The sequence below is a fragment of the Motacilla alba genome, chromosome 9 (assembly GCF_015832195.1).
Source record: "Motacilla alba alba isolate MOTALB_02 chromosome 9, Motacilla_alba_V1.0_pri, whole genome shotgun sequence".
Lineage (NCBI taxonomy): Eukaryota > Metazoa > Chordata > Aves > Passeriformes > Motacillidae > Motacilla > Motacilla alba.
The window spans coordinates 24,338,349-24,407,983 of record NC_052024.1 but is presented as its reverse complement, the minus strand read 5'-3'; the positions used below and the strand labels follow the sequence as shown (position 1 = coordinate 24,407,983).

General features: G+C 50.5%; 2 protein-coding genes across 3 annotated transcripts; one reads left to right on the top strand and one right to left on the bottom strand.

The window, feature by feature from the left end:
• Window positions 1–12,991: 12,991 nt before the first annotated feature.
• Window positions 12,992–49,404, top strand: LEKR1 (leucine, glutamate and lysine rich 1). The gene is made up of 12 exons (XM_038146463.1): window positions 12,992–13,156; window positions 22,588–22,802; window positions 26,718–26,837; window positions 27,254–27,429; window positions 29,041–29,226; window positions 37,385–37,466; window positions 38,900–38,977; window positions 39,210–39,413; window positions 40,447–40,528; window positions 44,114–44,266; window positions 45,217–45,516; window positions 47,379–49,404. Exons 1-12 carry the CDS (start codon window positions 13,109–13,111, stop codon window positions 47,700–47,702), a joined length of 1,968 nt encoding a protein of 655 aa, XP_038002391.1. The 5' UTR covers window positions 12,992–13,108; the 3' UTR covers window positions 47,703–49,404.
• Window positions 49,405–55,923: 6,519 nt separating this feature from the next.
• On the bottom strand, window positions 55,924–69,354 carry CCNL1 (cyclin L1). Of its 2 annotated transcripts, XM_038146030.1 has the most exons (12): window positions 68,234–69,354; window positions 67,968–68,042; window positions 67,704–67,813; window positions 61,662–61,782; window positions 61,176–61,240; window positions 59,782–59,881; window positions 59,559–59,663; window positions 59,170–59,311; window positions 57,997–58,108; window positions 57,772–57,870; window positions 56,539–56,909; window positions 55,924–56,412 (listed from the first exon to the last, which is right to left on the bottom strand). In XM_038146030.1, exons 1-11 carry the CDS (start codon window positions 68,492–68,494, stop codon window positions 56,558–56,560), a joined length of 1,542 nt encoding a protein of 513 aa, XP_038001958.1. In that variant the 5' UTR covers window positions 68,495–69,354; the 3' UTR covers window positions 55,924–56,412; window positions 56,539–56,557. The 2 variants fall into 2 exon arrangements, with proteins under 2 accessions (XP_038001958.1, XP_038001957.1); XM_038146029.1 differs by having other exon boundaries at window positions 55,924–56,909; window positions 68,234–69,353.
• Between the last annotated feature and the right edge of the window lie 281 nt (window positions 69,355–69,635).

Here is a 69,635-nt window from a genome sequence, read left to right as displayed (position 1 = left end):
TCCTCTTCATCTCCCATGGCAGGATGAAAAGGCAGGACTCACCTCCCTGACTCTCAGGGATGCAGCTCCTAACACCCCAATGCAAGCAGGGAAAAGGCAGGATTCACCTCCCTGACTCTCAGGGATGCAGCACCAAACACCCCACGCAGGATGTAAGCAGGGAAAAGGCAGGATTCACCTCCCTGACTCTCAGGGATGCAGCACCAAACACCCCACACAGGATGTAAGCAGGGAAAAGGCAGGATTCACCTCCCTGACTTTCAGGGGTGCAGCTCCTAACACCCCATGGCAGGATGTAAGCAGGGAAAAGGCAGGATTCACCTCCCTGACTCTCAGGGATGCAGCTCCAACAGGATTCACCTCCCTGACTCTCAGGGATGCAGCACCAAACACCCCAATGCAAGCAGGGAAAAGGCAGGATTCACCTCCCTGACTCTCAGGGGTGCAGCTCCAAACACCCCACTCCTGCCTGGAGCAGCCACCGTCCCTGGAAGGGCTGGAGATGTGGCCCTTGGAGATGTGGCTTGGTGGCAATGGGGGTACTTGGTGGAAGGTTGGACTCGGCAGCTTCTCCGAGCTGGCTTGAAGTGCAGCGTGAGCATCAGCTGCTGCTGTCAGCTCTGTGCTCCCGGGTCGGTGTTGCAAACATCTGGCAGGCCGTTGTTTGTTTGTTTTTCCACCTCACACACATTTTCGTCATTTCTGCCGGGGGTGCTCCGGGGAGGCCGCAGGAAGCCAGTCTAGCCAGGGCAAATCTGGGCTTGCTTTGGGAGGGAAGTCGGGAAGAATGAATATTTGCCCTGTGGCATCAATTTCCTGTCTAGCATTCTCCAAAACGCAGCTGGAGAGGGCCCAGGAGCACAGATGTGTGTGTATTGTGTGTGCCTGGCACCCTCCGAGCAGGGCTGGGAAGGAGCCTTGGCCCTTCCTCCCTCCAGAATTCCCAGAATCAGCACTTTGCTGGGGAGCTCCTCTCCTCGGGAAACACCAGCGTGTTATTCAGTTTCATGGCCCATGTGGGGAAATGCAGATGCTGCCTCGGGACACGGAGTGATGCAAGGGATGGGTTGGGAGGGAGGGAGGGAGGGAAGGCCACTGCTGGCCACTGCCAGCAATCCCTGAGCCCCCTGGGCTGGGCAGGCACCTCCACACTGCCTGAGCTTTAATTGACAGTGAATTTTAATGATCTCCTTCAGGAGGCTGAGGAGTGGTAGCTCGGTGCCATGTCCACTGCTGGCATCCCGGCGGGATGGGAGGGCACAGGAATTGCTGCTGGTTGCTGTGTAGTTAAAATAATAACAAAAAAAAACACCCTAAACCTGATTTATTTTAAATATGGCTTGTCTCTGACTGAAATTTTGTTGTGGGCTTCATGCAAAAGGCTTTTGATGCCTCAGGTTTGGCGTGGGTCAGGTTTTACTGGCTCACAGAACATCCTGAGCTGGGAGGGACACACAAGGATCATGGGGTCCAGCTCCTGGCCCTGCACAGCACAATCCCAACATCCCAACGTATTCCATCTGATCACAGCCTAAGATTCCCACAAGGACAAACATCAGCTAACAAAAGCTGGCTTCCTGTGGCCCCGAACGAAACCTCTGATCCGCATTTTCACCTTCCTTCTCATGACTTATTTCAGAAAGCCTTTCTTTGTCACTCGGCCGGGCGCTGGCAGCTGTTGGTAGTGGTTATGGAAATGCTTTATTTGAATAGTTATGGGTTTCAGCTGAGGGCTGGCTCGGCTGCAGCCCCAGCCAGCAGCGCTGGAGCTGCTCTGGCAGCGCTGGGTGGGTGGCACCGGCCCCAGGAGGCTCAGGGTCCAGCTGAGGGCAGTGCCCTGGGTGTGAGCGGGGCAGGCTTGGTGGGGAGCACAGCAGATTGCCCAGATTAGCCCTGCCGGGGCACAGGCTCGGGGGGATGTGCCACATCCCTGATGGCTCCTGACACTGCATCCCGCCCGCAGCCGCGCTGCCCGGGACACCTCGGGAGCACCAAGACCCTGCAGCCTCCCCCGGCCGCAGCTGGGATTTGTCCTGATCGCCTCATCCTTTGTCCTGATCTCATCCCTTGTCCTGATCTCCTCATCCTCGAGGGCTGATCAGAATCAGAAATCCAGCCTGGTTTGGGTTGGGAGGGACCTTAAAGCCCCTCCTGTTCTCCCCTGCCCCGGGCAGGGACACCTTCCCCAGACCAGGTTTTTCAGAATTAGAACTTTACTTACAAATCAAATACATGCTGAAATTCAAGTGCTCCCCTGACACCGTTGTGGGTTTGGATTTTATTCTTCTTTTCCCATTAAGTCATGTGCTGTGACAGCATAAATAATGTGACTGAGTGTCTTTGGCAGTCTGGTCATCTGCAATGTGTCTCGAGGCTTTTGAGGGGGGGTAAAGCCAGAAGAGCTGTAGCTGTTGGACTGAGGGAGGCTATGGAAAGGGGATCAGTACCCGGCTGCACAAATAAGTTGATTTTTTCCATCTTCCAGGGTCTGTTTTCCTTTTGCTGTGTCTCTTACAAGGCCAATTAACATTAATGGGAGTTGCAGAAACAGATCCTTACAGGAGGACCTCGTTAGCTCTTTCTTCCTGTGGTTTTCATGCTGAGTTGCTAAGTTTTATGGATTAGCAAGAATGCTAAAAGATATGGCAAAGCAATGCTGGCTATTGCCATACTGAAGTGCTTACTGAGTGAATTTAAGGAGTCAGGTTTGGGAATGGATTGGCAGGTCCATAAGTAACCAGGCCTCTGGAAAATCCATACCAAGGCAACCTGATCAGCCAGCTGTGCAAATATCCCACTGACCTCTTCCTCTCGGACAGCCTGATTCCTGAGAAACTCTGTTTCCAGGGGAAAACCACGAGAAATTCCCACAAACTTTGCCTTCCCAACCTGCCAGGGAGGCGTTTGGGAGGGAGTCACACCCGGGGGAAGGCCCGGGGGATCTCCTTGGCTCAGCAGTGCTGCAAGGATTGCTGGTTTCCTGGGATAACTGCGAGTCCCAGCCTTCCTCCATCCAAGTGAGCTGGGATTTTTGTGGGTGTTGTGTATCTAATTCAGCTGTGAGAAACCTACAGCCCCTGACATCACTTCCCTGGCCTGGGGATGTTTGATTTTTCCCACGTTATGGTGGGATAATGAGATGTGTTTTCCTGTGTGGTCTCCCAAGGGGCCCTCAGGCAGGAAAGATTCTTCCCTATTTCTTCTTCTTCCTGTTTGAGGGAATGCAACAGCATGAGGGCCCTGAGTTGTCTCAGAATGGGAATTTGCAGGTCAAAGAGTGAAATATCTGAATTTCAAGTCTATCCATGTGGATTAATTATCAGGATCACGGGATTAATGAACGTGGTTGAGCAGGAATGACAGAACTGTGATGGAGAACACGGAGGTTGGGAAACGCCCTCCTTTTTAGAGAGGCAAGTTTTGGAAATCTTAAATAAATGTAGGATTTCAACAGAGAAATGTCCCTGTGCAGTAGCTATTTTGATATTTCCAGCTCACCTTCCAAGCCCTGATGTTTTGAAATGAGCTCTCGGGGTTGAATTTAACATCCTTGCTTTCAAAAAACCCAGTGCACAAAAGGACAAGGTTTCCTTTCTCGTTTTTACTGCTGTTTCCAGTCCAGCTCTGTAATGCTATTTTTAGAACCCTGTGTTTTAATGCTGTGGCATGAACTGCTGGGATTTCCCCTGGCTGATATAAAAGAGAGGATCTGCACTTTGGTATTAGCAGTCAGCCAGGAAATCCGTGCCTGGTGCCAGAAATGGGCCTTCCTTCATAAATCTGTATTTATTTTCATTTCCTTGAGCAGCGGTGACGTGCCAAATCAGCTGTGCTGGTGTCCTGACACATTCTGGAGTGCCATGGAGCAGGGGAGGCTGGGCTGGAAAGCAGAGACGGGACTTGCCTCTGATTCACTGGGGACACGCACAGCTGGGAAGTGCTGGCTTTCAGGGAATGGGGATGGGACTGCGTCCTGATCCCCAGAAAGAACTGGCAAAAGGCGCTTCCGCAGGGAGCTTCACACCTTTGCAAACAGAAGTGATCAGTCCTGATTGCCCTTACCACCCTGACAGAATTAGCTGCTATTGATCGTAGGTTTATTACAAAGCAGGAAAGCTGTGATCAAGTGTGCTGAAATCAATGGAACAATCCCTGCAAGTGTCTGAGGCCAGGACGGACGGGGTTTGGAGCACCCTGGGATAGGGGAAGGTGTCCCTGCCCACTGCAGGGTGGAATGAGATGAACTTTTACACCTCTCCCAACCCAAATCATTCCATGATTCTATAATCCAGAGATCTGGATGGTCTTTCAGCTTGGCCTGTCTGAGCAAACCTCTCTCAGTGTAAAATGAGCTTTATTCTGTCAGTTGATCATTTCACCATCCCTGGAGGTGTCCAAGGAAGGCCTGGCATGGCACTCGGTGCTCTGGGCTGGGGACAAGATGGGGGTTGGTCACAGATTTGCTCTTGGAGGACTTTTCCAGCCTCAGTTGTTCTGTGATTCTATGATTCAATCCACTTTCTGTGCGCTCTGTGAAGGAAAAAGGCTCTGTATGAATAACCTCTAACTACACTTCTTTTTGGATCCGAGTTAATTCCCAAAACTCCCGTGTCCTGTTGCTGGTCCCTTCCCCTCCACTGGGAAGGCTTTACAGGGTAAGGGTTACGTGAAGTGCTTTCTAAAGTTCTATTTTTGAGAGTTCTGAAAGGTGACACCTGTGTGGAAGTCATTGCCATCCTGAAAATAACCAGGGTGGCAGCTCCGGGCACTGTGACATTGGTGAGCAGGGACACGCATGGCACGGGGGGAGTGGGACTGGCTCTTATCAGGGTTTTAGAGCACCAGGTACCGTGGAGCTTAATCCTGACAGGGCCTCAAGGCGTGACAGCTCGATAAATATTGAATGTGCCCTTAATCTCGGGGCGGGGAGTGCTGTACCCCCAGCAGGAAGTGCTGATCCTCCCTTTGTGAGTGCAAGATACTGCAGCGAGTATCTCCCACCCTATCGGCCCAGATACGGGAAGTGTACTCAGAGGGATGTTGTGCAAAGAGCAAACAGCAGCGCGGAGAGCTTTTGTTCCGCAGGCACCGAGCCCAGGTCAGCAGGTGACACACTGCAGAGCTCCCAAAATTGCAGGCTTGGAGTCAGATCTGACTTGGTCTGGAAAGGGAGGTTCCCTCCCCAGAAAGGGGGGTTTGGTGCGCTGTCCTCCCGCAGTGGAACGGGGAGAAGGGAGAGTGCAGGGACAGTGGGACACATTGTGAGCCGACCCCAGTGCCGGGCACCCCAGATCCTGCTGGGGGACATGGCTCTCACCCTGCAGCCCTTCCTCTCAGCCCTGGAAGAAAGGCCAGCAGGAAAAGGTCAGGGAGCTCAGTGTGTGTGACTCTGGGCTCTGCAGGGAGCCAGCCTCGGCTCGTGAGGGGAGGCTGCAGTGTGGGATGCCAGGTTGGTTGTGTGTGGTTTCCCGTGGCGCAGCCGTGACTGATGCCCTGTGACAGCCCGTGCGTGGCGCCTGCTGCTCTGCTGGTGCAGCTGGGGACTCTGTCACTTCTCACCATCGCCACACGACAGCAAAACTCTCTGGGAATGAAATTTTCTGCCATGAAATGGGGGCTCACGAAAGCACTCACTGCAACCACGGGGAATGAATTCACTTTTACTTTATCACAGTGCCATGAGGAAACGGAGAATTCCGTAGTGCACCGTCCCTGTGTGGTGTGACGGGGGTGTGGGGTCCTGAGTGGCACCTCTGGCTTTAAGCCATCAGCTGCTGCACTTTAGGATGGACCCACAGAGTGTGGCAGCAGCCTGAGTCCCTGCAGGAACCCCTGAGCTCCCAGCAAGGCTTGGTCTTGGACACAGTGATGAGATCCCAGAATCCCCGAGGCTGGAAAAGCCCTCCCACACCATCGGGTCCCAGCTGTGCCTGATGCCCACCTTGTCCCCGGCCCAGAGCACTGAGTGCCACCTCCAGCCCTTCCTGGGACACCTCCAGGGATGGGCACTCCAAAGCTCCCTGGGCAGCCCCTGCCAAAGTTTAACCCTTTCCGTGGAGAAATTCCTGCTGATGTCCACCCTGAGCTCCCCTGGCCCAGCCTGAGGCCGTTCCCTCTCCTCCTGTCCCTGTTCCCTGAGAAAAGATCCCAAATCCCCCCGGCTGTCCCCTCCTGGCAGGAGCTGTGCAGAGCCACAAGGTCCTCCCTGATCCCCCTTTTCTCCAGGCTGAGCCCCTTCCCAGCTCCCTCAGCCCCTCACAGGACAGACTGTGGATGCAGGTCGTTGTGGCCATTTCCTGGGGAGCAATTCCCTGTGACATATCTGGGCCACCTTTGGTGTGCCCTCCCTCGTACCCTGGTGGCTGCAGCTGGGGCTGCATCTCCTCCTGCACCGCAGCATCCTGCGGCAGGGCTGGGGACCTCTTCAAAACCCCTCTGGCAACGTGTTATCACCATGGCGTGTCACCACGGCTTCCAAATGGTGGCTGCAGGCCACCAGAGATGGGGACAATGCTGCTGGTGCCATGTTGTGTAAACAGGAAGAAAATTTGCCTGTTTCCTCGGTGACTCCATGGTGACCAGGAAACACTGGCCCATTTCACAAGCCTCCCCTGCCTCTCACGGGTCACACACATGGTTTGCTTTCCCCAGAGCCACGGACACCTCTCTGTGTGCCTCTGACAACTGAGTCACAGCTGCTTGGGCTGGAAGGGACCTTAAACCTCAGGGACCCCTGGCAGGGAGTCCCCACTTCTTGATCCCAAACATGTCAACAGCTCTGGGCCTTCTGCTGGCAGCTGTGCCAAGGTCTTCAATAGCTTTTATCTGGGATAAATCACCAAAAAAAAAATCCAAATATTTTAAAGCAATTTAATCTGAAATCTCCTTTCTTAAACCATTTAGGATACTTTGAAATAGCAAACAGCTTATGGAAACCATCACGTGCTGACAGATTCACAGGAATGGGGACAAAATTTGTGATGCTGAGCAGTGCTAGAGGAGCCCCAGAACAACCACCCTGAGGGGTCTGCAGCTCCCTGGGTAGGCCCTTGGAAACCAGCCAGCACGGCAAGTTGGTGGCTGCTACAGCTCCTGCACCTCCCTGGGCTCCACAAGCTGCCAGCTCAGCTGGCATCGAGCCATGGGTCACCTCAGGCGGCCACGGGTCACCGCGGGTGTCCTCAGGACACGATGGCCGAGGTCTTGGTCAGGGCAGGACAGAGGGCCATCCTCTGGCCATCACCTCCCCCGGTATCTACCTTCAGAGAGCAGAAATAACCATTTTTGCACTTGAGTAAACATCGTCTCCACTTGGATGTTAGCTGCAGTCTTGCCCTTGCTCATTTTGAAGTCAGTGGGTTTGACAGATGAGGAAATGGGTTCTAAAGCAAAGCAAGAAAAATCTTATCCCACTTTATTTTCATCCCAGTTCCGCACATATAAGGGTAGGGCTGCTTCTCTACAAGTCTGTTGTAGCAACAGCCTGCAACCAACACACACGTGCTGTTGTCTCTTTGTGGGAGATAAATGTACATTGTCAGGCCATGCCATGGAAATGCAGCATTTGCATTTTCCGGTCAGGATGTGCCAGAACGCTGCAGGGCAACCCCAAAGCAGGAGCTGGGCACTGAGGTGAGGCAGAGGAAGGAGCAGCCTGACCTCCTGCCAGGCACTGCATGCTGCTGTTTAAAAGGGGACGGAGAGGAGCCCAAGCAAAGCTCCAGAAGTGTGTCACCAGTAAATATAACACAGTCTCAGGGTTTGCAAAGACCCTCCTCACTAGTCCTTACTTGTATGGGTACGCCCATTCCCTTCGCTGTAGGCTGGGAGACCCAGGGATTGGGTCTCCCAAAAACAATCCAGGGATTGTTTTTGCATGCTGGATCTCAGAATGATGCACACACACTGATCTTGCTCCCTGGATTCAAGTGAGCCCCACAATCCTCTTTGGGACGCTCCATCCTCTAAACATGCTGGCTTCCTTCACTTGTGTTTTCCCTTTATCTTTTCCTGTTTTACAGTGACTCCACGGTTGCTTCATCACTGCCTGGTGTTTCTTCCAGTAGCTCACCACGGCTGTAACATCTGTCTTGTTTCATCCATCCTTGTCCCCTTCCAGTGGGGAGGGCTTTGTGTGCAGTTTCTGTTTTGGCAGGATTTTCAGGTTTGTTTTTTTTTTTTTTAAAGCCAGCAATAGAAACGTTTTGCTCCCTCCAGCTCCCGTGTTTAAATTAGGAAAGAGCAGATTGCTGGTGGCTGGGGGGAACAGGGAAGATTGATGGGGTTTCTGCCATCCCATGGGAGTTCCCTGGCAGGCTCCTGGGAAACTGCTGAGTCCTGCACAGACAAACCTCACCCTCGTGGTAACAGCTCTGTTTTGCCTGAGGAGCCACCAGGAGTGCCACCATCATTGTCATCCAGGAGCATTAGGAGATCTCATAGATATGCCCTAGAATGCCTCAAAAATAGAGAACAAAACCTCCCACCCCTCTGCACCATCTCCCAGGGGTTGGGCTTTTGCTTGGACCCTTTGACAGGAGAAGAGGAACCAGCCTCAAGCTGTGCCAGAGAAGGTTCAGGTTGGATATTAGGAGGAACTGCTTCATGGAAAGGGTTTTTCAGCACTCCAAGGGGCTGCCCAGGGAGGTATCCAAGGAATGTCTGGATGTGGCACTGAGGGCTCTGGGCTGGTGACAGTGCGGTATTTGGTCAGTCAGAGGGTGGATTCCATGACCCTGGAGATCTTTTCCAACTCTAACCATTCTTTGATTCCCTCCCCAGATGCCATCCTGCTGACTGGCCTGTGCCCTCTGCCCCTCCGTGCCCGTTCCTGACTGCCAGAGCTGCCTCTGTGCTCTGCATTCCCTCCTCACCCCAGCCCTGTATCCCTGACGCTTTTCCTGGCACCCTTCCCAACTCCTCTTGCTGCCAAGTCAGACTCAGTACAAGCGTCTTGTATTCCCTTTCAAATCCTTTCCTATCGTGGCAAATAAACCCACTGTCCTCCACACACACACTCCTGATATTATCCTTGACAGCTCTTCACTTCTGGCACTCAGCTGCTGCTTAATCATATGGTTTCTTTCTCTGAGTCACCTCGTGTGCTCTTGCAGCCAAGAGCTTGACTTTGATTTGGCAATGTCACGGCAAGAGCGCATCCCTCGGGATCCCCTTGCTGCCCCGCATGTCCCACTGCCACCAGCACGCTCCTCTGTGCTCTGCTCTGGGCCACATCGGTGCCTCTGGAGAGCGGGACCATTCCCTGCCCTCTGCCCTCCTGCACACACCACCAGCACCCCGCTTTCCCTGATTTTATCATTTCCCTGCTGCTTTGCAGAGTTTCTGTTCTTAGCACTGAGCGACCTGCCTGACCTTGACTCCCAGGTAGCCCCGGCGCTCAGATCCCTTCTCCAAACATCCTCCCACTGAGGCCCCTCTCCCCCCACGCTCTCGTCCTTGTGACATTTGCAAAGAGGGGGCAAACGGAGCAAACCAAACAAACCCAGCAAATACCGCTGGAAAAGGGGAACCAGCGCGATGTGCAGGGAGCGCCGGGAATAACCTCGCTGCCTTCCGAGCCCTGTCCTTCCCCTGACCCCTCCTGCCGCACGTCTGCTCCGTGCTGCGGGCCCGGCACGGGACCCCCCGCTCCTCCCCAAATCCCCTGTGTACCTACAGAGCGATAACCGAGCTCTGCTCCTCCCTAGGAAAACAACCTGAGCTTCCCAGAGGAGCTGTTTGCAGACAATGCTGCAAAACCGCTTCCCTGCGCCGCTCCTCGTACCGAGCAAATGTAAGGGCAGCCTAAAGCCAGAGGGCTGGGGTAAAAGTTGGATTTCTCACTGTCCAGAGAATGCTGCAGGTGCGGACACACCTATTCACCCTCCCAGCCCCTCGGCCGGTCCCGCTTTGTGCGAAGAGGGTGTTGGTGTTTATTGCCTTTTCCCCCAGCTGCATGCTGGCACGGACTTTGCTCCTCTGGGCTGGGATTTCTAAGCAGCGGGAGGCTTTCCACGTGTGTTTGAGAAGGTACAAAGCCTGCTGGAAAACAATGGAAATAGCTGCCTTATGACTGCTGCGTGTCACGCACTCGGTTCTTGCCCGCTCGTTTGTCCTTGGAGCTGCTCGAGCCGCCTGGAACCTGATCCCGAGCGGTGCCGGGCACCGGGGCTGGCACGAACACCGGCACCGTGCCACGGGCACAGGCTCCAGCCTGGCCAGAGCTCCAGGCCTCGGCCAGGGGCTGACCGACCCCCTCATCCCCCGGAGCACCGCGGATGTGTGGAGCAGGCAGTGGATGCCATGAGGAACGGGGGGGTTTGTGGGGGCTTCCTGCTGGCAGGAAACAGCTGCTTCAGACCTGAGTGCTTCTCCCGTGCTCTGCTTCCCACAGGGCCCCTGGCCTGGGAGCATCCCGGCTGGCTCAGCATGGCTCTGCCAGGCTCTCCACACCTCCAGGACAGGATCTCCCCGGATCCCCTCGGACAGGCTCCCCTTCAGCCTTCCCAAAGCACAGGCTCCCTCTGCGCAAGCTTCCCTCAGACCCCAAAGACAGGATCTCCTTTATTCCCCCTACAACAGCCTCCCCTCAGCCCCCCAGGACTGGATCTTCTCATCCACAGGCTCCCCTTTGTCCAATCTCTTTCAGGTCCCCAAGCACAGGATCGCTTCCATTTCCCCCAGGATGGATCCCCTCACCTGCTCCTCCAGCACAGCCTCCCCTCAGCCCCGCCAGTACCTGGATCCCCTCAGAACCCTCTGGGACAAGCTCCCCTCATCCTCCCCAGCACAGGCTCCCCTCAGCCCCGCCAGTACCTGGATCCCCTCAGAGCCCTCTGGGACAAGCTCCCCTCATCCTCCCCAGCACAGGCTCCCCTCAGCCCCCCCAAACACAGGATCCCCAAGACTGGATCCCTTCGGCTCCCTCTGGCCAAGCCCCCTCCAGCCCGTCCTCCGCGGGCACAGCCGGGTGGGGAGCGGGATGCAGCAGCCTCCGTTCCCCGTCCCTCCCTCTCTGCGTGCTGCAGCCCGCCTTCCCCCCGCCCTGCCGCGCTCCCCCCGCTCGCCGCCCGCGGTGATCCGCGCTGAGCTCACGGCCGCGCCTCACGACACCCCGGCTCGGCACGTCAGCCCCGCCATCGCGTGAGAGCCGCCGCCCGCCGCCGCCCCCCCGCCCGCCGCCATCACGCACGGCGGGAACAGCTGCCGGCACGGCGCGGCCAGACCCCGCTCCCAGACCCCGCTCCCAGCCAAGGCGGGCTCTCGCCAGCTCCTATTAATGCAGATCTTAATTAATGACCCCCGCGGGGGGCGAGCCGCCCTTCACACGCAACACGCGCTCCCCCTCCGTTCGCCCGCGCCTGGCGTGGAAGCACGAAGAGGTTAAAATGGAGGCGGGGGCGTGAGGCGGCTGCCAAGGCGGGATTAGCGCGGCTCGGAGCTCGGCACGCAACGCGGGACGGGGCACGGCGGCCACACGCGAGGGACCCGCGGTGACACGCGTGGCACCGCCGTGCAAAGCCGGGGGGGAGACGGAGGGCTCCGGGAGCCCGAACGGGCGCACAGTGCCCTCCGCCTTCCCCCTGGCTTTGCATCCCTCTGTTGAGACAGCACTTATTCACCCATTTTTCTCCCCCCCCCCCCCCCCCCCCATGCAATTTTCCTTTTTTTTTTTTTAATAAAGCTTTTGTTTCTGTCCCCTAAAATTCACTACTTTCTTCAGTCCAACCCCCCTTTTCTCCCCTATTCGTCTCCCAACCTTACTGATGCTTCACCTCAGAGGTGGGTCATGCATAAATTAAATCAAGGTCACCTCCTTTTATGTTTTTGGTTTTTGTTGGTTTTTTTGCCATGACCTGTCCCCAGTTTTGTGTGTGTGTCCCTAAATTATGCTTTTGGGGGTGTATTGTTTTATATAAGGCTGTAGGGAATGTTTTGGGGATGTAGGGACTGCTTTGGGGATGCAGGAATTCCTTTGGGCAGATGGTCCCTGCTGTGTGATAAAGCCAAGTCCCAACAGGGACTGGGTTTTGGAGGAAACAGGAACCCATCAGCGCTGGAAAGAAGGGCAGAAGGTAGAATTAATCCCGCTGAAACTGCCGAATCGCGCTGCCAATCCTTCCCTGATTTATTTATTTTCGTGACTGTGTGTTCGCTCCAGTGGGTCTCACCGGGAGCTGGCGGCTCCCGGTTCATCCCGAGGTTGAGCTCGTGCCTCGGGTGTGACACACAGATGACCCGGCTGGCAGGGCCGGATTTGGGGTGGCGAGGACTAATTTGGGGTGTCAGGGGTGGCTTTGGGGGTGTCAGAGGCGAATTGGGGCTGGTGGGGCTGAATCAGGGGTGTCAGATGCAGGTTTGAGGTGTCAGGAGGGGCTTTGGGGTGTCACGGCTAAATTTGGGCTGTCAGAGCTGGCTGGGGGAGCAGAGGTGGTTTTGGGGTGTCAGTATAGAATTTGGGGAGTCAGGGACGGGTTTGGGATGTCAAGACCAAATTCGGGACATTGGGGGTGGCTTTGCGAGTGCAGGGCCAAATTTGGGGTGGCAGGGCCGAATCGGCGATGTCAGGTTTTGGCTTTGGGGTGTCAGGGTTTGACTTCGGGGTATTGGGGGGCTTCGGGGTGGCAGGGCCGAATTTGGAATGCCAAGGTTCGGCTTTGGCGTGTCAAAATCGAATTCAGGATTTCGGGGCCGGCTTCGGGGCGTCAGGGCTGAATTTGGGGTGTCAAGGTTTGGCTTTGGCGCGTCAAGGCCCAGTTTGGGATGTCGTGGTGTCAGGAGCGGCTCTGGGGAGGAACTTCTGGCATGTCAGGGCTGGCTTTGGGGTGTCAGGGGGCTTTTGGGGGTGCACTAAACCCCGATCCCGCGGCGAGCCCGGGCCGCGCTCCGCTCGCCCCCTCACCTCAGCCGCCGCGCTGCGCACGCGCCGTTGCCGCGGTTACGGCGGACGCCGCGGCCACAAAATGGCGGCGGCCGCCGCGCCCCCCCCCGCCCCTCACGGGTCCCCCCTGCCGGGACCCCGGCGGGCCCTGACCCCCGAGCCCCCGCCGCTCTCGGAACCCCGAGCCCCCGCCGCTCCCGGAGCCCGCCGCCGAGCCTGCGGGAGGCCATGGAGCGGCGCGGCCCCGTCCACGCGCTGCCCGAGGAGATCCGCAAGGTACGAGCTGTGGAAATGCCAAACCCCAACACTCGGAGCTCCTGCAGCAGCTCAGGGGATGTTGCACAGGCCTGTGAGCACCGGGGCGTTATCTGCACATTTTGGCCCCGGGTTAGGTTGGGTGTTGGGTTTCCTCACTCTTTGTGCGGTGTAATTACAGTAATTCTATAGGAACCTTGCAGAGGAGCACCTGAGTCTGTGCCGGGGCTGTCATTGCAGGTGAGTTTTGGGGAACACCTCGCCCTGCGCCAGGGCTGTCACTGCAGGTGAGTTTTGGGGAACACCTCGCCCTGCGCCAGGGCTGTCACTGCAGGTGAGTTTTGGGGAACACCTGAGTCTGTGCCAGGGCTGTCACTGCAGGTGAGTTTTGGGAAACACCTGAGTCTGTGCCACTGTTGTCACTGCAGGTGAGTTTTGGGGAACACCTGAGTCTGTGCCGCTGTTGTCACTGCAGGTGAGTTTTGGGGAACACCTCGCCCTGTGCCACTGTTGTCACTGCAGGTGAGTTTTGGGGAACACCTGAGTCTGTGCCAGGGCTGTCACTGCAGGTGGGTTTTGGGGAAAACCTCGCCCTGTGCCGGGGCTATCACTGCAGGTGAGTTTTGGGGAACACCTGAGTCTGTGCCACTGTTGTCACTGCAGGTGAGTTTTGGGGAACACCTGAGTCTGTGCCGGGGCTGTCATTGCAGGTGGGTTTTGGGGAACACCTGAGTCTGTGCCGGGGCTGTCACTGCAGGTGGGTTTTGGGGAACACTTCGCCCTGTGCCGGGGCTATCACTGCAGGTGAGTTTTGGGGAACACCTGAGTCTGTGCCGGGGCTGTCACTACAGGTGGGTTTTGGGGAACACTTCGCCCCGTGCCACTGTTGTCACTGCAGGTGAGTTTTGGGGAACGCCTCGCCCTGTGCCACTGTTGTCACTGCAGATGGGTTTTGGGGAACACCTCGCCCTGTGCCACTGTTGTCACTGCAGGTGGGTTTTGGGGAACACCTGAGTCTGTGCCACTGTTGTCACTGCAGGTGGGTTTTGGGGAACGCCTCGCCCTGTGCCACTGTTGTCACTGCAGGTGGGTTTTGGGGAACACCTCGCCCTGTGCCACTGTTGTCACTGCAGGTGGGTTTTGGGGAACACCTCGCCCCGTGCCACTGTTGTCACTGCAGGTGGGTTTTGGGGAACACCTCGCCCCGTGCCACTGTTGTCACTGCAGGTGAGTCTCAGGTTTCCCCCGTTCCGGCGTGTTTTGCTGCCGGGAGTTTGGAAGGACTGCAGAGCATGACGTGTTCCAGAGGAGTATCAACACACACGGGGACGGAACATTCCCCTTCCTCTCCCCTCGTGTCTTTGTGTGTTCTTTTGTTTGCGGGACAGATGATTGCCGGTGTAACAGCGCTGCTGTTTATATGGCTCAGTTTAGGAGGAGGCTGCACTCAAGTGGAACGCGAGTCACTTTTTGTAACACTATCAGGTTTTCACTCTGGCAGTACAACACCCAGCTGTCCTCATTCTTCGGTCTGCAGCTCATAATTGACAAGTCATTTAAAAGCTTTGTGTGCTCAGCCTGGAGAAATTCCTGGCTTAGTCCAGGAAACTGTTCGGACAATTTCTGAGATGATTTCTGAGAAATCAAGGATGGGTAAGATAGACAAAGAAAGGGAAAAGGAATGCTTAGCCTTAAAAAAGAAGAAGAGAAGAAGCTGTGGATCCCTTTCAGACTCGTGAGCAGTTGTTTTGGTAGCAGGAAGGATCCCACTAAGTTTGTTTATTTAGCAGTTAGTTTTTTAGCCCCAACGGGGTACAGTGGTGAGCAAAACTCAGTGTAAGCTTCTCACTGAAACAGTTGTACTGAACTGTTGAACGGGGGAATCCTCCTGGAGCTGGTTACTGCTTAATATTTCCTTTAATGACTTAAAGCTGCAGTTTGGTGGCACTTGAGCCTGGTTTATGTTGGGATCAGTTCCTGAGCAGTTCCTGCTCCACGTGCTAGGCGTATGCTGGCACAAGGAGGGAGCAGCAGCCTGGGCAGGCACAGAAATGCAGCGACATGAACTCTGTCAGCAGCAGTGTCAGTGGCTGCTGGTTACTGTTGAGCCAGGATCTTGGATTACGATAAGGAATACGCTGGTGCCAGTCGGGAAGGGGTGTGAGCACTCTGGGAACAGCATTAAACTCCATATTCCTAGGAAAAATGAGTCATTTAAAATTAATCCAATGCATCAATACAAAATCCATAATAGCCTCCTTGTCAGACTTAACAGTCTGCGGGCTGTAATCAGGTCATAAGCAGAATAATATGAACAAAGGGATGTTACAGAGAAAGAATCTATTGAATTAATAATTCAAATATCTCAATAATTGTAATAGGAATCACATGTGAAACTTGGGTCTCCAGGGCTGTTGAGGTTTTAGTTCTGAGCTGCAGGCTTTAAAAGTAATGGCGTGACTGATGGGAATTTAGAAAAGAGCAAAAATCGTAAAGAGCTTTAAAATCTTCTAAGAAAGGATAACAGAGCTGGGTTTGCTCATTCTGGAAAATACCTGAGGGCACAGTAACTGCTCACAGGAGGTGGTGGTTCATTTCCAGGTGCTAATGAGTCTTTTCCTCACATTTCTGGATGTGCTTTGGGTGACTGCTCCGAAACTCTGGAGCAGCTCTCCCAGGCTGTTGTGGAATTCTCCCAGTCACTTATTTGTCACTTCAACTTGTGTAGAGGATGGGGCAGGCAATCTCTGGAGATGCCACCAGTGCTGGCTACACCTTTAACAAAAAATCCTGCGCAGAAGACGCAGGATTTGCAGATATGGGCAGACTCCTGCTCCTGTCCCATCCTCCTCGTGCCACGTGTGAGCTCCAAGGCAGCGACAGCCCGGGATTTGGGATGAGAAAGTGCCGGGGTTTTACACGTGCTGGGCTGTTGCTCATCTCCTCCTCCGCTGGCTCGTGTTGTAGCTGCAGCAGCATGGTTACAAGGCACTACAAGTCATTCTCACCATTTCCTGCCCTTGTATCTCCCGTCCTTTCTGCACACATGTCCTCATTCCCTTGCCGTTCTCTGCTGCCCAGATTGTACAGCCTCTCCTTTGGAATCTCCCCGGCAGCCAGACGGGTGCCAGCTGTGGCTTGCTGTGCCCGACCAGCACGGGCTCCCAGGATGGGTGTGCAGGCCCAGGGAGCTCGTGGGGCTGGAGGGAGCCTTCAGGCTCTGTGGGTGCTGCCTCGAGTGAGGGGAGCTCCCTGGCCAGGCGCTTGGCATGGATGGATGGAGGGATGGAGGGATGGATGGAGGGATGCTGGAGGTTGGGTTGTGGCACTCACAAGGCATCCAGGAGCTGCCTCACAGGGCAGGCTGCAGAGCTCTTGTTTTCCTCTCCTTGGAGCTGCACAGGGTTTTATTTTAAAGGAAGTTTTAGTCTAGAGGGAAGGAGGTCTCTCAGCATTTTGTCAAGGGAATGATGTGAAGGGACTTTAGTTCTTCATGTTCTGATCTATTTTGCCTCAGAGAACTGTGTGAAAACTTTTACGTGTCCCTGCTTTCTTCTCTCCCTCATTCCTTCTTCTGCTCTCACACCCCTTTCACAGCATTGCGTGGAAGGAGGTTTCTCAGCATTTTGTTAAGGGAATGATAGCTGTGAAGGGACCTTGGTTCTTCATGTTCTGATCTATTTTGCCTCAGAGAACTGTGTGAAAACTTTTACGTGTCCCTGCTTTCTTCTCTCCCTCATTCCTTCTTCTGCTCTCACACCCCTTTCCCAGCATTGCATTTCACATTCATTGCAAGATGGGTGCTAAATGAAAAAAAGCCAGAATCAACAGGTGAATAAAACATCTACATGTCCATTATTAAAGTTTATAGCATTCTTTTGTATTTATAGTTTCATACTTATTGGGAACTAATTGTTAGTAAAGATGGAAATCAGTGGCTTTTAATGCCTACTTTTAATGTATTTACATAGAGTTTCTGCAAGCAAACTCAGCCTGAGAGGTGTCACAGAGCCCAGCAGGGACAGAAGGGAGTTAGTGTTTCCTTGACTCCAGTGTCATGGATGTGTATTTTTGGGGACTTCTGGTTTTGTTGCTTGGTTAATGTTTTATTTTGGTTTAATTTTTCCTCAAGGCTTTTATATTTCACCTTGGTAGTTGTTTGTTGCCAGTGGTAGACGAATCATTTTTTGTGCCTTTGGACTTTAATTAAAGTTCTGTGGGAGTGGAGGGAAATAGAAGGGAAGATGCAGCTTTGCACTGAGGATTTCCCTGAAACAGAAAACAGAACAGCAGCAGAATGACCCAAGTCCTCAAAGCACCAAACACAGTTATATTTAATTTCATATTTTATTTGGAAAAAAAAAAAGCTTTGTTACCATAAATCATAAAATTAATAGTGCCAAGATACCCTTAGAGATTGAGAGTTGTCTCAGGCATGGAGCTGAGGAGCTCGGGCCGGGCAGGAAGTCCGAGGCTGTTCCCCATGAGGACAGAATGTCCTGTGGTGTCCCCAGAGTATCGGGTACACCACAAGCAGCAAACTCGGAGCCTCCCCCACGTGTGCTATAGATTGGGCACAGTATGGGCTCTGGATGAGCACACCACGTCAGCTTTCCCTTCTGCTGCTGTCTGTGAACCCCACGTTGGGGTTTTCTGGTGAAGGGCTCTGGAACACAGAGTTCCAGCTCTGGTTAGGAGCCCACAAGCCTGTCCCGTCCACCAGGACAGCACAGCTCTGTGCTTGAGACCTGCTGCATCGGCGCCAGCAGGGATTTAAAAGCAGATAAATGTCCAGTTTGTGCCCTCCAGATAAGCGTGGTAGAATGGCAGAGCCCTCTCCAGCATCCTGCTGGCCTCCACCTTCTGGATTCTCCTGGAGGTGATGTCCCCCAGCTGCTCCAGGGCCCACTGAGGTTTTCAGCACTTGGCTGTGGAATTTGTGAAGTTTTGTGGTGTTGGGGTGTCAGGCTCCTGCTGGGAGTGTTCTGGGTGCTGGGGAGTGCTCTGGAAATGGGAGCAAATCCTGCAATGGTTTGGGTTGGAAGGGACCTTCAAGTGCCATGGGCAGGGACACCTTCCCTCATCCCAGGTGGCTCCAAGCCCCAGTGTCCAGCCTGGCCTGGGCACTGCCAGGGGTTGTGTCCAGATGGTTCAGTCTCTCCCTAAGGGACACTGCACACCCTCTCTAGCCAAGCTTTTCTCATCAGACCAGGGCTGTATTCTCTATATCCAAGGTTTTCTCACAAAACCGGGGTTGTGTTCACTACAGCCAAGGTTTCCCACCCTTTCTGCAGCCGGTGTCCAAGGTGCTGCTGGGACTGGAGGGACTGGAATCTCCTCACCTCCCTCCTGGGTTGCAGCCAGGAGGGCCTTCCTGACAGTCACACCCAGGGGTGCAGAGCTTACTCAGGCACAGCTCTGCTTCACAATGGGCTAAATCACCCTTGCCTGCTGGGTTTTGTCATCAGATGCTTCGTGGCAGCCCTCGGGTTGAGTTCTCGGCTGGAACGTGCCCTGACGCATCCCAGGGAAGGTGGGGAGCTCAGGCAGGGGTGCCACCCTGTGCTGGTGTTTGCAGTGAGTGTGACAATGCGTGAGGATTCAATATTCTGCTTTTTTCCTCCCGGCTGCAGTGGGCTCAGCTACCTGAGCTCCCGCTGCTATTTCCTGTCGTGACACAGGGATTTTCCCAGGGCACGTTTTGAATGAAGCAACCTCCTGGTTTTACTCCCAGCCTGTTTCTCCGCTGTTCGTGTGTTCAAAGCAAGCACAGGGATTTTTATTTTGCAACTGTGATTTTATGGGCCGGGAGCAAATAATGATGTGAGCAGTGTGGCTCAGCAGTACCATCTGTAGTGCTTTGGGGTAGATGCTGATTGAAAACTTGGCTCATAATACACTTGGTTTCTTTTAAAAGAAGTGAAGTTTCTACTGAGACCTTTTAAAAAATCTTTCTTTGACTAAGGCAAATATAAATTTCAATCTGGTACCTCCTCATTTTGTATACACATCAAAAAGACTCCCCTTTCTTCCTCAAAAATCAATGGTGTGGTTTGAGTCATCATTTCTTTTTGTGCAGTAGGGATTGACTGGTGTGTCAGAAGAGGGACAGACAGGATGAGAGACATGAAAATAATGTGGGAGAGGAGTGAAACAAAAAAGAAAGTAAAATTGGGTAATAAGGTAGAATAAATCAACATGCAGAAATAATTTAAGACTACCCAGCTGCAGCATAAGGATTATTTATTTTTTCTTGACTTTTCTGTTTTCAGCTACAAGTTTAATTTAGACAAATAGAGAGTTCTTTGGTTTTGACCAGTCCTTGCTGAAGCAATCTCAGTCCTGACAGATCCACCAAGGCAGCAAGAGCTGTGGACCAAGGAGCACAGGGTGTTGTGAGGAATTTCTCCATGGAAAGGGCTGTCCAGCCTGGCCCAGCTGCCCGGGGCAGTGATGGGGTCCCTGTGCCTGCGGGGGTTTCTCAGCCCTGTGGGTGCTGTGGGCTGGTGGCACTCCATGCTCTCGGAGGGCTTTTCCAACCTGAGCAGTTTGAGGCTTCTGTGATGAGTGATCCCAAAGCCTGGCCAAATGAGAGAGGAGCTCACTCTTCTAAACAGGGATCCAGCTCTCCATCGTGGGATGTTTGTGGGTGGAATGTGAAATTCCAGAGGAGAGGGGTGGTGGTGCACGAGCTGACACACCCTGGAGTTACTTGGTCAAGTTCAAGTGGTACAAATTCCTGTCTCATCATTCAAAAGGCTAAAAATGGTCCAGACCACCAATTTCTTTTCTTCTTTTCCTTCCAGCTTATGCTCTACAGATGAAACTGAGTCAGACAGATGTAATTTGAGTGATTATCCCTCTTGGCTCAGTCCTCCCCTTGCCTTGGTAGCTAAAGAAATCTTTGTAACCAGGGGATAATATTTCCTTCCAAAGCTAACTGCAGAGTGGAAACTGTTCCCCCAGATGCTTTACAGCATCTGTGCATCACTCACAACTGTAGCTCAAAGTCTTGTGGACAAATATCTTCCCAGATCAAGCACTTTGTCCTCAGCAAAAGTGGTTTTTTAATTCCTAATTGATTTTTTCTGTTCACTGCTTGTCCTCAGTGCTCACTCAGGACACGCAAGTCCCCTTTCTACTCAGAGCTCTGATAGTTCCCTTTTCTGTTCCTTCCAAACTGTTTTTCCTCTGATTTTTTCCCGCTCTGAAGTTAAGATGACAGCAGTGTTTTTATCAAATGGAAACAGTGAAATACGGAATCTGAAACCATGAATTTGTATTTAGTACACATCCTTTGTGGTTACTCAGCAGTCTCCCTGTTCCAGGAAAGGTAATTTGTAAGCACAAGAACTGATGAGTTTGTTTCCTACACATTTCATGTAATGGTTGCTCAACTTTGGTGTCTAAGAGACAAGGTCTAGTGGAGCTTTTCTCCTGGAAAAAACATTTATTTATAAGGCTGCCAGGGGGTAGGGATAGGTGGGATATTGGATTTCTTGGGTCAGATGGGATTTGGGCAGGAATTGTTCCCTGTGCAGACGGGCAGGCCCTGGCACAGGGTGCCCAGGCAGTGCATCCCTGGCAGTGCCCAAGGCCAGGCTGACATTGGAGCTTGGAGCCCCTGGGACAGTGGGAGGTGTCCCTGCCATGGCAGAGGTGGCACTGGATGGGCTCTAAGGTCCTTCCAACCCAAACCCTTCTGTGATTCCATGAGAGAGAAACCTTGGATTTAGGATGGGAGTTCAGATCAGTGCCTTCCTTCCTTGCTTTATTCACTTTGATCTGGGTCCTGGTAATTTTCCAGGTATCCTGGATGGATGTGCTGGGTTTAAACTAACTGTGGCTGGCATCACTCAGCGTGTGCCAAATCCATTCCTGGTGCCAGGGATCTGTTCCATGAATTAAGGTGGATATTTGGAAGCTGTTCAATCTGTACACTTACTGCAGTGCTTGCAGGCTAATTATTAATGTGCAGAGCAAGGTCCTGATTCACACAGAATTTCCTATACTGTGATGTTTTGACTCTGTAGCAAATACTGTAAAAATCCAACCTGATCAGGAATCCTCCCAGATTTTCATTTCACCTGAGGAATGGATGGGAAGGCGAGCACTTCCAGCTGAGCCCAGACAGGGAGTATTTGTTGTTCTATGACTTCATTTATTTTGACATTCAGTAACAAAGCTGACTTTGAAAACGAAGAAGTTTTGGTACTTGCACAAACCCTTTCCAGTTCAGACCCCTGGTGCTTCTATCTTGTTTTTGGTGGGAGAAGCAGTGAAAGTGCTCAGCTGTGTGTGTGAGCAGCAGCAGTGGCTGTGCTGCACGGAGCACCGTGTCCTCTCTGTGATAAACCCCCTCCTGTGCTCCCTGCACAGCTCGTTTTGTGCTTTTCCAGTGCACTCATTCCAGTGCTTTGGAACTTCGGGGTACTTATCCCGAAGAACAGTTTCAGGTTTCCAAGCACAGACTGCAGCTGCCAGGAAAAATAAACTTGCATTTTCGGCTCCTCCAGAGCAGCTGTAACCAGGGGAATTTAAACTGGAGCAACATTAAGAAATGGGGAAACAAAGCTTGTCTAGGGCGCCCTGAAACAATGTTTATATCAAATTATATTTAAACTCCTAGAGGTTGTTGTATGAGTCTTTAATTTATAATTTTTGAAAGCTCTTTTCTTTCCTCTCAGTAGGGTTTCTGTTTATCCCAATGTCTCAAAACATCATTTTTTTTCTTCTGCTGTAAAACAAAGTTTCTTAATTGGACTTAAACTATTTGAACAGGTGTTTGCATGTTCCCTGCTTCAAGGTTAATAACCAGATCCGTTGGAAAAGTCTGTTTCCCAGCTTAATACACGGCCTTTCCTTTTGATGGGTGTTACATGCTCTGTGTTTTGTCATCAGTCCTGAGTCCTTCGTTCCTGGCAAAGGGGTTACAGATTCCACAGCACCCCGGTGCCATGGACACCACATCAGCATCACCCATGAATTATTTTTGTGAAGAGTGTGGATTACCTCACTTTATTCACTCTCCCTCATCTTGCCTGCTTCGCTTGGATATGAGTTGTCGGAAACGCAGGGAAATAACATTTATCTGGTAACCCCAGATTCATTAATGAAATAGCTTTATAAACCACAGCATTTCATTTTCCATTAATACCTCCAACCTAACTCAGAAGTACTTTAGCATTTCAGTGGGAGCTCCCACATATCAAATTGATGGATCTTGGGAAGTTGCCAGGAAGGAAAAGTGCTGCTCTAGCTGGGGTTCATTTTGCTAATGAAGATTTTTGTCTTTATTTGCTAAAGCAACAACATCATCTGATCTTAAATGTTCCAGAGCAGCAAATGGTTGAAATTGTTTGGATTTATTATTATTTCTTAGCGTGACTGAGGGGTTTTTTTAGCTGAACCTGTTTCTCTGAGACACTCTGAAGCATTTTCTCTCTTTGTAGATGTCCCGGGACCAGACAGTGTGCAAATACTGCGGAGTCAGCTACCTGACACTCCACGAGTTCAAGGTGATGGAAGACAAAGTCAAAGCAATGGAGAAGGAGATTAAAGTTTATAAGGGAAGCCTGGAACGGGAGCAGAGGCTTCAGGCAGAATTGAAGGCTCTTCACCACGACCTTGAGCGCTGTCGGGCTGAGAGCGAATCCAAAACAGAAAGGTCAGAGCACATCATCTCCTCTGGTGATCCTCTCCTGTGTGTGGCAGGGAATTTCAGCCCAGAGCAGCTTAAAATACAAATGACATTTGTCTGTCTGTTCTCAGATGGCCCATACACGCTGTAATACTTGATTTAAATCATCTTTCACCGTGTCCTGTGGAAGCAGGTTCACAATTCCTGAGCAGCTTAGGAGCAGTCAGTATGGGAAGGTGAAGGAAAGGCCAGAAGGCACTCAGAGGGATTTCCCCTGCACACACTCCCCAAGGGAAATGGTGAATATCTCATCTTATCATCTTGTAATAAATCTCTAATATTCCAAAAGGAATTCCACAGGACTGGGAGTGCCACAGGTCTGAAATTTGGGCCGGTTGTCTCAGTGAAGAATTCCCAGTGTCCTTCCCTGGCAGTCTCAGGATTCCCTCTCTGCAGGGCTGCTACAGAATCCTAAAGCAGTGAGGAACAGTTTGGGAAATGCCAGGGGCATTTTGCTTCACCAACAGGAGGTTTCAAATCCTGACAGATTTGGGAAGGCCCCAGTTACAGGGGGAGTTTTGTACCATAAAACTCCAGTAATTAATGATGGATCTCAGAGCCACATTTGGATTTTCAGAGCACAGTTAGGATCTTCAAGTGTGTTCTTTCAGCTCATGCTTACAGAGTCTGTATCCTTTTCCATGCACATATTTTGGAATCTACTGTTATAGTCCATTAATTGATTACAGTAGGACTATAAATAATTGATGTTTATAGTCAATTAATAAAAGATACTTAATAAAAATGCAGTTTGCTCGAGTTTGCTACTGAAGGATTGAAGCTTCCAGAAACTCCTGGGTCATTTTTGGCTCATCTGACTCAAACAGACAGAAGTTTTTTTGTAAGGATGAGGTTCTAATTTTAATTATCAGCTCAGTTTGACTTTTGGGGTCCCCAGGAGGGGTGTTCCTTGTGTGACTGCCTCACACCCAGGGATGTAGAGCTGAAGGTGCTCTTGAGATTGGACTGCAGTGCTTTGGAAACCTGCTTTGTTTGGGAGAATCACTCAAACACTGTTGAAAAATTAATTAATGGATTTGGTTAGGCTTTTGCTTGCTAATATTACTAATAAAAGATTTATTTTAGAGCACAAGTTCCTGCAAAGTGAACAAAATGCATTTATCTTGTAGGTTACTCATAATGTTTCTTGCAATATCTTTTTAATTTAAATTTAACATCTTCCACCCCTCCTTCCCAATATTTAATATTTTCTGTGGTTTAATATCTATTTTTAAAGCTTGTTTGCTCCTTGTCGCTTTAACGAGCCTGGCTGGCAGCTCTGGTGGCAGTGTGTGAGCAAATGCACTGACAGCACATTCTTCTTGTTGAGGATCACTTGCCAGAGCTAAACTTTAAATTTTCATCGAGCTGACTTTTGTAGTAAAGCTGGAACAGTTAATAAAATTTTTATCTCTGCACTTCTCTCCCCTAAGGCTCCGCTTGATTTAAAAGCTGCTGAAATCAAGTGGGATACTTGCAGTAGGTTTCCATTCCAGCCATAAATCAACCATTGTGCCTTGTTAAGAAACTTGGCTGAATTTTCCTTATCTTCTCCTTGCTGTCCTGGGCCTCTCTGACCACCTTGTGCTGTGCCATGAGCTATTCAGCATCCTGGGTCTGCCCAGGCTGACAAATCACTGCTCCCAGAAGCCAAACATGCCTCTTTCTTACTTTTATCTCTGCTAGACCAAGGGATTGGATGTCTTATCAGTTGCAGACTGTTTCAGGTTTCTGTTCCCTCTAGGTTCAGCTCTTCCTGTTGGTTAACCTTGGAAGCCACCTGGGAGTTTGCCTGTCCTTAGGTGCCTTTCCTTTGGGATCCTGGCAGGAGAAGGGGAACAAACTGCACTGATCCCACTCAGCTCTCCAACCTTATTCTGTGTTAAAATCACTTCAGTCTTGATAATTAGTTGAATTATCATTAATTTAATTAGCAAAATTCAGCCGCATCCAGTAAAATGTAAATGTAGAAGAGATGTAAATGCTCAAGATGTCCCCAAGTGCCACATCCACACATATCTTGAACGCTTCCAGGGGTGGTGACTTCACCACTTTGTGAACTGAAAATGAGCAGCTCCTGGCTGTGAAATGAAAGTGAGCAGCTCCCAGAGTTTCATGGCAGTGAAAACGCTGGGGTGGAGCTTTCTTTGGGCAGAGTGGTGCAGGCTCCCGTGTGCCTCCCGTGCTGGCTGGCAGTGCCGCTGCTGCTCCATCCCACCGCGACCCTGCCGGGACGGTTCCTGGAGAACTGGAGCTGCTCCTCCTGCTGTGGGACACTCAGGGTGTTTGCAGCTGGCTTTTCTGTGCTCTTCTGCCCCTGTCAGCTCTGCCCCGCTCCCGAGGACCCCTCCTGTGCCCCCAGGAGCACGGGGGGATGCCAGCGTGGCTGGGAATGCTCGCTGTGGGACGGGCTGAGACCGGCATGTTCCCACCATTCAAAATGCCAGCTTTTAACCATCCTTGGACTCTCCCTTGGTGCTAAAAACCTCCAAAATAACGGATTTATTTTGCTTCCTTCTGATGGTAACAGCCAAGTGCAACTGCCTTGCCTTTTCCAGGGGCTCTTGAGTGTGTGACTGAGCAGGACATGCTGGAAACATCCCTTTCATGTCAGCTCTGGAATGGAAAGAGGAAGAAAATGTGTCTCTCCAGGTTTACCAGTTTCTTTTTAATCCAAAAGATCTTCAGATACTCCCCATTGTAGAACAAGAATGGATAACGAGCATCTGGCTCTGCCTGGCTCCCAGAGTTTGGATTTGTTATTGGGCAGTGATAAATCACTGGTTTATTTTCCTCAGCTGCAAACGTAGATTTGAATTCCTGTAGCTGTTTAGGCAATGGATTTTTTTTTTTTCTTGTGAGTGACAACAGTTCTGCTCCCAGCCACAATCCAACAGATTTTCTCTCTCCCCTCCTGCTCTCCACCTCCTGGAAATTTGCAGGTAGCCATGGGTAAAATGTCCTAAAAATGTAATGCCAGCAATGTCTTCTTGTCTTTTTCTTTTTTTTTTTTTTTTTTCCCCAGGGTTCACAATTGAGCCCCAAAAACTTGCTTTTAACTTGCTTTTTAACCCCCAGAAGTTCAGTTCAGATTTTGTCAGAGCTCTGCAGATCCAGGTTTCTTAACCAGGACTAATATTTTTTTAAATGTGCATTTTGGTGCTGAGCTGTGTGATAACAGCAACTAATGCACTGCCATAGTTTGGTTTAATTTTTATATGTTTTCAGCATAAATCACTCTCATTCTCTTCTGCTGTTTAAAATTGAAGCCAAGGCTGATGTAGTGCTTCTGCCAGCCTTTGGTTTTGTAGAATTCTTGTCTATTCAAACATTACTTATTTACTTGTGGCAATGAGTCACCAGGAGACAAATAGATCATTTTCTCTGTGTGAGCAGTAGGTGTTGAAAGCTTAAACAGGGGCTGGTTTTTAACAGTTGCTTGTCACTGGAGTGGTATTTTTGGGGCTGGAAGGCCTCTTCAGGATGGTTATCTCCAGAAAACAGCTGGGGCTGATGTGCTGTGTGGGATTGTTCCTCACATGTACCACAGGAAGGGAATTGGATTCAGCTCTTATATTCCTGCGCAGTTCCAGTCATTTCCTGACAATTATGGGAGCAAGTGCTGAACTGTTGAAAGAGCAGTGTTTAAACTGTGTTTATTTACACGGGGATAGCTGTGCCTGAAAAACAAACTGGTGCTGCAAAGAAAAGTTCCCAAGGTAAATGTTAGAGGTGAAGAACACCTTGAGGGGGATGGTTCTGGGGGTGTTTGCTGTGCCTGGGGCCAGCACAGAGCTGGCTCCTGCCCTGAGAAAGCTGAAACCAAAGTTGGAGGTTGATTACTGCTGCAAACAACTCTGATTATTTTATTTATGTCTGTAGGATAAAAACCCTGACAGTGGAACTGAAAACCAAGCAGGAGGAGATGAAAACTGTGAAAGCTGATTTGCAGTATTTCCAGGAGGAGAAGGAAGCTGCCTACAAGCAGTCACAGGTGCTCAGGTGAGAACCCAAAAAGAAATGCTGATGTTGGAAATGCTCTATTTCTTACACAAATATTGTTTATAAAGATTCACCATGAACCTGGGCATACAGTCATTTAAACAGGATTACTCTGATTTCTCAATTAAAAATGATTGTACAATTTCCTGTACTGGATTTTGAAATGATGAAACCATCCCAGTTCTCTTCATTTATGTAGAAAAGCTCTAAACATTTAGATTGGGAAACTTGTAATTCATATATTCAACACTGAATTATAATTATAATTCAGATATTTCATACACTGAATTATTGTAACCCAATGCAGTATAAATTACCAGATAATGGGAACGTAGTTGTCAAGTTTAGTCCAATTCCCAAGTTTTATTTATAGAATAATTTATAAATATTCATCTGGTATATTTTCTTTCTTGCAGAACTACCTTGGAACACCATTGCTCCACCCTGAACAAGGCTGTCTCACTGTTCCCTTTCATTAGAAGTGAATTAGACAGCATTAAAGAGGTCATCTCCACCAACATGGAGAACTTTGCTGCCATGAAGGAAGAGATTTTTCGGCAAATAAAAGCCATGAGCAAAGAAGCTCTGACAGGTAAAGCATCCTGCAACCATTTTGGGCAAGAGAAAAAAGGATCCTCCAGGGGGCTGGTGCAGCATCCTTGTGGGAGCTGCTGGAGTGTCCTGCAGTGCTGCCCCCAGGCTGGACAGGCTGCCCCCCTTCCCTTCCACTGGCAAGTGAAGAGAAAGAGGAAGACAGTGAAGGTGGTGGAATACAATCTTGTTGTTAATTGTCCAACTTATGTAGAACATCTCTGAGGGTAAAATTCAAAGAATTGGTCCATTTTGAATGCAGGACCAGCAAGGACTTCTGGAGCAAAACCCACACCCAACAGCAGCAGCTCTCCCTGCTCCCATTCCTGGGTGAGAACAAGCTCTGCCCTCCTTATCTGAGGGGTCCTTGGGCCTGCAAGGGGCATGGAGCAGCCCTGGGCTGGCCATAATTCCCTGGCCCCAGGCTGCTTCCTGCTCCCACACGGAGCTGGGAGCAAGGACAGCCAGGGCTTGTTCAGGAGGGGCCGTGCCAGCCTCAGGCTGAGCCTCGGATACCATTTGTGCTGAGGCTGGCTTCACTGAAAACAGTGTGCAGTGGGGCAATACAGACTGCAGCAGCCAGAGCTTCCCGGCTGCCCTGAGCCCAATTTACAGCTTTAAAGCCTCCAGAAATAATAATCAGACATATTCCTTGCCTAGTAGTTTTTCAGTGTGGATGAGTGGATGAGCTGCTGTTTCACTGAATCACCAAATCACAGAATGTCCTGAGGTGGGGGAATCCACAAGGATCCAGTCCAGCCCCTGGCCGTGCACAGGACATCCCAAAGCTGCCAGTGCTGCCCAGATGAACCTCAGTTTGGTCAGGGCTTCGAGGGCAGCCTGGGGGATGTGCATCTCCCACCTCCCCCTGTCCCTGTGAGCTCCAGAGCAGATCCACAGCTCCAGGGAATCCCTGCGTGCCTGGAGCAGCCCGGGAGCCCTGGAGCTGATTGCACAGCAGCTGCCCAGCAGCAGTGAATTCCTCAGTGATTGCTTTGTTCCCGCTGGGAAGGGCTCTGTGCCCGCAGAGGGTGAACCCCCTGAGACACGGAGCCAGCACCAGCAGCAGCGGGGGCCCTGGGCCCCCAAGGGCTCCTGCCTGCTGCAGGTGTGAGCCCAGGACATCCCTCCCTGATCTTCCCTGCTGTAGGAACAGTGAGCTGCAGTGTCCGTGTGACACAGGAAGGTTCCTGTGTCCTGTGTTCTCCCTCCCTGGGCTCATTCCCTGCCTGCTGCAGGCTGGGCGGAATGGCAGCACGTGTCCCTGCAGGCATCTTCAGCCTCAGAGGGACCCACACATTTCAAGGCTTCTTTTCTGGAGTATTCCTTGTTCTGTTTGTTGTAGTACTCCCAATGTACAGAGGATCTGTGTGGAAGCAGGAGGGGAGCCTTTCTTACATGGGCTCTGCATCCCTCATCCAACATTTCCCCCTTCAGACTAGTGCCACACCAGGAGTATCACACCCATCCTCAAATCCAGCTTTCCACGTCAGAACTATTTAGCCCCACTTCTTTTTGCTGGCCTGTGGGTGCCATTTAAAAGCTTTGATGTTCTTGTTCACGATTAACATACAATAGCCACAGTCTACATGGATTTGTTTTGCCTCCTCAGAAATCCCCAAATTGAACCAAAGATTGGCAAAATCCCAGCGGGAGAACGAGTGTCTGCAGGAGAAGGTCAAACACCTCACCGAGGTGGCTGACACAGTGGAGCTGAAAAGCCAGCAGCTCCAGACTTCCCTTCAGCAGGGGAACGAGCTGCAGAGTCGGTGCCGTGAGCTGCAGAAGGAAACTCTGGGTAAGAGAAGTTTTTCATCTTTTCTAGCAAAAATCCCAGGGGGAAAAAAAAAATGTTTTTAAAAGCACCAAAGTTGTGGTTGTTGCTGTGGAAAGACTCAACAGGCCAGAATAAAAGGTGGGTGTCTGCAGTCAGAAGGGGGGAGTGTGATTCCAGGGAGTCTGGAGCCCTGCTGGGAGCACCAGGCAGCTGGCAGGGAGGCAAGTGAAGAAAAAGAGGAAAATCATGAAGCTGGTGGAATACAATCCTGCTGGTAATTGTCCAGCTTAAGTAGAACATCAGGCTCTGGGGGTAAAATTCAAAGAATTGGTCTCATTTTGAGAGCAGGACCAGCAAGGACTGCTGGCTCTCGGAGCAGGAGTGAAAAGCAGGACAGGCCAGGCCAGGCTTTTTTCTGAGTCATTAAACAGCAGACTCTAATGATCTGCCCTTGATTGTGTCTCAGGAAGCAGAGAATGCTCTTGAAAAGGGTGACAGCACTTGAAATGACACCCTGGGAGCTCACTACAAAACTCACTACAAAAGGCTTATTTGGTATTGTGGGTTTTAGGGTAGTTAGGATAAGGATGAGAGAGGCAGAAATTTTGATTCTATGTTTCAGAAGGCTGGTTTATTATATTCTGATATATATTATATTAAAAATGCCACACTAAAACTATACTAAAAGAACAAAAATATATTAAAAAAAACTTATAACTAATTAAAAATTTTAAATTAGTTATATCCTTAATTGGTTATTAAATAAAAACACTCAACAAAAACTATTAAAAAACCCACCTATTACATTCCACAATAACAAATAATAATTATTTACATTTTGAAGCTGAGACCTCTCAGCTTCTCAAAAAAATCTTAAAAAGATTTTCATAAAATATCATAACTCCAGGGTATCTCTTGGATCTCTTTTGCCTTGCATTCACAGCTCTGGCTCAGAGGTATTTGAGGACCCTGGGGACACCTGTGAGGTTGTGCAGTTCCAGGCAGGGTTTGGAGTCCCCAGGCTGGCACAGCAGTCCCCAGCTGCCCTGTGCTCAGCGTGGGGACACGCTGACAGCAGGAGGTCACAGGGATGGCCCCTGCACTGCTCCTCCAGCACCTGTGCAAACAGCAGCTGTGAGATCCCAGCCCTGAGTCACCAGCCCCTGGTGCTGAGCGTGGCCATGGCACTCACTGTGAGATTGTAAGAACAGAATAATATCTATTAATGTTCAATTGGTTTATTTTTATAACAACACTGCTAAAAAGTTACAGCAAAGGCATCTTCTGTCTCTGTAGAAATAATGAGGAGCAGTGGACATAAATCTCACCAGGTGATGTCTCACACTCTGAAATAGATGGGTTAGCATCATAACATCAAACACTTGTATTGCTGTGCTCATGTGTTGGGAAAACTGCCCTTAGCTGAGTCCCTTTTCCCTCTGCTTCCTCCAGAGTTTGCTGCAAACAGGGAGTTCAGGCTTTCTCCATGAGCATGGCAATCAAACACTTCCATTTTCAGCTCTGCCCCCTTGAACTCCGTGCAGAACTGCCTTGTTTTTATCTTAAAAGAAGTCTTTGCAGTCTCTGTTTTATTATATATTTTGAAGGTTGTTCAATGTGTTCCATATTTTTGGGGGGCCTGCATGGCTTCTTGGGTCTTCTGAAAACCTGAATTTGCTTCCCTGAATGGGCACATTGCATCAGCCCATCACAATTAATTATCACAGAATCCTGGAGTGCTTTGGGTTGTGGGGAACTTTAAAGCTCATCCCATTCCACCCCTGCCGTGGGCAGGGACACCTTCCACTGTCCCAGGTTGAAAATTTGCAGCAGAATATAAAACAACTGAGATTTTATGTTTTTGCAGGAGAAAACATAGCTAAAACCACAGCTAATTCCATATATGGAATTCATACAGAATATTAGGACCCTGCAAAGTCCTAATGATGAGCAAAAATACCATCTGAGCTGGCTGATGTTTTATGTGAGACATTTTAAGACTGATTAATAAAATATAGCAGTCACTTGCTAATAAATGAGTTATTAAGAAGCAGTAAAACGTTTGATGTGGGTATCCAGAAGGAGGTTTCAAGGCTGGAAAGCTGCTGGCTCAGGCATTTGGATTCCACCCTTCCTGAATGGATCAGTAAAACACAAATCCAGGAGGATTTCAAGGGGTCTGCCTCTAGGGAACACATTGCTGGATCAGGGTAATAAACCCAGTTAATCACTGCTGATAAAAATGGTTCTCTTTGAAACACCAAACAGGGCTTTTTTCATGAAACAATCATTAAATATGAAATGAGTTTGCCATTGTATTAAAGTAAATGAGTGGGAACAAACAACATCTTACTGGAAATCAGTTCCAGGGAGTGGATTTGTCCTGTCCAAAGTGGGGTGTGGGAATCAGCCACATCCTGAGTGTCCTTGCTTTGGGGGAGCTTGGGGTTTTGCCTTATTTGGCTTTTTTTCCTCCCACAAACTACTCCAAAGTCCCTCTTTGAAATAATTTGACACTCCAAAAATCATTAAAAACTACCAGGATTTGTGATTTACATGTTTTTAAAGGATTTTCCTTTCTACAACCAACATTTTGAAGATTCTTCTGCTGCTTATTTCTCACAGAATTGTAAACTCATGATTATTTCACATCACAGCAGGCATTTGCAAGAGCAGGGAGCAAGCAGTTGTTTCTTCTGAGTTTTTTTGCCCTCATGCTTGTGGAGGCTTTCTGGAGAGTCCCTTTGCAGGGGATTTGTGGGGTCAGTTGGATTGCTGGCTTCAAGGCTCTTTTCAGCCTCACAGAGCATCACCCAGTTAAGGCAGGTGACAGGTCTTGACAAATGCTCAACACAGGGTAAGGTGTGCTGGGTGATTGTCTAATCAATCAGACTCCCCAAATCAAAAATCAATAATGCTGATAGTGTGTCTGTGCTCTTAGTGCAGGGCTGCAGTAGCACGGGCTCCTAAAAAACTTCTGCTTTCATTTTATTACCAGCTAGATCCTTTACTTAATCACAAATAAAAAAATCATTTTTCTTCCCCAAAGTCCCAGTGGTTTTTCTTTAGCTGATGGCAGCTCTGGCCTTGCTCTGGATGGGTTGAAATTGCTGCTGATGCTCCCAAAATCTGAATTTTCCTGCTCCACAGGCTACTTCAGCTCCCAGTCTAAACCTGGTGGTGTGCTGCCGTGATGAGGCTGAGGGAGATGATGGAAAACTGCAGGCAGCTGGGGAGGAGAGGGAATGTTAGCCCTCCTGATGGAGAGGAGAGGGAATGTTAGCCCTCCTCATGGACAGGGAATGTTAGCCCTCCTCATGGACAGGGAATGTTAGCAATCCTCATGGAGAGGAGAGGGAATGTTAGCAATCCTCATGGAGAGGGGAATGTCAGCCCTCCTCATGGAGAGGGGATGTTAGCCCTCCTCATGGAGAGGAGAGGGGATGTTAGCCCTCCTCATGGAGAGGGAATGTTAGCCCTGCTCATGGATAGAGGAATGTCAGCCCTCCTCATGGACAGGGAATGTTAGCCCTGCTCATGGATAGAGGAATGTCAGCCCTCCTCATGGACAGGGAATGTTAGGCCTCCTCATGGAGAGGGAATGTCAGCCCTCCTCATGGAGAGGGGATGTTAGCAATCCTCATGGAGAGGGGAATGTTAGCCCTCCTCATGGAGAGGGGATGTTAGCAATCCTCATGGAGAGGGGAATGTTAGCCCTCCTCATGGAGAGGGAATGTTAGCAATCCTCATGGAGAGGGGATGTTAGCCCTCCTCATGGAGAGGAGAGGGGATGTTAGCAATCCTCATGGACAGGGGATGTTAGCCCTGCTCATGGAGAGGGAATGTTAGCCCTGCTCATGGAGAGGAGGTGTTTTCATCTCGTGGAGTGTCTGTAATGGCACTTTAAAAACCACTCTGAAGAGCTTTGAAAATGCAAAGGGGGAATATTTTCCTGAGCTGTAGGTAGGCTGCAGTTCAGGCAGCACTGTTCATGCTACAGCTGCTGTTGAAATGTATTTTTTGTGGATTGCAGCTGTGGTGGGAAGGCTGGGGAGGGTGAGAGCTGGCGAGAGCAGGGCTGCTGTTGCAGCAGAGAGAGGCAATGGCTCATGAGAGCTTTTCAGCAGCCTGAGTGCCAGGGCAGGCACAGGAACCCATGGCAAACAATCCCAGCTCCCTGCTGGGGGCTGCCACCAGGCTGCTGCACAGTGACTGAGGGAAGGGCCACACTGCTGCTAGAGGAAAAGCAGGAATCCAGCTTCTGCTGTGGAGCCAGGAGAGGAGCAGCTCCAGGGAGAGCTCAGAGCCCTGCCAGGGACTAAAGGGGCTCCAGGAGAGCTGAGAGGGACTGGGGACAAGGGAGGGACAGCACACAGGGAATGGCTCCCACTGCCAGAGGGCAGGGATGGATGGGAGACTGGGAATTGGGAATTCCTGGCTGGGATGGGATTCCCAGAGCAGCTGGGGCTGCCCCTGGATCCCTGGCAGTGCCCAAGGCCAGACTGGACACTGGGGCTGGGAGCCCCTGGGACAGTGGGAGGTGTCCCTGCATGGCAGGGGTGGCACTGGCTGGGATTTAATGTCCCTTTCAACCCAAACCATGATTCTGTATTAAAGGATGTGTCTTTATTGTGTTTTGTTTTGTCTGCTTGGCCTAAACACTGAGTGTACAAAATTATCCCCAAGGAAAGGAAGGTCAGAATCTCCATTTTTTTCCTCTTTAGTTTTTCCAGTATTTCAACCCATTGTTAATGTGTAGGAGAAGCAGGTCTGGAGGAATTGTGACATATCCCAATTAGCTTGGCTTCAAAAAGGCAGGAATACAGGCAGAAAATTCAGGCTTTAGACCCAGTCCTTTGATGCTGGAGTGTGAACTCTGGCCACGGATGAGCAAATCCAATCCTCTGAGTGCAGGAGTGCTTGTACTGTGTCACTGGGGGCGTGGGAGGGGAGCAGGCTTTGCCAAAATAACATTTTTTCCCTATTTAAGGATTTTTAAGGTCTTGGAGATTGTCATGGTTGCAGTTGTTGGTTTATTCTGTCGAGGCTGCCCTCGATTTGTGTCCCCAAAACTATTTAGAATCTGGTCCCTTTTTCTGCCTCTGCCCTGCTGGTCTCCTGCGGGTGGAAGAATGAAGCAGAGGCCATGGAGCCCAGTCTGCAGCGGTCAGCAGCATGTGCTGGGGGAGATAAACCTCAGGCACTCCTCTCCTGGCACATCCTCCCACTTCCTGGCAGCTTTGGGTGATTTGGACACTTCCTATGGCACTGCTGAGGTCTCCAGAAAGGATCTCAATCTGGAGTCCATCCCTGGGCTCCTTCCAGACTTTTGTGAGTCACAAATTGAAAGAAGGACTTTGTTGTGTAGACAAAAAAAAAAATATCTTAGAGAACACAGTAGATGAGCTATAATAAATACAAAGAATGAGTTCTGTTCTGTGCAGGGCCTTGGGGTGTTACTTCACTTCTTTGGTCTCCTTAGAAACACGTGGTGAGGCAATGTTCTCCTGCTCTGACACTGTAATTTTTCATGCATGTATTTCATTTTTCTCACTGATTGTCTGCTATGCTCTTTAAATAAATGTACTGGGAACTATCTGTGTTAAGGGTACATCTGAATTAGTGTTCTGAGAAAAATTAAATATTTTTGCCCCCTTTGGCACAGCTGATTGACCAAATTCAGGGCCCATACAAGGGGTAGTAATTAAGTAAGTTTTAAATAATTGCTACAACTTCCTATTTCCCAGAACCCAAGGGAAATCCAGCAGGAGGGGCTGGGTTCCAGTCTGCCTTGGCCAGGGATCTGTGTGCTCTCCCTTCCAATTCCTTGACCATCTTCCAGCTCTGAGCTCCCAGCGGGTTCCAGGCAGGTCCCTGGTGGCTGAGAGGGGACCCAGAGGTCTGGAGGGGACAGGAAGGTGGAGGATCCCAGCCCTCCTGGGGGGTGCCAGATGGCTTTGAGCCTCAAGCTGTGGCTGCTCCTTCCCTGGAGGTGTCCCAGGCCAGGCTGGATGGGGCTGGGAGCAGCTGGGACAGTGGGAGGTGTCCCTGCCATGGCAGGGGTGGCACTGGCTGGGATTTAATGTCCCTTCCAACCCAAACCATCCTGGGATTCTGGATTCCATCATCCATTTGAGCTGTGCTTATGAACCTCCCCATGAAATAATCTTTTTTGTGCACATGTATGAAACACTGAGCTTTTATTTAGATTGCCCCCAAAATGTCAGCAATTATATTGGATTGGCTTTTGTAGGTTTTGCAGGAAAAGCAGAAAATTACCCAGCTCTACCACGTGTGCCTCTGATCCAGCCTCACTGGGAATCTGTTAGGAATTAGCTGTGGAGCTGATGGCTTCCAGAGTGGCTGCTTACCCAATGTGCTGCTTATTATTTTTATTTTTCGCTGAAAACTTTACCAGCTGTTGCTGTTTCCAGGCAGGAGCCGGGGCACCGTGCCCTTGGATGCAAACTGGGTGGTTGAATTCCTGAAAGCCAGCTGTGGGCAGGCTCTGCTGGGTGTTTTGCACACACCAGGGGCTGCAGTGATGCAATTTGTCCGAGGAAGAGGAAACAGTCCCCAGCTTGTTCTGTTTCTCTTTCTGCGGTTCGTCAGCTCCTCGTGCACACTCAGGCTGTGCCCCTCAGCCCCTGTCCTTGTCACAGCACGGCTCACAGAAGGTTACTGGAAGGTTTGTGATGTGGTGAGGGCCGTTCTGAGTCACAAAAATAAGTAAAATTCAACAGGAGTGAAACTGAGATGGATTTGGCCCGCTGAGCCTTTGAGAGGTGGTGGTTGTTGCAGCATGAGCCCAGTCTCAGTATTACAGAGTGTGAGTTCTTTCTGTTGGCTTTGCATGTTTTGCAATAGGCTTTATTTTCATTACCAGAGAACATTTTTACATAAGGGTTTGAATACATTTTCCTCTTCTCAGCAGGTTTGCAGCACAAGTTTCCCTTTGTGTTGCCATCCTCCTCATTAGTTGCCTCATTTTTACCACGGTTTTCATCGAAATCTGCCCCCACAGCTGTGGGGCTTTCTGCTCACCAGCTCCCATTGGCTTTGGTGGGAATTCTCTCTAGAGAAGACTTGCAGAAACTATTTGTGTAATTAAATCCATCCCTTCCCTCGTGAAAAACTCGTGTCCATGCTCAGTGAGCATGAAAACTTCTGAGAACAAATGGAGTGAAAGAGGAAACAGCTTTGAGAGACCACCCAAAGTTCAGAACCAAACCAAGCATCATCCCTCTCCTTTTCCTTTATTCCAGAACTTGTGTCCACACTCCCACCCTGAGGGAGAAGAAAAAAGACCACAGTTATTAATTATTGGCAGAAATCTTTTAAAATAACACATTTTAAAAGGTCAGAAAGAGTTGTTTGGGAAAATCTTCTCCACAGCAGCCTGTGAGGATGGGCAGAGGGTTCTGCTCCTTCTGGTGTCCACCCACACTAATCTGGGCTTCATCTGTTTCCAGAGTCACGTTCCTGCTGGCAGGGCTGGCTGGCTCCCAGTGCTGTGCCTCACATCTGCTGGGCAGCTGCAGCCAAAGCTTCTCCCTTTTCTGCAGGAATTCTGACAGCCACTGCCAGGAAATGGAAGCTGGATTCTTGAGCTTTGGGAAAGTGCAGGACGTGGCTGAGGAATGCCCAGTGAGGGGACCAGCGGGGACTGCAGGTGCCCTGGTGTGTCCAGAGGGTGCTGGGCCACCACTGCTGGCCCAGAATTGGGAATTGTCACCAATTGTCACAGCTTGGAGCTCTGCTCAGCTGTGGCAGTGGCTGGTGGGAGCTGAGATGGTGTGTTCTGAAGGATGGATAACATGCAGAGGATAAGACAAGTACACCACCAGTTAATTACTGCCAGGGGTTCAGATGAAGTGAATTCCAGGTGAGTTTTGGGGCCACCCTCCTGCATCTGTTTGCTCTCAGCTTGATGTGCAAACAATCTGATTTAAAGCAAACAATCTGATTTCATGTTTCAGTGTAGTTGATGTTTTCTGGTGGGATAAAAAGCCCCAAACACACAAACAAACCCCAGCTTTTTGCTGCAAAGACACTCTGCTCGTGTGCACTGCTCTGCCTGAGGTGGGAGCGAGGAGCTGCAGGTCCCACCTGGAAACAAGCCCCTAAAGTGGATTCATTGAACATTAACAGAGACACAGCCTCGTGTTTTTGCTTTCAGATTTAACCAATCAGGTGGAGACAGCTGGCCTGCAGCTGCAGAAGGTGACGGCAGAGATGGACCACTACAAGAAGCTGTTGCTGTAAGATTCCCATTCCTTGGTTGCTTCCCACTGCACATAAAACACATAAACCACTTTTTTTTCCCCAGCAAGTACTGCCAGTCAGAGTGCTCTGAGAAGGTTTTGACCAACAGAGGAACTATTTTATCTTCACATGATTATTTCTAAGCACCTGGCTGTGGGAGCAGGGCTTCCTCCCTGCAGCAGGGATGGCTGGAACTGCAGAGCAGGGATAAGGAGCCTGATGCAGTGTCCACACAGGTCTAGGAGGCATTTTGGGAAATCCACGTAACTTCAGGACTAAAAATGTGTATATAGCCATGTTTATGTAGGAAGGAAGGAATATATAGTGATAGAGCACTGCCAGAGGGCAGGGTTAGGGGGGATGTGGTTCCCTGGGAGGGTGGACATGCCTGGCACAGGTTTTCCAGGCAGTTTGTGACTGTCCCTGGATCCCTGGCAGTGTCCAAGGCCAGGCTGGAACCACCTGGTGTATGGAAAGGGTGGGTGGAACAAGATGGGTTTTGGGGTCCCTTCCAACCCAAACCATTGCAGGATTTTCTCCCATTTCCAGAACACTCCCAGCAGGAGCCCGACACCCCAACACCACAAAACTTTACAAATTCCACAGTCAAGTGCTGAAAACCTCAGTGGGCCCTGGAGCAGCTGGGGAACATCACCTCCAGGAGAATCCAGGGGGATCCAGGAGCCAGAGGATGCTGGCAGGGCACAGGCTGTGTGTGTGAGCCAGGAGTCAGGAGCTGGCACTGCCAGGCTCACGAGCCCCCAGCAGCAGCCTGTATCCCTGGAACCTGGGCACAGGGTTTGTGCTGTTCTGCTCTGCACCTTCTGCTTTCAGTTCCTGCACTCCGGGGGTCTGACCGTGACCCAGCTGCAAATATTTGGGATGCTTAGCAACAAAGTACTTCAGTGATAATGTAAGGATTGAGTGGGAAACAAAGATGTCATGAACGCAGTTAAATAAACACTGAGGGCTTTCCAAGTGTAAATTAACATTTCAGCGTAATGTGGGCACAGTTTAAGGGAACAACATATTCTATATCTGTTTAAATGTAAATATGAACCTTAACCATGGTTATTAATTGGTGCAATGGTGACATAATGACATGAAACCTGCAAAGTTTCCAGCCCTTTTACCTACAAAATTGGGATTTGTTCCATTTTATTCATTTATTACTCAAAATTGTCATCAGTGTTGCAAGATCTCACTTCTTGTTTGTGACATTTGTGATCCAGGTCAGGCTGAGATGGCCCTGGAAGTGTAACTTCCAATTATTAACAACCATTGCTGGAGCTGACAGAACTTTCTGGTCGTGGCCTTTTACCTGAAATGGAAATGCAAGGAGGAAAATGCACCCAGAAGTGATATGCAGGCTGCTGCAGGACTGAAGGCTCGTTTCTCTGGATAATATCCTTGTTTAATGTTTTTTTAGGGTGAAGTCAACAGAACTTGATGTCTGTCAAAACGAACTGAAAAAGATCAAATATGAAAATGGAATTGCTGAGTCCAGGTGAATGCTGAAACGATATTTCGTATTTTTGAGCAATGACAGCAAACATTTTATTATTTGAATGCAGTTTTTATGCAATAAATTAAAAAAAAATCTGTCAAGTCAGTAGATTTAACTTCATAAAGAACACATGGAGTTTTGACCAATATTTTGCTTTCCAGGCATTATTATTTCAGTCTATAAATAAGAGTATAGTAACTACAACGCTGCTGTTTCTTTATTTCATCTGTAGACTTACAAAAGAGCTGAAGGAAAAGGAGGAATCCCTTCTCGTTTGCCAACAAGTCTGCAAACACTTACAGGAGGAGGTGGCTGAGAAAGAAAGGAGAGAAGAAGATCTGAAGAGAAGAACTGGGAGGTCGGAGAGTGAGCTGGAAACGCTGAAAGCTCTGCTGAGCCAGACAGAGCAGGAGGTGCTGCTGCTGAAACAGGAAAGGTAAAGGGAGCTGAGCTGGCCTCAGGTGCTCCTGGAAATTCTGGAGATTTTGGAGGCCATTGGATTGGGTTTTTAAATTATTATGGGATAGACAAAACTTGGATGAAGAGAAGAAAAGGTACTGTTAAAACAAGGAGAAGTTCTGCTTGGACTGCAGGGCTTCAGCTGGAGTTTAATTTGAGCCCCAAAGCCCCATTGCTGGGGCTGCTCAGCTGCTCTTTGTGCTCAGGGTGCAGGGAATATTCAAACTCTTGAAATGCAGAACGACTGGTGCCTCCTGGCACCTTCATCCCTGAAAACAAGCCTGTGGCTGCCAGGAGGAAAACTGGAGATGGAGATTCTGCTGCAGGCAATTAAAAAAATACGGGTTCAGGTTGGTGAGTCCAAAGCAAAGGCACTCAAGCTCGATCCCCCTCCAGGGAAAACAGCCCTCAGAAGCCCAGGGCTTTATTTTGCACATCTCAAAAGCAGTCCCAGGGACAATGGCAGCTTTGTTCCCAGCTGAGAGCCTTCAGAGCCAGACTGGACTGGTGGGAAGCTGCTCTCACACCTCCCCAAGCACCAGATCCTGTCCAACACCCTGGCTGAGGGAATACGGAGGCGTTTTTGAGGTGGACGAGTTGTTAACAACATCAATGACAGGAATTTAACCTCTCCGGGAGTCTACAAGCCCCACGTTACAAACAGTACCTTGAACAGCACAAAGTGCTCAGTGGTGCTCATTCCAAACCCATTCCAATTTTTAAATTAATGATCCTAATATTCCAAGTTCATGAAATACGAGTTCTGGGCGGAATGTTTTAAGTTTCTCTGTGTTCTTTGAAATTTGTCTTGAAAGTATCAAAGAAGTTTTAAAGTGCCATTTGAAGTGGAAGATCAAGCTCTGTATTTTCTTTAAAACATTAAATTCAGGAGGCAGGTGAGGGCGTGGTGGAGATTCCTGGGGCAAGGACGAGCAGGGCTTCATTGCAAGGCAAGGGGATTGCAGCAGGGGATTCCAGAGCCCAGGTTTACGTGGAATTTGTGTTTTTAGGGAGCTGCTGAAGAGCAGGACGGAGCAGCTGCAGGAGACACTGAGGCAGAAGGTGCAGAGTGAGGACTCCTGGAGGGACAAGGTGACTCTGGGGGCTCTGCTTTGGGGGGTTCCAATTGCACAAAGGGCACAGGAAAGCAGGGAATGATCTCCTCCAGTGTGATGGAGTCATGGAATCACACACAGCCTGGTTTGGGAGGGACTCAGCCAAAAATTCTGTCAGGAATGCACAAATCTTGCTTGCCTTTGGCCTCTGGGTGTGCTGGGGCCTCAAGCCCCTGAATTCACAGGGAAGGGTTTGTCTGGGGAGCCTCCTGCTTCCAAAAGCACATCTAATGTTTGCTGAAGGTCATGGAATCCCAGGATCCCAGCCTGGTTTGGGTTGGAGGGACCCTAAAGCCCCTCAGTGCCACCCCTGCCATGCAGGGACACCTCCCCCTGTCCCGGGTGCTCCAGCCCTGCCCAGCCTGGCCTGGGCACTGCCAGGGCTCCAGGGGCAGCCCCAGCCTGTCCATAATCTCCTTTGTCCAAGGAGTTCTCCTGCCCCTTCCAGTGGCATTTGGGAAGCTGCTTCCCACGAAAAGCTGTCACCATGTCAGCCCTGTTTGCAGCTGCAGCTTTCTCCATGAGCGCCAAAAAACCCTGAACTGAGTAAGAAATAAAAAGATATATCATCTATTGAAAAGAATAATAAATCAAATATATTCACGTGTTAAAAATAATTAAAAATGTTTACCTTAAAAAGAATAAGAAACTAAAATAAGTGTATGTATCAGTGAAGGAAAACTTAGAAGCAGAGTTGAACTGTAACTGTGACCTGTCTGATCCAAGCCCCACAGAACTGGTGACTGAAATTACTGTATTTTTTGTTTCAGTGTCTGAAAGCTTTATTTAGTCCCAGGAAAACCTGGGGACTGCTAGCAATTAGGATCAGTCACATTTCTTTGGAAACCCCTTCCCTTCCCTGCCACAGGACATAATCTGGGGAGGGGATCAGGCTGGCTCCACAATCAGAGTGTGTTCAGCCTGACATGAGAACAAAATAAAGATTGGTGGGAGGGAGAGGGAGCAGGTTCAGCTTTGGTGTCACTGCCATTAAAAGGCAGCCACAGCAAGGCCCCAAAACTCAGCTCAGCAGCCAAAGAATAATCAGCAAAGTGACAAAGGGACAACGTTGCCTTTGGTTTGTGCCACTGCAAGCACCAGAGGGTCGAGTTGTCTGTTTAAAATGCATAAATAAAAATTCAGAATAATATTTATATTTATTATATATTTTTATATCTTTATACAATATATATTATATATTAATTCCATAATATATGTTATATATAATATATAATATATAATATATAATATAATATATATAATATATTATATATGAAATTATATATTTTATGTTTATATAATAAATATATAGAATATGTTTCATTGTTTCATTTTATTTTATACAATATTATATATTATTTATATATATAATGATATATTATATATTATATATTATTTATACAAATATATATTATTTATTTGTGTTTATTATGGAAATATTTATTATTTATAATAATTCATAATAAATCTGAAATGGTTTCAATGGAACAAAAAAAAGTCACTTTCAGGAGGTAATTTAAGAAATAACTCCACTGGAACACACCCCGTTTATGGAATGCCAGGATGACTGAGTCTGCTGTGAGTGCCCTGTCCCCAGAGCCCCGAGTGCCACGTCCTGTCATTCCTGGGCACCTCCAGGTGTGGCCCTGTCCTTGCCTGAGCCACCCTTTCCGTGGAGAAACCCCTCCTGAAAAGATGGGGCACACATTTATCTTCTGGACTCTTTAAATATTAACTAACGAGGGGCCTGTGAGTGGAAATCAATTCGTGGCCAGGGCGCTCTCTTGCAGCATCAGCCTCCCCTTTATCTCCTGTTCTGGTTCTCAGCTTTAGTAATTCCAAACAGGAAATGGGGAATGTTTTGTAGGAGTGGGCTCAGGGTTATATTGCCTGTAATTGTTCAGTCTGTGGGGGCAAGGAGCCTCCAACAAGGATCTGTAATAATGGGTAGGGTTGATGAATCTGGGCATTTATGTTCAGAATCCCAAATCCCATCTAAGAACATAGAAATATTAATATTAGTAATAAATAGAAATAATTATATATAATAGAATGATAACAAAAATGATAAACTATAATATTTCATAACTATTATTATAATATAATATAATAAGTACTATAAAGAATTAATATTAATTAACATATAATATTAATGATTACTATTCTTAATATTATATAATAATAAATACAATAATTTTATTTGTACTAATTAATATAGTATTATAACAATGTAATTATTGAATATATATGAATATAATTATCGATGTAAAAGAATTATAATAGAATTATTATTATTATTATTATTATTATTATTATTATTATTATTATTATTATTATTATTATTATTATTATTATTATTTCTTTTTTAGAGTCTGCTTGGAGCATCTTACAAATACAGCAATTTTTAAGCCATAACTCAGTGGGGGATTTGCACTTCTTCCACACCCAGAATTGGGTATATTTTGCTTTAAAAAATAATGAAAATATTTCCAGTTTCTCTTTTTCCCCTAAAGACATTGGGGAGATTTATTATACTTCTGCTCATACTAATGTGTGGAATTAGATAATTGTAATTAGGCTCATCGTGGGCTTTTGTGCTTTTAATCATTGAAATAATGAGGTTTGTGTGGTGCATTTAATGTGCCCGTTGAGCTCTCAGCCTGCTGCAATTAAATCCATCAGAATCAGCTGCACAAAGGAATAGGAGCAGCCTGGGTTGGGAAGAGTGTTCTCCTGAATGCAGCCTGCAGGGATTCCTCCAGACCCCAGAATTTCCTACTGGGGAAACGATGGCTGAATTTATAATGTGGATTACTGGAGAGGCTGCAAGGACTGGGAGATCTCACCCAATATTCCAGCTGGAGAGATCTCACCCAATATTCCAGCTGGAGAGATCTCACCCAATATTCCAACTGGAGAGATCTCACCCAATATTCCAGCTGGAGAGATCTCACCCAATATTCCAGCTGGAGAGATCTCACCCAATATTCCAGCTGGAGAGATCTCACCCAATATTCCAGCTGGAGAGATCTCACCCAATATTCCAGCTGGAGAGATCTCACCCAATATTCCAGCTGGAGAGATCTCACCCAATATTCCAGCTGGAGAGATCTCACCCAATATTCCAACTGGAGAGATCTCACCCAATATTCCAGCTGGAGAGATCTCACCCAATATTCCAACTGGAGAGATCTCACCCAATATTCCAGCTGGAGGAGGGTCTGGGATGAGCTCCTTGTGACCCTCCAGGGCCTGAAGGGGCTCCAGGAGAGCTGAGAGGGGCTGGGGACAAGGGAGGGACAGGACACAGGGAATGGCTCCCAGTGCCAGGGGCAGGGCTGGATGGGAGATTGGGAATTGGGAATTCCTGGCTGGGATGGGATTCCCAGAGCAGCTGGGGCTGCCCCTGGATCCCTGGCAGTGCCCAAGGCCAGGCTGGACACTGGGGCTGGAGCCCCTGGGACAGTGGGAGGTGTCCCTGCATGGCAGGGTGGCACTGGCTGGGCTTTAGGGTCCATCCCACCTCAGTGTGACAATGCCACTGTCCCCTCTTGTCCCCCAGCTGGAGATGGACCTGGCCAAAGGGGAGGCTCGGCACAAAGAAGCCATTCTGAAAGTCAGGGAAGAGGCCAGAGTGGAGCTGGAGCTGGAGAGACAAAAACAGCAGGAAGTGATCACAAAATTCCAGAGAGAACACGAGGAGCTCCAGCAGAAGGTGTGCAATGCTCGAGGGAAAACCTGTGGCAGAAGATCACAGAAAACTGTAAAAAATGGGAATGTGAAGGAATAAAACCTCTGTGTGCCATCCTCTCTGGGTGATACAGTACTTTTTCAGTCTTAGTGTATTTAATTTTTTTTAATGGAACAAGCTGAAAATAACTATTCCAGTTCAAGTTAATTGGTGTGGAAGTTCTTCCTCATCTCGTATTTTCACCACCAAAACTCCATCTATGTCCCCAGAGTTGCTAATTATATTCAATCTGACATCACCACTGGGTAAAAGCTTGGGGCTGTTTCAGGCTATGATGAGGTGCCACAATCCCACCCATATTTTTCCCCTTCCCAAGAAAACCCAGCAGCTCCAGGGCCAGTAGAACCTGCTGGGCTGGACTGGTGCTGGCACCACAGGGAGCTGGGAGCTGCAGATCCCCCTCAAGTTTGATGAAAAAATTGAGAAATTGTTCCTTAACCTGAGTTTCCAAAAGGTTTGATACAATTCCCGAGAAAATCTGAGAAATCTGGAAAAATGAAAGGAATGTGATGAGGTTTTATTGTTATTTAAAATCTGGGAGGCTGTGATTTAGAGCTGAAAATAAGCTTGGCTTTGTTCACCTGGCAAATATTTAACCATGGCTTTTACACCCCGAGGAAACACCGACTTGCAGTAAATTTAACTTGAAGTCAAATTTCCCCCTTTTTACCTCAATGTCTCTGTTTGATCTTGAACACATTAATTAATCTCTGTGTTCTCAGTGAGTGGTGATTAATTTACAGCTCTCTGGTGTCCTCTGAGGGAATTATGTAAATTCAGAGCTTTTTTTTTCTCTCTGAGGACCTGCAAGTTTGAATTTGTTGGTTTTTTCCTCAAGTCACCATTTGTCTGCTTTTACTTCTCCATATTTAGAGGTACTGAGTGGGGATTAAGTCCTGTCTGATCTCCCCCAGATCCCAGGTTTAATATCCAGTGCCACCAAGAGCTTGAGGATGGAGATGGAAATTCTGGAGAAGAAGCTCCAAGATGCCCAAATGAAAGTGGCAGAGAAGGATGGAGACAAGGAAAAAGAAATCCAGAGCCTTAAAAGGCTCATCAGTGAGCTTGAGTTCCAGCTGACCATGGAAAAGAGCAACAATGAATCATTCCTGGACAAACTGAGGAAAGAAATTAAGCACAAGTCAGATGAACTGGAAAAATTAACCCAGGAGAAGACACAGCTGATTCACACGTTGAGTCAAGTTCAAGAGGAGGTAGGAACAGGACCCAGGAAATGCCTGGTTTATTTTTACTTGGAGACATGTGATTTCTAAAATCATTCAAAGGTCTGTGACCAGAAAATCCATTGAAATGCAAAGATTTCTCAAACAAATCCATCATCGTTTCCTAAATGCGGTACATCACAAAAAATGTGAACTTTTAATTCAGCAAATGCTTAAATTGGTGCTTCATAGGAAAGTATATTATTAAAAACTATTTTTCAGATCCTGCAAGACCTTTCTTAGTCTGTAGCCTCATGTCCCACTGCCCAAACATGAGTAAACAATGAAGAATTCCCAGTTTTTAGAGTAGAAGACACGGATATTTCTCATTCCTTGAACTGGTGCCCCAGCTGCCACCAGTGCAGCCGTGTTCCCTAACTCAGGAATGCATAAAAATGAATTAAATGCAAAGAGAAATTCAACTGATGGATATTCTGACCACAAACATTTGCTGAATGCTTGGAATATGATGGGAAGGGAGGAGAGAGCTCCTCCATGGGAAATGTGGAGTCAGGGACTGCAGATAAGATTAGGCTGGAATGTCCACAGCAGTTCAGTGGCAGGAAAAAGAATTGGTCAACAGCGAAAATAAAACTCCTCCAAGTGGATTGGTGCTGGGGTTGGCACTGATTTATTCCTTGGAAAGGTTGGGAAAGCTGTGAGTGGAATTCCAGTGAGTTGTGCCCAATCTGTGCCCAAGGATGGGGACATGGGAGAGACGGGCCTTGGCAGTGCTGGGACAGCAGGGGGACTGCGTGGCCTTCCCATGGGAGATTCCATGATTCCAGCTGTTCATTCCTGGTTCCACACCTGTTCCACACCCAGCTCCGTATCTGATTCCATTCCTGGTTCCATTCCTGGTTCCAATACCTGATTCCATTCCTGGTTCCATTCCTGGTTCCACTCCTGGTTCCACTCCTGGTTCCATGTCTGATTCTATTCCTGGTTCCATTCCTGGTTCCAATACCTGATTCCATTCCTGGTTCCATTCCTGGTTCCAATACCTGATTCCATGTCTGGTTCCACGCCTGGTTCCATGTCTGGTTCCACACCTGGCTCCATGTCTGATTCCATACCTGGTTCCACACCTGGTTCCATTCCTGGTTCCATTCCCGGTTCCATGTCTGGTTCCATGTCTGGTTCCACGCCTGGTTCCATTCCTGGTTCCACAGCTGGTTCCACACCTGGCTCCATGGCTCCTCCAGGGGGAAGCTGTGCTCTCCCCCTGCAGAGGGCTACATGGAAAAGCAGCGTTAACCCCTTGCTGTCACTGCTCCTCTGTCCATTACTGCCTTTCCTTCCCAAGAGCAGCATTCCCAGTTCTCCCAGCTGGGCAGGAGAGCAGGAACTCCTTCTGAGCACTTCCCTGGCATGTCCCACTGGCTCCCGAGGGAGCAGCAGGACAGTGCAGGGTCCCTGTCCCAGGAGAGTCCGGGTGTGATGGACAGCACATTCCCGGTGTTTGTGTGCAGAATTCCCTGCTGCAGGGACAGAGCCCCGGGAGTGTCCAGGTGTGACGGCTGGGGCATTCCCGGTGTTTCTGTGCAGAATTCCCTGCTGCAGGAACAGAGCCCCGGGAATGTCCAGGTGTGATGGGCAGCACATTCCCGGTGTTTCTGTGTAGAATTCCCTGCTGCAGGGGCGGTGTGCTGGGACGGTTCGGTGTGACGGCTGGGGCATTCCCGGTGTTTCTGTGCAGAATTCCCTGCTGCAGGGGCAGAGCCCCGGGAGTGTCCAGGTGTGATGGGCAGCACATTCCCGGTGTTTCTCTCTGTAGAATTCCCTGCTGCAGGGGCGGTGTCTGGGACGGTTCGGTGTGACGGCTGGGGCATTCCCGGTGTTTCTCGTTGCAGAATTCCCTGCTGCAGGACACGGTGCGCCGGGAGTGCGAGGAGCGCTTCGAGCTGACGGCGGCGCTGGGCCGGGCCCGGGAGCAGGTGCTGGAGCTGCGGCGGCTCAGCGGGACCCTCCCGGCCTCGCCGCGCTCGCTCCCCGCCGGGGATCTGCGCCTCTCCGGAGCCCTGGGCACCGCCAGGGCCGCCCGGGGCCCCGGCTCGGGCCGGCACGGCGGCAGCAGCGCCGGATCCCTGGATGCTCCCAAGGGAAGGGCGGCCTCGCTGAGCGAGCCCCGCGGCCGCGGCCCCGCCGGGATGAGGCACCGGCCGAGCCAGCTCTGACAGCTCCGCCTGGGAAACCGTTCCAGCCTCCGAGGGAACGCCTCCCGAACGCATCCACTGCTACAATTTAAAACCCGGTTAAATATTTGTTTATTTTTGGTGCAATAACTTTTATCCGTCCATTAATTTATTCATGGTGTAATTAGATGCTGGGCGCATTCCAAGATGGGAAAAGTAAAAAGAGTCTCTCCAAGAGGAGCACAAAGAGCAGCACAACTTCAATGAGTGGGATTGAAATCAGAAAATCCCTGGATCCCAGAAGGTTTGGGTTGGAAGGGACCTTAAAGTTCATCCCATTCCAACGTCCTGGCCCTGGGCAGGGAATAATGGCCCAGCATCACAGGATCCAGGAGGGATGGGGCTGGGAGCAGCCTGGGACAGGAACTGCAGGAGCTTTGAGGTCCCTTCCAACCCAAACCACTCTGTGATTCCATGATCCCATCATCTCAAACCTGGGCTCTTATCTCCCTGTTTGTGTCCTGGAGCAGCAGCTGCAGTCAAGGGGGAGCGTGGCCAGGGAGGAACAGCAGTAAAATAACGGGACAGGAGCGGGATCATGGCTCTGGCACGAGGGAGTGGCCAGGTCCTGGAGGCAAACCAAGTCCAGAACAAATATTTCCTTTCCCCCTGCTCCCTCCCAGAACCCGGAGCTCCTGCTGCTAAGCAATAAACAAAATATGGAAATGTCAGGGACCCTTTTTTACTGGCTTTGAAAACAATTTAATGAATCTCACCATGTCAAGGAAAGTTTACCACGTGTTTTCCATGGTGGGACGACAGGCAGAGCACAAAGTGCCACGAGGACGTGGACACCTCATTACAGCCCTGAAATTTTAGGAAATCAAACTTCCTGCAGGAAGTTCTTGTAGGAGTGGTGTCAGGGACCTTGCCCTCCAGGACTCGTGGCACGAGGCAAAGCCAAAGAAAGCTCCAGGAACAAAGCTGTCCCTGTGGATCCTGCCCTGCTGGCCGCGGGCAGCTCTCCAGCCCTTCCCTAGGAAAAACATCCCGTGGCACGGGGCTGTCCTGTCCTTCCCTGCTGGGAAGGCTCCAGATTGCCCCAGGCAGAGCCGGGGGTGGTGCCTGCTCTGGAGGGAGCTCCTGCAGCCCCCGCCCTTTCCAGAAAGGATCCGTGCCCCAGGCAGGGAAATGGGGCTCGGTGGGCTGGGGCTGCTGCTCTGTGTGAGCCCCAGGCACGTCCCTGGTGTGGCCAAAGCCCTCCTGACTGACCCTGCCAGCAGGATGCATCCCTGCTCCCAGGGCACAAAGGGACAGCACAAGAGGAGCCCTGGAATCTCACTCAGTGCCTCAGTGTGGCTCATCCTTTTCCCAGCTGAAGTTGCCCACAGTGTGATGTTCTCCACAGATGATATGATGGAGAGTCCAGCCCCCGCCTGGTCCTGCTGCTCCTTCAGCAGAAACTGGGATCAGCACGGGCCGTGCACAGCTTGCCATGGATATCACTTCATTCCCATTGGGATACCACAAACCAAAGCTGGGATGATCACTAGACCTTGCTCTGAGGTGTGTGTAGGATCTGGGATCCCGACTGTGCCTTGCAGATGGAGTTTTTCTACAAAAGAAGAAATTGGACTGCAGGAAAAAGCATCTTAGTTCCTAAGCAGTGTTAAAAGTGCATGGAAACAGAAACTGATGCCACAGATCATTAAAATGTATTAATCAGAATAAAAGCATGACTGTCTTTCTTTGTGCTGTGCATTTTCAATACCAAAATAAGAGCAGGATAATGCAACTGGGGAAAGTTCCTTTCGCAGACAACCCCCCACAGCTGCATTTTTAGTTATTTAAAACAGGCCCTCATTTCCATCATGAAAATTTGGTGTTGGTGGTTACAGGTGGTTGAGAGAGCCCTGCTGAAGGAAGAACAAACCCCAAAGAGCTGTGATGGTGTGAAACACTAATCCAGGGGTTTCATCCTCACAGCACACACAGAATTCATTGGGGTGGGGTGATGGAAAGGGCACTGCCTGAGCTTAATGCTGGGGGGATTTTCACACCAGGAATGGCATTTGTGTGGAGCATCTGGCGTCGCCCTGGGAGCTGCTCCCAGGTCGTGGCCAGCTCCCATGGATTGTTCTCCTTGGACCTCCAGGCTCTGGCGTGGGGACAGGGCTCAGTGACAGGGGACTCTGCTCCTGCCCAGTGAGCCAAGGCGGGGCACAAGTGCCACCAGACCTCTCAGGGGGATGGAGACCCTCCCACGGAGGGGGTTGGCCCTGAGGGGGTGTCTCTGAGGCCACTTTTCCAGGCCCCACCCTCCCCTCTGTTCCCTGCAGTGGGATGTGGCTGAGACCAGCAGGGCTCCGGTGCCAGGCACGGAATGAACACAGTGGGAAACGTCAGGGAAAGGGGGAATAACCCAGGGGGTGCAGATGGGAAGAAAGAGCTGGCATCTGGAAAGGAAAGTCAGTGTGAGAGAGAGGAAAATGCCCTCCCCTGGAGCGTGCAGCCAGGGAGGATCCCTGCAGTGGTGAGCCCCCGTGCTTGAGTCATTCCAAGTGGGTGGGAAATATCCATGGAAAATGTCCTGGCAGCAGCAGCCCTGCACTGCAGGAGCAGCTGAGCCCATGCCCCAAAGGGGATTTTCCATCTCCTGCTTTATGGGATGTGGAAAGTGGTTTGGTTTGGGCTGGCACCGCTCCAGGGAGCAATGCCCAGCTGGCAGTACCTGCTTGGAGCTCCGGGGAAAGAATCCTGGAAGAAATCTGGCTGGCACAGAGGAAAGGAGCCTGGAGAGCCACGGAATGCAGCAGGTTCTTCTTCCTGCTGGAGGGTCACGCTCTGTCTGGCCCAGATGCCCTTCACCGTCACCATCATCATCGTCACACACTGTGTTGAGTTGGAAGGACCTTAAATCCCATCCAGCCCCACCTCTGCCCTGGCAGGGACACCTCCCACTGTTCCAGGGGCTCCAGCCCCAGTGTCCAGCCTGGCCTGGGACACTGCCAGGGATCCAGGGCCTGCCCACGCTGCCAGGGAACAATTCCTAATTCCCAGTCTCCCATCCATGCCTGCCCTCTGGCAGTGGGAGCCATTCCCTGTGCCCTGTCCCTCCAGCCCCAGTAACACAGGCACTGCCCTCTCCTGCCAGCCCCAGTGCGGGGCAGCAGCAGCACTTCACCGGCAGCAGAAACCGGGGATGCAGCATCCCCCAGGCTGAATTTTGGGAGCTCCCTCTGCTCTGCTCCACGGCCGGTGCTGGGAACGGGCACTGGGAATTCGGGAATGGCGGGCGGGGTGGGGCTGGCTGGGGAATCGTGTCCGTGGGGAGCAGCAGCTCCTCAGGAGCCCGAGGCTGGCCCCGCTCCCTGAACGTTTCCATGAATCATTGGCTTTTATGGAAATCCGCTCCGGCGCCCTCTCCCCAGCTGTTTCCTGTGCACCGTGCTGGCTGCAGGGCTTGTTTTAACTTTCCGGGACTGAGCGGTCATTTTAATCGCCACGAAGTTCTGAACAGAGAACCACGTGTGCCTTTGGGGAAAAGGGCCCAAAAAAGGCTCCTCGGGAACAGCTGCGAGGGGCCGGGCAGGGCCGGGCTCCGAGGGTGTCACCGAGGGGCAGCAGGGCCTCGGCGGCTGCCAACCCCATCCCGTTTGCTGGTGTCTGGGTTGAGGGGCTGGTTTTGTAGGTTCCTTCTAAAAAGAACCCCAGCACCTCCTTGGAGGGTGATGGAAGCAGCAGCTGGAGCTGGACGAGGCACAAATTCACCTGCTCAAGCTGGACACAGGGAGAACTTGGCTTTCTGATCTCTGGCTGAAAGGCTGGTTCTGGAGACCAGGATTTTCTGTGGATTTTCTGTGTTCATAGAAATCCACAGAAATCCTTTCCTCTGGCTGGCTCTGGGTAAGGATGTTCCAAACCTGCTGAAGATCCATCTGACAGGGAAACAGTCCCTTGTCCATAGGACTTCCACTGGGAGAGGATCTGTGTGTGCACCTGACCCTGGAGCAACAGAGACAGGGCTGGGCAGGGCCGTGCAGGAGGGCTCTGGAACATCCCCTCTCCTGGATCTGTGGGACATCCCCTCTCCGGGATCTGTGGGACATCCCTTCCCCAGGATCTGTAGAATATTCTCTCCCTGGATCTGTGGGACATCCCCTCCCCTGGATCCCAGCACAACTCGGGGTTCATGTCACGAGCAATCAATCCAAAGCCAGTGCCTGAAATCAGAGGAGAGAGAAACACCAGGGCAGGCTCCTGGCACAGAGCAGGATGTGTGCAGGAGACGCACAAATCCCAGAAGGCAAAAGTCTCCAGGGATCCCTCTTAGCCTGATCCAGGGAAAGTTATTCTGGGACCTTAAACCTCATGATCACCACAACCCTTAGAGCAGGAGCAGGACACTCGGTGCTCGGGGTGCCCAGAGCAGCTGGGGCTGCCCCTGGATCCCTGGCAGTGCCCAAGTCCGGGTTGGACGCTGGAGCTGGGAGCACCTGGGACAGTGGGAGGTGTCCCTGCCGTGGCAGGGTGGGGCTGGACGAGCCAGTCTCACCTGGGGCTAAAGGTGGCTGAGGACACCTCGCTGCTCCCTGGCCACGCCGAGGTCGCCGCTGGCTCTGCAGAGGGCAGGAGGGCAGGGGAAGGGTGGCCGTGCTGCCTTGGTGTCCCCAGCTCTGGCATCCCTGTGTCGGCTTCGCTGCTGAAAAGCAGCCCCGGGGCCATCCTGTCCATTAGGGACGGCAGCCACAGCTCCCCGATTGGAGCCAGATTCCAGAGATAACATCCCCGCTCCTTCTTGCGGTTCCCTTGATGGCAAAGCACTACTGTGCTCTCACCCTGCCTGGCCACGGCGTTCTGAGCATCCTGGGGGAGAAAAATACGGAATTCTGGAGGGCTGCTTTGGGGCTGGGCTGGCCCAGTGCTCCCAGCACAGGGAAGCTCCCGGGGGATGCTGAGGAGGAGGAAGGAGGGTGCTCTGGGCCCTTGGAGGAGGTGTTCTATTCCCTCGGAAGGGACGGGGTGACAGCTCCAGCCTCTCCCCTCCACTCTGTCCCGTTTCAGTCACTGTCACCCTGCTGTGTCCTCAGACCAGGTGTCTCCTCAGCATGGAGGGCAAATTTTCAACCATCTCCACCTGGCAGAACAATGCTGAAAGTGTTTTCTTTTTTAGAGGTATTGAGGCGTAGAAAAGCCTTCAGGCCTCGAACAAAACCTCGGCTTCTCACTCTCTAAATCACTTTAAAACGGGACCTCAGGCATTTGAGTCTCAGCCCCTGATTGCTCCATACAAACCTGGGCTCCCCAGTCATGGGGAATTTTGGGAAGCTGCAGCAATCCCTGAACAGGGGTAGTTAAATCTGTGGGGGCTTTTCAGGAGGTTCACTTGGTTGAAGGTCATCCTGGCCCGGAACATTCCAGGGATGGGGCAGCCACGGCTCCTCTGGGACACCTGGAGGGACCCCCATTCTGTCCCCTTTGGGGTCACTCGGGGCTGTCCCCAGAGCTGTCCTGCTCACTCCCGGGGAATGTCCCTCAGCTGGTGGCTGGCACCACCCCGGAGGCTGTGATCCCTCCCCAGCTCCCAGCGGCAGGAACTGGGGGCTCCCAGCGGCAGGAATTGGGGTGTCCAGCCCAGGCCGTGCCCCGGGGACAAGGCTGCTCTGTCCCCATGGGCCAGGGCAGGACATTGGTCCCCTGCTCACCTCGGTGGCCCTCGGTGTGCGCGGCCCCGGCAGAGCCGGGAGGCTCCGCTGGGCTCGGCAACACTTCCACCTACAGAGGGATCCCAGAACGGCACCCGGAGCGAGGGGACAGCGGGAATGAGGGGACACCGGGAGTGAGGGGACACTGGAGCGAGGGGACAGCGGGAGTGAGGGGACACCCGGAGTGAGGGGGGACACCGGAGTGAGGGGACAGCGGGAGCGAGGGGGGACATCAGGAGTGAGGGGGACATGGAATCCATGGGAATGAAGGGGGGCACGGGACCCCTGAGAATGAGGGGGTATGGAACCCCTGGGAATGAGGAGGGCACAGAATCCATGGGGATTATGAGGGAATGGAACCCCTGGGAATGAGGGGGTATGGAACCCCTGGAGCCCCAGGGGATTGGGAAGCTGGAATGTCTCTGCAGGGTGGGAGCACGAGCCTCTTGTTCTCTCCAGCAAACCCATCAGAAGGATTCCCCATCCTGGGATAAAAATGGTCACTTCTGCCAAGTGTTTTCCCTTCCACTGGAATATAAAGACTTTTTCTTCAGGCCAGCTTTACTAATTTTAACTTTTGTTTTGTTTTAATGGCCCTGCTGGGCTGTGGCCAGGCAGGAGGAGGGGATGGAAAGCTGTTTCCTTTGCTGGAGTGCTTTTTCCACAGGGGGATGTGATTGCCAGCCTGGCCAGGAGGGTTTGCTTCCTGCCCCAAGGAGCTTGGAAGCAGCGAGGAGCATGGACAGGAGAGCCACAGACTCGGCCTGATGTGAAATCCTGGATTTTATGAGCATTTCCTGGCAGGAGCAAAGATTCCCTGGGTAAGGGGCCCTTATCACCTCACCTGCTGCCCCTCACCTGTGGGTTTGGGGATGACCAAAGCCTTCAGACGGACTTGTTGGGGCAATTTCCATCAAAAATATTCTCTGATTGTTCATTTTTTCTCTTCCCAAAGCATCCAAAGCTCCTGGTCCACGCTCATCCTTCCAGTGCCTGTAACAAACCTGAAAGTGAAGCACAGGCAGAACGGTTTGAATGAAATGCCTTGAAACCTTTGCACCTTTTTGTTGAAAATTAGTAAAAAAATTTCAACAAAATTCTTTTTTTTAGAGAAAAAGCGACTCTGAGGGTGAGACCCACCCAGGCAAAGCCCTGTGCCCAAGGAGAGCCGGCTGGGACATTTCCCTGTCCCCGTGGGTCTCAGATGTTCAGAGCCCAGTGGCAGCAGCATCTCTCAGGGCAGGAATCCTCCAGATTTCCCAGGAAAATTGTCACAGCTCGTGAGATACGAGCAGAGTGTAGCCTCAGGTGACTCCTGGAGGTCAGCACAGGTGCTTGAAGTCCACCAGCCCTGCCGAATGATTCAACACTGAGCAGGGCTGGGCTGCCCGGGGAACGGGAGCTGTCCTGCTGTCCTGCTGTCCTGCTGTCCCACTGCTCCTGGCTCAGGGAAGGGAAGCTCTGAAGCGCAGTGGTCAGTGCTCACACAAACCAGGGCTGAGCCCTTCACGGGCCACTGCAACCCCACACAAACCCCAAAGGCAGGCAGAGGTGCTGCTCCTCCAAACCCAGGGCTTCTCTCTGCTCTGGACTAGCTGGGGGAAAAAGCTCCCTCAATTCCCATAGCAACAACCACATTTTCCTGAACACCACACACACAAACACAGTTGTTAGACTGAAAAAACAGTGGTAACCAAGAAACAGAGACATTTTATCTTTTCCTCGAAAATACTCACTCACTTTCTGCCTTTCCAGAGCAGCTGCAGAGGGGCCCAGCAGCACAGGGCAGGGATGTACCAACGACCCAGCTCCTGCTCAGGGAGCCTCTCCTGAGGGCTGTGGAACATCGCAGGACAGGAGGGATGTACCAACCATCCAGCTCCTGCTCAGGGAGCCTCTCCTGAGGGCTGTGGAACATCGCAGGACAGGAGGGATGTACCAACCATCCAGCTCCTGCTCAGGGAGCCTCTCCTTTATGGAACATCGCAGCACAGGGCAGGGATGTACCAACCATCCAGCTCCTGCTCAGGGAGCCTGTCCTTTGTGAGGGCCATCTGCCCAGCAGGGGCTGGCAGTGCCCGTGACAGGGACCAGGGGCTCTGCAGGGGAGCATTCCAGCCTCAGCCACAGCAGGAATGGGGAGAAGCACTTGGGGAGGACAGCGAACACCTCTCACCTGCGGGCTCCAGGGTTTGGTGCTACCTGAGCAGCAGCTGAAGAACCAGATCTGACTCCTCCTCTGCCCTTGTGGCTCTCCTTTCCCACAGCAGGCACAGCTCCAGGCGGGTCCCGGCAGCTCCTGCTGTGACAGGGGACAGCAGCAGCCCAGCCCTGCCTCACCCCGCTGTGCTTCAGAGAAGTCCATGACCATTTATTCCAAACTGCTGCGTGGCTCCCCAGCTGCACCCCCAGGACACAAACATCCAAAGCTCTCCCAGTTTTCCCCTCCCAACAGCGGCACACCCACACCCCCGAGTCCCACTCAGGCACAGGGGTCAAAGCCTGGTGTGTAAGAAAACCAAGTTTAGTTTCCACACATTTGGCATCCAACAGGCAGTAAAAAAAAAAAAAAGCTTTATATTTTATTTTTTCAGTAAAAATCTTTGAACACATGCAGACTAAAACCAGTGTAAGAAAGTCTCCACCATGTTTAAACAAATAACTATACTTAAATATAAGCGTCTGCAATTGACTGGTATAAAAATAATGTACGTTTTGCTTTTTTACAGAAATCCTTTCTCCAGTTCTCAGCTCAATAAACAATACACAACTCTAATACATACAGTGAACCTGATCGTTTGCCACCTCTGGGATACTGCTAAGGTATTATGTGCAAAAGTTGGTAACAGTTTCTTTCCCACAAGAAAAAAATTCTTCTACACCTTTTAGGAAACCAGATGGGGTTGAAGCTGCTGCAGCCCTGGCAGTGCCCTGCAGTCCCAGGGCTCGGTGCTGGAGCTGGCACAGAACCACAGTCTGTGGGCTTGGTGCCAGAGCTGGCCCAGAACCACAGTCCACGGGCTCGGTGCCGGTTCCGGAGCTGGCCCAGCCCCGCAGTCCACGGCCCCGGTTCCGGAGCTGGCCCGGCCCCGCAGCCCCAGGGCTCAGCGGCGGTGCCGGAGCTGGCCCAGCCCCGCAGTCCACGGGCTCGGTGCCGGTTCCGGAGCTGGCCCGGCCCCGCAGCCCCAGGGCTCAGCGGCGGTGCCGGCCGTGGCCCGAGCGGCTGCTGCCGTGGTGCTTGCCGCCCTTGTGGGAGCGCTCGAAGGAGCGCGAGCGCTCGCGCCGCTCCCGGTGGTGGCTGCGCTCGTGCCGGTGCTTCTTGGCCGCCTCCGAGTGCTCCCGGGACTTGCTCTGCGAGCGGGAGCGGGACTTTTTCCGCTTGTGGCCGTGCCTGCTGCTGCCCTTGAGCTCCTCGCGGCCGTGCTTGGCCTTGGCGTGGGGCGAGCCGTGGTTGTGGTGCCGCCGGGGGCTGCCGCTGTGGCTGCGCGAGCGGCTGCGCGAGCGGGAGCTGTAGGTGCCCGAGAGGCTCCGCCGGTTGTTGTAGCTGCACGAGAGGCGAGTTACGGTTACAGCGTGTCCCCACACCGCGAAAAGCAAACACAAATCAGCGCTTACAGCTCCCAAGGTACTGCCAGAGATCAGGCTTCGTCTCTCAGGGGTGAGGGAGGGAGGACAGGGAATGGCTCAGAACCTGCCCATGGAAGGCTGGGGTCAGTGATGTGGGATTTAAGGTCCTTCCAACCCCAAACACTCTTGTGAGTCTTTAAGTTGAGCTCATTTGAAAATGAACGGCTCAAACTAAAACAAGAATGCAGCATCTTTTGTCCACCTTGTCAAGGGTCTTCTGTCAACACCAGATCACTGACTGGGTGTTGCCTTTTTCATTCAGTGACTACCCTGAGATCCAAACTGGCAGCCTGCAACTCAGATGCGAGCCTGAAGATTCTTAGGAAACCCCTGTTTAAAGCCAGCAGCTCTCACTGCATCCCTGTCCTCCTGTGCCATGAAGGGGCAGAGCCTGAAGAGCCAGGCACTGCAGCAGAGAGCAGGGACACAAGGAAGCTGCACACCTGGGGCACTTCTCTGCCCTTCCAAGGGCACTGTGCTCCCAGAGTCTGCTCTCACTTGTAACGGGATCCGTGTGAAGACTAACAAGGGAAGAGCAGCACCAGCCCAGCACAGACTCCTCCGGTACAGTGGAATTAGGACAGGCCAATTTTACAGCCTCAACTCTCAAGCGCAGCCCCACACCCAGCACCGAGAGCCTGAAGTGAAGCCGAGCCTCCCCCTCCCTTTAGCTGGCCGGCCCTCAGGAGTGCCCCTGAAGGCAGCAGCCCCCCAGGCAGCCCAGCCCAGCCCGGCCCGGCCCGGCCCGGCCCAGCCCAGCCCAGCCCGGCCCCACTCACTGCCTGCGGGGGCTGTGGGAGCGCGAGCGGGACTTTGTCCGGGAGCGCGAGCGGCTGGCGCTTCGGCTGCTGCGGCTCCTCTTGCTCTCCTTCCTCAGCCTGCAGGGCAAAACCAAACACCAAACTGCTCAGCCCTGACACCACAGGGGCTCGGGAGGAGCTCCCTGCACTGCAGGTGGAAACATTTGTACTGAAGCCTTCTCGCATCAGGAGAGGTTTACCTACCCGTTGTAAGGGCTCTTGGAGGTTTGCTGCCTCTCTTCTGGCTCTTTTTTAATGGTTTTGGTATTCACAGACACCGGAGATTTCTCCTCGGCTTTTACTTCTCTTGGGGAAGCTAGGAGTTAAATTTCAATTCAGAATCAGTTCTCTATTCATCCTTTGTCATAAGCACATTGTACATTGCTCAGGCACCTTCACCAGGACTTGCACCAACTGTAGATACAAACTCTACATCTATTATTTCATCCCATCTCTCCACTTATATTCACTCTGGAGTGGGATATTCGTGGGGAAACCCTCTGCATATGAAGGAGGAACAGCACTGGCACCTTCAGGGCACACAGTCATGCTCACCTGGGGCCAAAAGGTACAAAACAGAAGCTGCCCTCGTGCCCTACAATACAGAATTTCTTACCTGGGCATTTATTTCCAATGCTATAGAAAGGACTAAGCCTGCCCAGCAAAATTTCATCTTTACAATAATGGCAGAAATATAAATGAGTAACAAGTAAAATGATGCAGTTAATACGTCAGTCTGTCTCTACAGACACTTGGTACAGCCCAGAGATGGATTCCCCTTTCATGGAAGGGTTGTTAAGTCCAGCAGAGCTCCTGCTTTTAAACTTCCACCCTTGGCTCCCTCCTTGCAGAAGACACTTCCCTTGTTCCATCAGAAATTCACAATGCCCAGCCCTAAAATCTCTGAAAACTCAGGACTCTTCAGGAGAAACCATGAGAGCCCAGACAGACTGGCCAGTCCAGAATCCACGCTCCGTTTAATTCCCTCTGATGCCAAGGCAGGGCTGGGCCTCTCCCTCCTCCATTTCCTGCCCACTGTCTGCCCTCACTGCACCCAACAGCTGCCAAGCACATTAAAAACAAGCAGGGGAAGGAATTTTCACAGACACCTGCTGCAAAAGCAGCCATGAAGGCTATTGCAGCACCCCACAGTAAATCCAAAAAGCCTCTCTTCACATCACAGAACACACAGCAACTCCTGCTTCATTATTCTCTTAAGGGTGCATATTATTAATGTATCGCTCTCTTATCTGGGGAAATGTGGAATGAAGCATCTCTTTTCTTTCTAATCTGGTTTCAAGGTTTTGAGACAGGTTTTAAAATCTATTATTAAAAAAACCACCTAAAGAAGTTTTTCTGTTCAGAAAACAGACTTACATGGTTTGGATGCAGGAGAAAAGCCACCCAGTGTTGAGAGTGCTGGAGTTCCATCTGGATTTAAACCTTTTGCTTTCAGTTTTGCCTCCTGTAGCGCCATTTTCCTCTTTTCTACTTCTTTATCCAGAAATTCATAATTGGGCTGCGGAGGTAACAACCAGATAAGAAGCTGAACTAATGTAATTCATATTTCATCTCATTTCTGAAAAACACTGAGTTAGCTTTCAATAATTTGTCCAGTAATGTAACTTCCAGAATTTGTTCTCTCCTTACTGGAGCCCTTCCCATTAGCACATCTGTATTAGGCATTCCCAAACTCTTCTGGACAATCATAACTCAGCTCAACCTGCACGAGCATCAAGCAGCAAACCCCAACACGTCAAACTCACCTTCTTTCTGGTATAAAGCTTTAGAGTTGTTAAGCAGATCTCCTGAATCTCCTCTTCCGTGGTGCCAAAGAGGAGGAACCAGTGGGGACGGGTAGGCAGCGGGATCTGAAAATCAAACAAGGAGAAGCTTAATGGCAGATTTCGGGTCAGGTTTTGTTGAAATATTCCCTTGAAAGCAGAGCAGCAGCAGCACAAGGCAGAGCTCAGTGCAGGCAGGGCTCACCTGCAGGGCTCTAGCAGCGAGGTAAATGCACGCACACGCGATGGTCTCCGGCTGGAAGCGAACAAACACGTTCGTCCGGAGGCTGTCGTTCATGTAATTCCTGAAAAAACAAAGCAGCACCAGTTCAACTCCAGTTTGCTATTCTCTCAGAGGATAACAATACTGGAGACTCAATTGACTTTATTATTTTTTCTGTCGTTACATTAAAGGTGTGATTTCCTTCAGGTCGTGCTGGATGTTTACACGTGACAGTGTGACGGTCTGCAGCACTGCCACCGTTTTAAACCCCAAGGCAGTAACGTGTAGCAGCAAATCCAAGCAGGGTGGAACGGCCACTTCCTAGCTGCAGTTACCCTGGGAAGTGTCCACTGAGTTACAAATCAACAAGTACTTTGCACCTGTGCAGCTGATTGTCTTAAACACCAATGGGTTTGTATTTAAAGATCAATGTAGAACTCAAGAGCCATCAGGAGAGCAAGGTTCATTTTGAACCTACCATTATCCAGAGGCTATGTGCAACCTGCAGAGCTCACACAACTCTGAGTGCATTTAAATTTGTGTGCTTTGAGCCACTTTTAAATTCATCCAGGGAGACGCACCCCACTTGCTCTCCGAGTGTTGGAAAAGATGTGTGAGTGAGAACTTCAGAACTGGGCTCCGAGCTCCAGAGCTGCTGTTGTTGCACAGGGCTGGCACTGCCAGCAACACCCGCCCAGAGATGGGGTGGGCAGCAGAGCTCCATGGATTTCTACATTCCCAACACGGGAGAGAGAACAGCAGTCAGTCACTGAGGACTCTACACCCCCATGCCCAGCCTGGCTGCTAAGTGAACATGCTGCATGCACTGTCACCCTCTGTTCAGCTCAAGTTTAAATGTTACATCAACCAAAGAAACGCTGGCAGAATCGTCCCCCACGTGTCCTTTAACATACAGCAGGTAGGCAACAAAGACATTGAGAAACAGTTGTAACAGTTACTTCTAGAACCAAATATACAAATCCTGGCGCCAGGACAGAACTAGGAGGTGCTGCCCGATGGCTTTGGGTGACGGCAGTGAACTCGCTGAGGCTTGCACTGGCTTGGCTGGAGAGAAGGGCAGCCAAAGCAGCCATCCCCAGGTCATGGGCTGAGGTGCAGAGGGCAGAGCTCTATGACTTACCAGCAGGGACTACCCTTCAATCAAAGAGTAGAAAAAAGAACAAAGTTAAATTGAGTTCTCCATCGCTACGCTGGCATCAAGCCATGAAAATAGTAAGCAGAAACAAGCACCACGAGATTGTCCAAATGTGTTTGGGCGGTGACTTACATCTCATTGCTTTGCTTAGGGATCGGCAGGCTTGTTATTTCTGCTACTATTTTCCTGGCTAGGAAAAGAATGGAAAATAGCAACTTACCAGGCTGTCTGTACCAGGGTTTGATTACGTTCACATTCTAGGACTTGTAAATACATAACAATGATCTGAGGAATAAGCAGGGGGGAAAGAAAAGAGAGACTCAGTTTCAACACATAAAGCAAGAGCAAGAAAGTACATATATACATATGTCAAAATGAAATCACACAGTATGCCCGAACAATGGGGGCTCCTTCTCTCCAAGCACACACTCCAAGCTCTCATGTCAGTCCATGTCACACAATTCTTTATTTCACTACTTTTCTGCTGTTTTCAAACCAGCCACCTTTACCCCCTCCCAGGGAAGTCACTTTTTTCACAGTCTATACAGCTGTTTGCCCAAGGACTGTGGCAAAAGCTTTAATAACTACAGGGGAATAAAGAGAGAAATTTGGGTCATTCTGACACCTGTGTTTCGTGTTCCACAGCTCCCAGTGATGCCACCAAGGTAGAGTAAGAATTACAATTACATTATTATTGAGAACTCACCTTATGAGGATGCTTGACATGAACACAAAATCCCAACTCCTTCAGTACCCTCCTTTCTGCTTTGATTACTTGATTTTTGGTGTTTATGTAGTTCTGATCAAGTATCAGGGGGCTTGGAGTCCTATAGTTTGCAAGAAATAAAATCAAAACTGTTTTGCATATCCAAAAATAACGGCAACTCTGTTTTCCCTTCCAACCAACTAATGGCAACAGAAACCGGTTTTCAACTCCTGCAAGCAAGTTTAAGCATTAATCTTGTGCTGTCCAAGTTTAGATAAACTAGTTTAGTTGCTGCTTTTGGCTAGCTACAGATTAGATGGCTGAGATAAAAAAAATAACCTTCTGCTCCTGTGTATGCAAACTGCACTGCTCCAGCTGCTGGAAGGAGTTGGCTCGATGGGGGCACTCCCAAGAACTTTTCCTCTCCGTGGCAGAGGTGGCAGAAGGAGTCCTTTGCCAGGCAGGATTTCAAAGCAGAAGGAAGGCAGACCAGGGTTCTCACTGGATTAAAGTAGCAACTGGTGCTCTAGAACTGCAGTTTCCTACGCACTGAAGAGCAGCTGAGTGACCCTTCAGAGAAGGCAGCCCTGCCCTGTGATGTGTGAAAAGCTGAGTGAAGCACAGAATTAACCTGGCACATCTGCCTGGGACTCTGGGCCTGCTTCCTCTCCAGGGCTACCAGGGAGGATCCTGCTGCTGTCTGCATTTGCAAAACAACAGCTCACTTCAGAGAGAGATTCCCAACTCCAGCACTGTCAATCCTAATTCCTCCCAAGTCCAACCCCTGAACTGTTCAGAGCATGTTTAATCACAAAACCTTCTGTACACTTGATGCACAAGTGTCACGCTCCACTGCGTATTTGCTTTGTCTGTGCTTAGACTTGACCTTTCAACATTCCACATGGGATATTTTAATCCACTTCCTCCTGAAGACAGACCAGCTTTTTCCCTGTAAAATGCCTCACACATTCCGTGTGCTTTCCAAAGCAGAAGAATGTTTTTGCAGCTCGTTATGCTCTAATAAACCACGGTCTGTGTACACGATACACCCCAAGCACTGGTGACAGATTTATTTTACATTACCTTCAAAAGAAAAAAAAAAAGTAATGCAAAGTGGATTCAAAACACAGCTTTTGTTGTATCAGACAAAATATTTCACTGCCAGCTTGTAAATTACATGAGTGGATCTTACTTCTCTTCCCTGACAGGTCACAGAACAGAAAAAATACTCAAAACACCAAGGTTCCCACCTCAGGAAGAAAGGGTCAATTTAATGACAAGGCTGGAACAATCCAGTTTATGCCATGACTTCTGCAGTCACCTGGACAGGCACGATGGCCACGGGCAAAGGACACCACAACCTGCCCTAATGAAAGCATCTTGCTGTACCACCATGCACCTGAAGCATGAGCTGTCCCTGCTCTTCCCAAGGGGCTGAGATGCAGCTGCCAGCTCTGGAATGAACTGCAGCTCCCTGGTGCCAGGCTGGACCTGCAATTTAAGGACTGTCTCATTATTTAAAGGTTTTCCCTGTTCCAGGAGAGTAACTTCTCTAGTTAAGTGTTACTCTCACTCATCAGGGCACGTTTACAAAGTTTTTCATTTCAGCTCCTCTAAATAAAAAAAAGTCGGGAGATTTTTTCTTTTGTTTATGGTTGGCTGTTTTTCTTTTCTCCCCATAAATTAACTGAAAATGAAAAGTTTCCAAGCTCTTTAGGATAACTACTTCAGTGAGGAGCTGATTTTGTCCAACACTTCAGCACTTCAGAAACAGGCTGAACAGTGCTCTGGAGTGGGAAAGCTGAGCTCTTCCCACCAGTGAAGCTGATTCACTTCCAACTCATTCCCATCAATTTTACTGGCGTTGATAACCTTTCCTTCAGTCCTGCTCTCCACAATTTCATCTGCAGATCACTGGCATTAACAGATCTGCAGAGCAGCACCCACAGCAGTTCAGGTGTCCAGGCTGTTTGTCAGCACACAGCTTCATCACAGGTGGGAGATCTCGGGTTACACACTTAGGACAGCCACGACTTCCAGTCTGTTAACACCATCTCCCGTGGGAGGGCTCAGGATCATCCCCCAGCCCACCCTGCACATGTCCCTGCATTCCCTGAGAGCTCTGGCAGGAAGTTAAGGTGGCTCCAATGCAGCAGGACAGATGGGAGCCTTTACTGCATTTAAAGTTGTCACTGTCCTTGCACAGGGCCACGGGATCAGCACCAACAGCTCACACTCGGCTCAGGTTCCACAGCACAGGGCCAGGAAATCCAACACGCCCAGTGTGCTTTGCTTTACTCTGCTGTCCCACACTCCTCTGGTCACGAGTCCTACAGTCCCCTGAGGAGCCATGAAAACCATCAGTTTATCCAGACAAATACAGCCTTTTATCCACTCATGGAAAAAGAAAAATCTGCAGGAGACTCAGGTGTTTTACTGCACTTTATAACCAGCACAGGTCAGGTTCTCCACTGCATTGATTCCCCAGTTTAATACTTTTGCCATGAACTCTGCAATGTTGGTAAACAATTATTTGCAAGTTAGAAACTTCAGAGATTCCCCTTTAAAAAACTTTTGTTTTCTACTACGAAAAAAGAGGAACTTTGCCAGTGCATTTGCTGCACTTAATTCTCAGTCCGAGAATTATCTTAGGACCAAGTAACAAACCAAAGAATTTCTAAGCTTACATATGAAATACAAGCTTCAAAGCCTGTATAGCCAAGGAGTGCAGCAAGTTCCTACTGGGAATCTGTTCCTACAGACCAGCACTAGAGCTCCAGCAAAGACTCCACCTTTAAGAACAGAGCACACGGGGGCCTCTCTGAGAAGTCAATCCAACACAAGATGCAAAACTTGATTGGGATTTCGATTGTGTAACAACCCAGAAGATGAACACACACTGTAATGTGTTTGTAACAATAAATAAATTACAAATACCATTTTTAAAAATCACACTGACAAATGAGACCTAAGTTCTCCACACAGCTGCAGCTCCATTTGGTGCAGTATTGAACTTTGGTGTCTTTGGCATGACTAACACTGGGAGGAACAGTGCCCTGCGTGGAGCTCTGCTCCTAACGAGCAAAGCACTCGTGACGAGCGCAGCAGGGCACCGGCACCTCAGCGCAGAGCAGAGATCTGGTCTGCTGGGCAGCTCAAGAGCACCAGGTCTCTGTCTCCAGGATCACAAGCACAAGCAGCACAGGTTTGCAGGCAGTCTGAAGGCACTAAGGACGTGTGTCATTACTGCAGCCCCACTGCAGGGCCCCTGAGTGAGGAACGGCTGACTGAGCACCTCAAAGCACCAGGTGAGATTACAGCACCACACCAGTCACATTTCCAGTCTCAGGACCTTCTGCGGCTTTCAGGCACAGTTAAAAGAAATAAAATCAACTTCAAACTACATTCTACAAGTTAACAACAGTTGCACTTTGCTCAGAACAGAGAGGTTTTGGCACACAGTTATTTAAAAAGCAGTTTTTCCACAGTACGAGCTTTTCTCCATGCACACAAACATTTTTACATGCAGTTCTACATGACATATGCTCGTAAAGATCCCAAAGAAAATATGCTTGTCCAAAACACTTATTTAGCTTTTTCTTACTTCTCAGCATTAGAAATACCACCTCGGTTGACTACACGTCTCGTAAAAAGAAAATTCCAATGCAATTCCCAATTCTGCAAACAGGTACATAGAAGGGACTGCTTACATCAAAATTGATAAAAATGTACAAATTCAAGACTTCTGTACCCTTGTTTTACTGTGAGTTCAAGCTGCAATTATACAGAGCCAGAAAGTGGAACTAAGAACCCAAAACTTGTTAAGAAAGAAAGCAAAGCCTACCCAAACTACCCCAAATTCGTGTGCAGGTTAAGAGCTTCAGTTAACAGAAATGCTAGACTAAAAAAGAAAAGTACAGCAGCCTGTTTCAGTTCTGGGTTGTGTGTGAGAGACTAACTACAGCCTAAGTGTTAGCTCCAGTAAAAAAATAATAAAAAAAAAAAAGGTCAAGCTAGTATTCTAAAAACCTGGACAGCAAAGAAAAAAGCTTATAACAAGATACAGGAGTTCTTCCAAATGGTTCACCAGCGGCCAACCTGTTAGTCCCCCGATTCCAGTGACCTATGCTCAGAGCACTGGCTTCTCCTTGGGGATTTTCGATACTTCACTCACTGTTGCCATGACGACAGCTTCATCTTTATGTACCACTCCACATCACCCAGGCTTTGGTAAATGTAGCTGGTCGCTGTATAGTCGGTTGCAAGGGAAAAAAGAGTTGAAGTTAATAACGTGTACAGGTGATGGAATTGTCAGCTTGTAAAAAGTACAGAAAAACGTTTACATCCTGCTTGCTAAAAAAAAAAAAAGGGAGAGGGGCGTGCAAGTCTGAATGTCAGACTGCAGCATTTTTAAGGTTAATTTCATGCAGATTCACTCAGAATCGCAGAGCAACAATACCCATTTCTCCCGAAAATAATGGGTAGCAGTGCACGATTTCTCTGGACATGATGCACTTTAGGCACCACGTAACATGCACAAGTTGGGATTTGGAACAGGCTAGCTGGAAAGATTTAAATTCACAGGTTAAGTTCAGTTTCTCTGATCCTCCGCACAGCACAAAGAAACAACTAATTTGTATTCTCGTTGCAAAGAAAAGCAAGGCATATGATTAATTAACCTTCACTGCCTGGACGGAGGCCAGAACGTTACTAATCACTGAGTCTGCTCCAGTAATTCCAATAACCAGACTCCCTTAATAACTGTGGAAGACAATCCACTGAATTCACACCTGGCACAGCTTCACACAGCTCTCTCAGGGCCATCGGGGAGAACAGCCTTAAAGGCCAGACAGAACAAAGCTAAACTCCAGCGTGTAACACCAACTCTTCCTTCTTGGATCTAGAACTTACTAGGACAACACCAGGAGGCAGTAAAAGCCAAAGCTCTGGCTTCAGCAGAAGCATAACCAGGCTAAAGACACCAACAAACAGCTGGCTTCCCTAAGGGATCTCTACTCTGCTTCCCAGAAAAGCTCGCACAACACGAGTTTAAATTCCTGCCGTCACCTGGTGACCCAGGGCAGGGAAATGACGAGTGAATTTCACACTGTAACTGAAAGCAAAATCCTTTCGTAACTACAGAGTACCTGAAACTTTAAGTAATCAGGCACCAGAAGCAAAGCTGAAGTCTCCAATCCCACTGCTGCCAGAATTCAGGAGATTTTGAGTTTAACAGCGACCTAGAGAACTCTTTCCCTTCAACCACGCCTTCCTCCTTTCAATGCATCGGTTATTTGCTTTAGGCATAAAAAACGCTGCTTTAAACACAAAGAGCAGCATTGGAACTCGGATCTGGGACAGCTCTACCCCACCTGCACACGGCCAGGTGAGCCCCACTGCACCTGCACAAGCACACCAGAACAACGCCGCTCTCACCTGCACCCAAAAACGCCTTCAGCCTCCCAGACTCAACTGCACGTTCCTCACCGCTACAGCTGCAAACGCTGCAGGCCAGAGCAGGCCTTTTCTCAGGTACTTTCTAAAATGGCTTTTTTTAAAAGGCATTGCCACAACTAAAAGTTCAGCTCCCTTTTTAAGAAGTACTTTCTTAACACCAAAACCACGCTTGGACAGCCACAGATTAACGAGGAAAAAAAGCATCAGGACTGCTAAGTATGGCTAAAAAACTGCAGAATACACAGCAACTCACTAACTGGCTACACACACCTAAGACTACCTACAGGAACGGTGAGACGCCAAAAATCCAACAAACAGACCTGAAACCACAACCGTGGTCCTGAAACTAGAACCAATACTTGCCAATCGTAACTCGTAGCTAAATCAACAACGACAAACGGGTCTACCAAGTGAACACAAGCAGAAGCAGCCGAGATTGCACTGTACTGCCTACACAGCAGCCAACGGGCACTCCCTTCTCAATTTTAGGTCGTTGAACTTAGCCTGGAAAAATACTGTGAATTGAGAACTGCAGCGAACATTAGTGGTAACAGGTGCTTATGCTCATAACGAAGCTGATCTTACCTTTTTGCTCTTAACTGCCGCAAGTGGTGGAACACGTTGATCACGTCCCTTATCCGACGAGGCGCCTCTTCGATTTTGGACGCGAGATTGATGCAGGCCATAGCAACAATCTGAAAAGAAGCCCCGTTTACCGTTAAGCAAACAATTTTCAACCCAGACAAAGCGAGAATTCCGTAACTTAGAAGCAAATCCGCCGGGCTCGAAGCGAGCGGCCTGCGCGGCCGCCCCAGCCGCCCTCTCCCGGTGCCCCCGGGCCGCGCTCACCTCGAAGCTGTGCTTGACGAAGGACTTGGAGTAGAAGAACCGATGGAACAGCACCTGCCCCGTCGCCATGGCCACCTGTGAGGGCAGAGCAGGAGGAGGGAGAAGGAGCCGAGTCAGTGCCCTGGCCCAGCCGCCGCCATTTTGTGTGAGGCGCCGCCGCCCCCCCGCGCCGCCTCACGCCCTTCCCGCCGCCACAATGGCGGCGCCCGCCCTTCCCTTCCCTTCCGTCCCTCCCTGCCCCCCTGGAAGCCCCGGCCAGGGCCCACCTGCGGCAGCCGCAGCAAGATGCCGGCCGCCTGGATGAGCTCGCAGCCCAGGATGCGCAGGTCGGTCTCGCACTGCAGGTCCAGCCCGTCCTGCATGGAGGGGGTGGGCGAGAGCCGCTCCTCGGGGATCAGCGAGTGGTCGATGGTCAGCGACACCTCGGAGTAGAGCCGGTCGCCGATGAGGATGCCCGGAGCGGCGGGAGGAGGAGGCGGCGGGGCGGGGGCGGCGGGCGCGGCGGGGCCCGGGTGCGCGGCGGCCATGGCGGCGGAGCGGACGGCTGGCTCCGGCTCCGGCTCCGGCTCCGCTCCCGGCAGCGGCCGCGCGCCGACTGCGCGGCCCCGCGCCTGACGCACGCGCCAGCGCCGCGCGCGCGCGCGGGGGGCGGCGGGAAAAAAGAGTCCCCGGGACACGCCCCGGGACCGGGAACCGGGAATGGGAACCGGGAACGGGCACAGCTAACCAGTGCAGAATAACGGAGGGAGCGGGAATGGCGCTGGGTAACCGCAGAATCGCCGCAGGAGTTGCGGCTGGGAAGGCTCTTCCAGGGTCAATCCAGTCCAACCCCTGCCATGGGCGGAGACGTGGCACGGAGTAGATATGAAAGTACAGAAATAGCGCCTAGGTGGTTAACCGCGGCTCGGGTCCTGGATTCAAGCCCTGTCTTAGAGGTTTTGGCGCTCGGAATATGGCACATAGGGAAAAAGATCCATAGATTTTAAGGAAATAAAGCGATTGTGGGTTAGCAATGGCAAAAGGTGGGCTGAGCCTTTCCAGACTGGAAACGTCCAGCGGAAAGTTACCTGCAGCTGCATTTATTAAGGAAAAACAAAATAAAAATGAACTAGCTCCAGCACTTTTAACCGTTGTACGTAATAAATTCATAATAAACGAGGAAACATTCCCACATGGCGAGACGCGCGGAAGAACACAGCGGCCGCGCACGCCGCTGCCTCGGGACACCGCGCTCCCGAACGCCGCCCTGGCGGCACCAGCGGTGTCTCGGCGTTCCCGGCAGGGCCTGCATGTCGCGACATGTCCCCGCGCTGTCGCGACCGCGCGGGACGCGGGCACCGGCACAGCGCCGGCGGCTGCGTCACTTCTGGGAACGGCCGCAGCACAGCCCCGGCGCCGCGCGCCCCGGATCCCTCCGCGGCCGCAACCGCGCGCGCGCGCCAACCGGGAAAGCCCGCCCCCCCCTCCCCCCGCGGCCCCTGATTGGCTCGCTGGGTTTGAGTGGCAGCGGCGCCTGAGGGGCCGTGCCCGCCATGTTGTGTGGGGAGCAGGGGGCCCCGCCTCGCCCGTGTCCGCCGGGGTCCCTTGGGAGCAGTCACAGAGTCCTAGAGGTTGGAAAAATCCCCCAGCATCGAGTCCAAGCTGTGACGGATCCCCACGTTGGCACCA

Excerpts from the sequence above, each read along its gene's own strand:
- LEKR1 (XM_038146463.1), top strand. The coding sequence starts at position 13,109 with ATGGAGCGGCGCGGCCCCGTCCACGCGCTGCCCGAGGAGATCCGCAAG. Across the intron at positions 39,414-40,446 it reads CTGCTGCTGAAACAGGAAAG|GGAGCTGCTGAAGAGCAGGA; the intron begins GTAAAGGGAGCT and ends TTGTGTTTTTAG. Across the intron at positions 45,517-47,378 it reads TGAGTCAAGTTCAAGAGGAG|AATTCCCTGCTGCAGGACAC; the intron begins GTAGGAACAGGA and ends TTCTCGTTGCAG.
- CCNL1 (XM_038146030.1), bottom strand. The coding sequence starts at position 68,494 with ATGGCCGCCGCGCACCCGGGCCCCGCCGCGCCCGCCGCCCCCGCCCCG. Across the intron at positions 67,814-67,967 it reads TCGTCAAGCACAGCTTCGAG|ATTGTTGCTATGGCCTGCAT; the intron begins GTGAGCGCGGCC and ends GCTTCTTTTCAG. Across the intron at positions 59,664-59,781 it reads TCGCTGCTAGAGCCCTGCAG|ATCCCGCTGCCTACCCGTCC; the intron begins GTGAGCCCTGCC and ends TTTGATTTTCAG.